The sequence below is a fragment of the Dendrobates tinctorius genome, unplaced genomic scaffold (genome assembly GCF_039654945.1).
Source record: "Dendrobates tinctorius isolate UK_male_01 unplaced genomic scaffold, ASM3965494v1 ptg000070l, whole genome shotgun sequence".
In the NCBI taxonomy this organism is placed as follows: domain Eukaryota; kingdom Metazoa; phylum Chordata; class Amphibia; order Anura; family Dendrobatidae; genus Dendrobates; species Dendrobates tinctorius.
Window position 1 is genome coordinate 85681671 of NW_027361738.1, and position 72089 is coordinate 85753759.

A 72089-nucleotide genomic window follows, 5' to 3' on the forward strand; every position below is an offset into this window, starting at 1 on the left:
CATATTTTACGTTCTGCTTTACTTCCAATGTGCACTCGTCACAGTCTGCCCTTTTTTGTGTATGCAACATCCTGGCACTTTCACACAGTGGCACTGTGTACACAAAGATGATTATATATAGTTCCTTTACACCCATTGTGATTTTACAGCTATATATGCGTCTCATCCCAGTCTTTGACTTTTTCTGTGCCATGCCATTCCTACATTTATTTGACACCCTGTTTCCCTGTGCAGCTCTTTGGTCATAATTCCTTACTACCTTTCTGCGTACAGGCACATCTTATGCGGTTACCATCTTTTAACCATTGACCTCACCCCCTTACTTAGTCATTTACCACTTTTATCTTTTTATGTACCTTTCTTCTGTTTATGTACCTTTCACCTTTTTTGACACAAGTATTCACACTCTTCCCCTTGATGCACCTGATTAGTGTTGTTTACCTTTTAGATATTTGAGTTCTTTATGTTTGGAACCCCATTACCTGCAAATGTAAGATTGAAAAAGAACGGCACTCAGGCGCTTCTTGTTTAGCTGCGTCCTGATCACTTACCTTCTAGGCTGACCAAGTAACGGTAAGATGTGCAATCGGTAACTGGTGCTCAGCATGGAACAATCATTAAAATCCAGCGAGGAAAAAGAGAAAATGCGGCACTCACCAGATTGCTGCATAACCAAAGTCCTTTGTTTTACCATACTCAGTGAGGACAGCAGTTTATTTGGCAGGTGTACAAAGGCATGCGGGAAACAGAGACAGACGACGGCCGTTTCGAGTCAAAGACTCTTCTACGGGTCCAATATAGTAAAATAAAGGACTTTGGTTACACAGCAATCTGGTGAGTGCCGTATTTTCTCTTTTCCTCGCAGGATTCTATTGCCTTGTATGCTTGTCTCATCCAAATGATATCATCATCAGTATATGTGGTCACACTTGTGCTCACAGGCACTCTCTGTTTGTTGTTTGGGCCACCTTTTACCCTTTCTCTGTTTGTTGTTAGTTCCACCTTTTACCCTTTCTGTTTGTTGTTAGTGCCACCTTTTACCCTTTACATGTCACTGTATGTGAATGTCACTGTATGTAATCATTAAATGGCGTCTAAGTAATATATCCCATTATCTATATAAAACAAGAGAACGATGTATGAAAGATGGAATTACATTTCAATTCTTGTATATAGGGGCAGTATTATAGTAGTTATATTCTTGTACACAGGGGCAGTATTATAGAAGTTATATTCTTGTACATAGGGGACAGTATTATAGTAGTTATATTCTTGTACATAGGAGGAGTATTATAGTAGTTATATTCTTGTACATAGGAGGAGTATTATAGTAGTTATATTCTTGTACATATGGGGTAGTATTATAGTAGTTATATTCTTGTACATAGGGAGCAGTATTATAGTAGTATATTCTTGTACAAAGGGATAGTATTACAGTAGTTATATTCTTCTACATAGGTGGCAGTATTATAGTAGTTATATTCTTGTACATAGGGGCAGTATTATAGTAGTTATATTCTTGTACATAGGAGCAGTATTATAGTAGTTATATTCTTGTACATAGGGAGCAGTATTATAGTAGTTATATTCTTGTACATAGGAGGCAGTATTATAGTAGTTATATTCTTGTACATAGGAGCAGTATTATAGTAGTTATATTCTTGTACAAAGGGGCAGTATTATAGTAGTTAAATTCTTGTACATAGGGGCAGTATTATAGTAGTTATATTCTTGTACATAGGGAACAGTATTATGGCAGTTATATTCTTGTACATAGGTGCAGTATTATAGTATATTCTTGTACAAAGGGATAGTATTATAGTAGTTATATTCTTGTACATAGGTGCTAGTATTATAGTAGTTATATTCTTGTACATAGGGGCAGTATTATATTAGTTATATTCTTGTACATAGGAGCGGTATTATAGTCGTTATATTCTTGTACATAGGAGCAGTATTATAGTAGTTATATTCTTGTACATAGGAGGCAGTATTATTTGTAGTTATATTCTTGTACATAGGGGCAGTATTATAGTAGTTATATTCTTGTACATAGGGGCAGTATTATAGTAGTTATATTCTTGTACATAGGGAGCAGTATTATAGCAGTTATATTCTTGTACATAGGTGCAGTATTATAGTATATTCTTGTACAAAGGGATAGTATTATAGTAGTTATATTCTTGTACATAGGTGCTAGTATTATAGTAGTTATATTCTTGTACAAAGGGGCAGTATTATAGTAGTTATATTCTTGTACATAGGAGGCAGTATTATAGTAGTTATATTCTTGTACATAGGAGCAGAATTATAGTAGTTATATTCTTGTACATAGGAGCAGTATTATAGGAGTTATATTCTTTTACATAGGAGCAGTATTATAGTAGTTATATTCTTGTACATAGGAGGCAGTATTATAGTAGTTATATTCTTGTACATAGGGGCAGTATTATAGTAGTTATATTCTTGTACAAAGGGGGCAGTATTATAGTAGTTATATTCTTGTACATAGGGGCAGTATTATAGTAGTTATATTCTTGTACATAGGGAGCAGTATTATAGCAGTTATATTCTTGAACATACAGTCATGGCCAAAAGTATTGACACCGATGAAATTCTGTCAGATAATATTCAGTTTCTTCCTGAAAATGATTGCAAACACAAATTCTTTGGTATTATTATCTTCATTTAATTTGTCTTAAATGAAAAAACACAAAAGAGAATGAAGCAAAAAGCAAAACATTGATCATTTCACACAAAACTCCAAAAATGGGCCGGACAAAAGTATTGGCACCCTCAGCCTAATACTTGGTTGCACAACCTTTAGCCAAAATAGCTGCCACCAACCGCTTCCGGTAACCATCAATGAGTTTCTTACAATGCTCTGCTGGAATTTTAGACCATTCTTCTTTGGCAAACTACTCCAGGTCCCTGATATTTGAAGGGTGCCTTCTCCAAAGTGCCATTTTTAGATCTCTCCACAGGTGTTCTATGGGATTCAGGTCTGGACTCATTGCTGGCCACCTTAGAAGTCTCCAGTGCTTTCTCTCAAACCATTTTCTAGTGCTTTTTGAAGTGTGTTTTGGGTCATTGTCCTGCTGGAAGACCCATGACCTCTGAGGTAGACCCAGCTTTCTCACACTGGGCCCTAAATTATGCTGCAAAATTTGTTGGTAGTCTTCTGACTTCATAATGCCATGCACACGGTCAAGCAGTCCAGTGCCAGAGGCAGCAAAGCAACCCCAAAACATCAGGGAACCTCCGCCATGTTTGACTGTAGGGACCGTGTTCTTTTCTTTGAATGCCTCTTTTTTCTCCTGTAAACTCTATGTTGATGCTTTTGCCCTAAAAGCTCTACTTTTCTCTCATCTGACCAAAGAACATTCTTCCAAAATGTTTTAGGCTTTTTCAGGTAAGTTTTGGCAAACTCCAGCCTGGCTTTTTTATGTCTCGGGGTAAGAAGTGGAGTCTTCCTGGGTCTCCTACCATACCGTCCCTTTTCATTCAGATGTCGACGGATAGTACGGGTTGACACCGTTGTACCCTCGGACTGCAGGGCAGCTTGAACTTGTTTGGATGTTAGTGGAGGTTCTTTATCCAACATCCGCACAATCTTGCGTTGAAATCTCTTGTCAATTTTTCTTTTCCGTCCACATCTAGGGAGGTTAGCCACAGTGCCATGGGCTTTAAGCTTCTTGATGACACTGCGCACGGTAGACACAGGAACATTCAGGTCTTTGGAGATGGACTTGTAGCCTTGAGATTGCTCATGCTTCCTCACAATTTGGTTTCTCAAGTCCTCAGACAGTTCTTTGGTCTTTTTTCTTTTCTCCATGCTCAATGTGGTACACACAAGGACACAGGACAGAGGTTGAGTCAACTTTAATCCATGTCAACTGGCTGCAAGTGTGATTTAGTTATTGCCAACACCTGTTAGGTGCCACAGGTAAGTTACAGGTGCTGTTAATTACACAAATTAGAGAAGCATCACATGATTTTTCGCACAGTGCCAATACTTTTGTCCACCCTCTTTTTTATGTTTGGTGTGGAATTATATCCAATTTGGCTTTAGGACAATTCTTTTTGTGTTTTTTCATTTAAGACAAATTAAATGAAGATAATAATAACAAAGAATTTGTGTTTGCAATCATTTTCAGGAAGAAACTGAGTATTATCTGACAGAATTGCAGGGGTGTCAATACTTTTGGCCATGACTGTAGGTGCAGTATTATAGTATATTCTTGTACAAAGGGATAGTATTATAGTAGTTATATTCTTGTACAAAGGGGCAGTATTATAGTAGTTATATTCTTGTACATAGGATCAGTATTATAGTATATTCTTGTACGTAGGAGCAGTATTATAGTAGTTACATTCTTGTACATAGGAGCAGTATTATAGTATATTCTTGTACATAGGGGCAGTATTATAGTAGTTACATTCTTGTACGTAGGAGCAGTATTATAATAGTTATATTCTTGTACATAGGAGCAGTATTATAGTAGTTATATTCTTGTACATAGGAGCAGTATTATAGTAGTTATATTCTTGTACATAGGAGCAGTATTATAGTAGTTATATTCTTGTACATAGGAGCAGTATTATAGTAGTTATATTCTTGTACATAGGGGCAGTATTATAGTAGTTATATTCTTGTACAAAGGGGGCAGTATTATAGTAGTTATATTCTTGTACATAGGGGCAGTATTATAGTAGTTATATTCTTGTACATAGGAAGCAGTATTATAGCAGTTATATTCTTGTACATAGGAGCAGTATTATAGTATATTCTTGTACAAAGGGATAGTATTATAGTAGTTATATTCTTGTACATAGGAGCAGTATTATAGTATATTCTTCTACATAGGGGCAGTATTATAGTAGTTACATTCTTGTACGTAGGAGCAGTATTATAGTAGTTATATTCTTGTACATAGGGGCAGTATTATAGTAGTTATATTCTTGTACATAGGGGCAATATTATAGTAATTATATTCTTGTACATAGGAGCAGTATTATAGTAGTTACATTCTTGTACATAGGGGCAGTATTATAGTAGTTATATTCTTGTACAAAGGGGGCAGTATTATAGTAGTTATATTCTTGTACATAGAGGCAGTATTATAGTAGTTATATTCTTGTACATAGGAGCAGTATTATAGTAGTTATATTCTTGTACATAGGAGCAGTATTATAGTAGTTACATTCTTGTACATAGGGGCAGTATTATAGTAGTTATATTCTTGTACAAAGGGGGCAGTATTATAGTAGTTATATTCTTGTACATAGGGGCAGTATTATAGTAGTTATATTTTTGTACATAGGGAGCAGTATTATAGCAGTTATATTCTTGTACATAGGTGCAGTATTATAGTATATTCTTGTACAAAGGGATAGTATTATAGTAGTTATATTCTTGTACATAGGTGCAAGTATTATAGTAGTTATATTCTTGTACAAAGGGGCAGTATTATAGTAGTTATATTCTTGTACATAGGATCAGTATTATAGTATATTCTTGTACGTAGGAGCAGTATTATAGTAGTTACATTCTTGTACATAGGAGCAGTATTATAGTATATTCTTGTACATAGGGGCAGTATTATAGTAGTTACATTCTTGTACGTAGGAGCAGTATTATAGTAGTTATATTCTTGTACATAGGAGCAGTATTATAGTAGTTATATTCTTGTACATAGGAGCAGTATTATAGTAGTTATATTCTTGTACATAGGAGCAGTATTATAGTAGTTATATTCTTGTACATAGGGAGCAGTATTATAGTATATTCTTGTACAAAGGGATAGTATTATAGTAGTTATATTCTTGTACATAGGGAGCAGTATTATAGTATATTCTTGTACAAAGGGGCAGTATTATAGTAGTTATATTCTTGTACATTGGAGCAGTATTATAGTATATTCTTGTACATAGGGGCAGTATTATAGTAGTTACATTCTTGTACGTAGGAGCAGTATTATAGTAGTTATATTCTTGTACATAGGGGCAGTATTATAGTAGTTATATTCTTGTACATAGGAGCAGTATTATAGTAGTTATATTCTTGTACATAGGAGCAGTATTATAGTAGTTATATTCTTGTACATAGGAGGCAGTATTATAGTAGTTATATTCTTGTACATAGGGGCAGTATTATAGTAGTTATATTCTTGTACAAAGGGGGCAGTATTATAGTAGTTATATTCTTGTACATAGGGGCAGTATTATAGTAGTTGTATTCTTGTACATAGGAGCAGTATTATAGTAGTTATATTCTTGTACATAGGAGCAGTATTATAGTAGTTATATTCTTGTACATAGGAGGCAGTATTATAGTAGTTATATTCTTGTACATAGGGGCAGTATTATAGTAGTTATATTCTTGTACATAGGAGCAGTATTATAGTAGTTATATTCTTGTACATAGGAAGCAGTATTATAGCAGTTATATTCTTGTACATAGGAGCAGTATTATAGTATATTCTTGTACAAAGGGATAGTATTATAGTAGTTATATTCTTGTACAAAGGGGCAGTATTATAGTAGTTATATTCTTGTACATAGGAGCAGTATTATAGTATATTCTTGTACATAGGGGCAGTATTATAGTAGTTACATTCTTGTACGTAGGAGCAGTATTATAGTAGTTATATTCTTGTACATAGGGGCAGTATTATAGTAGTTATATTATTTTAGATATTATCACTATAATAACTGTATTCTTGCATATAGGTGCAATAAAAATATACTTTTCTTACAATCTGAAGTAAAGATTCTGAAGAATAAGTGGATATGAGGATTCACACAAGAAATTTCACTTTTGTTTCTTTATTTTCTTTCCTTTAGGTCATTTAGACATTCGTGTTCTAACCGATCACCTTCATCATCGTCTGACATGACGCGGCTTGTTACTCTTTAGACATTATAGTTGGGGTCACTTAGTGCAATGAACCGCACTGACGACAGCAGAGAAAAAAAAAAAGCCGTCTGGTTTGTACAATATCCATCAAGCTCCATTTCTTCACTTTGCTCCGTCAGTCTCCAGAATTTGAACTTTTCATTATCATACATTAAAAGCATCGAGAACAACAAATCTCATTCGGAGTTTTTTTAAATTAAATTTTTTTCTCGTCTCAGAAGTTTTAGCTTTTCTGCCCGGTATCTTCAACTACATCAAACTGCGTTTTGGACTTTGTGGCTTCTTGCATCAGGTCATGTAATTGTCCGATCTGCTCCTCATTGAACCAATCCAGTTTATCTTCCGTCAGGGGAACGCCGTAGTGTCCGTTGGCTTCCGAATGTTGGATCCCGTGTTTGGCTTGCTCCCATAGCATTGCGGCATAGCCCTGGAGAATACAAGAAGGACCCATGATGTTAGAAAAACCCCAAAACATGAAAAATCTAAGCAGGAAAAACAAAAAGATGGAGACGGTTACTTAAGTCCATGGGAGCTAAAAACACACGAGTAAAGGTCCCTCGCACAACCGGTTATTGTTTCAACTTTTGTCAAAAAAAGTTTTATGACCGATGTGATGTGGCGGGGGGGGGGGACAGCGTAAAGGTGACTCTTCAAGAGTTTCCCACTCCTGGAATAAGCCTTGGTGCCAATCTGGACCACATACAAAAGAGGGATGAGTAATGGAAAATGTCTGGGCACGATATGGCAGCACTATTTATATTTAGAGGTATACTTTATGATCTTATAATGGGACAGGGATAAACCGGGAGACATGCCTATGTGGAAGATCCTTACACCAAATGTCTACTTACTGCAGCGACACTCCGCCACGTGACCACTACTTTTTAGCTTGTTAAAAGGAATGACAGTAGGATTTTGCTATGTAATCTGATGTAGAGGCAGAGACCCTGATGCCAGCGATGTATCACTTAGTTTACTGGATGCAGCAGTTGTGATAGAATCACAGTTTTCGCTGCTGCAGATCTAGCAGAGCTCAGAATGCTGAGCTGTGTATAACCCCGCCCACACCACTGATTGGCTGCTTCCTGTGTAAAATGTATCAGTGCTGGGGACATGTTGGACCAGCAGGCACGAGACACCTTGTCCTGTAGTGATAATCTCCTGCTGATAAAACACTGATTGTTTTTCGGTTTCAATATACAGTCTAGTAAGTGACATTGCTGAAATCAGGGTCTCTGCCCCATACATCAGACTGCTCTCAGATTACATTGAATAAACCTGCTGATATGGGCACCTTTGGAGGGAATCTATTCTTTTCGACTGACACCAATCTCTCATGTAGATTTGCAGACTCCAGATTAATACATTGTAGCAAACGAGAGATTTTGTGCAGTGCCTGCGGATGCGTTTATCTCACAGAACATTGCCCAGACCTGGTAAAACTTCTCAGCTGTGAGAGCAGGACGAGCTATGAGCAGGTTCACAGCCTCAGAAAGGAAATACCAGCGTTTCCATTCACTGACAGCAATCAGAGATCTTGAAAATGATGAAGAATTTAAACATTAAATAGATTCGTAAGACGCAGGACTTCTACGTGTTATTACCTACAACTGAAAAATCCCATGAGGAACAAACCTGGCAATGGAGAACACTAGCCGGCAGTCAGAGCAATGGTAAAGGCAGCGCTGCTTATTTAGAGGGTATGTCCATTTTTTAAAGAAAGTTTCTTACACTGACTTTAAACCACTTTTTTATTGGGAAAACTGATTTATTTTTTCCAATTTAAAAATATATATATATATATATATATATATATATATATATATATTCATTAGTCCCGATACTCTGTGCTGCTTATGTAGTACAGTGCGTCATCTCAGTCTAGGAGGCCTGTTAGACCCCAGGATCTAATAGGCTATGGCAGATTTGGAGGGAGGCCATTATTAGACTCCGGGTGCCATAGCATCTTGAGGGTGAGCAAAGAGCTGACCGATGGAGCACTCTCCCTCTGTAACTGATCAGATGGCTGTCACTACTATGAGATCGATCTGAGAGGTCTGAGTACAGTGACTGAAGCCATCTTTGGTTGCATCAAATCCCAGATCACACAGTGGCATCCGACATGTCGATTATCAATGGCGTTCCGCTAAGAGCATCAGATAACGGGGCCGCCTCTCCTGGGTGTCCGAGTCTCAACGCAGCAGCATTATTTTACATACCTGCCTATAACTTTTGCACAGTAGCATGTATACATCAATAAGTTTAGGAAAAAAATGATAGAACGGAAAGAAAAAAATCAATTTTTGAAAACTTTTCTTTTATTTTTTCACATTGCAAATGAAACCAAACTTGGAAAAAACATTTCTTTAAAAAATTTAAAAAAAGAAAAGGCATTATAAAATGGCTGTATGGAAAAGAAAGTGCTACATAAATTATTTGCTAGCTCAAGGAAATAGAAAGTTAGAGCCGGTAAACCATTATGTGGTCAAAACAACACTAAAAATCATACGGTTTCTATCTAAACATTGCTGGATTCCTTATTGCACTGCGCCTTTTATTTGACTAGTTTTTGGTGTTCTTCGCTCGTTTATGTTTCGCACTAAATTCTTTTCATTTGCGCCTTTTTTTTAAAGTCTTTTCTATGTGTTCACTTCTTTTTTTTATGTTCCTCGTTCTGAATGACGTTTGGAGTTTATTGATGTTTTTGGCTAATTCATCAATTGCAAATTTTAAAAAAGTTGCCATATCCTTGCGCAAATTTTGATTTCATGTACAACAGAAATTTTGCAAATATTGCAAGATTTTAGTAGAACATTTTCTCTAAAAGGCGCAAAAAAGGTAAAAGAGACAAAAATGAAATGCATCTTTGATTTTGCAGAAAATTCATGAGTTATTCTGAAGCGTTTGGTGCAAAAAAAGTGAATGAAAACCATAAAAAACAGAGAAGTGACTTCTAAAAACCTATAAATGATGTACGCTATATTAGAAAATTGGAAAACTTTTCATTTCTACAGAGATGAAACTTTGTTAACCTAAAATCCACTCTCATTACACTCGCTTTTAAGATCTCTGCTTGCTACCATTCAACAGAAGCCCTCATAGTTACCGTCAGGGGATAATAACCCCTACTGGACATGTCATGGACACGCAGGATCAGGACTCTTAAAGGTACAGTAATCTTGTAATGATCCGTGCACCCGTGTGTACATCATATGATCCGGACAGGTTTTTATCTAGTGGCAGAAACTATTAAAAATTACCTATATTTTGTGGATCCCCAATGACCCCTAAAGACCATGCATTTTTGTATTGGAATTTGGTGAAATGCTAAAAAAAAAAGGGGACAAAAATTGTGATTCCAGCTGCAGATAATGTGGCACTGTAATTGAAGCATCAGTTAGCCAGGACAGAATAATATTAGGAGGAAGGTCATCCTGGCTGCAAATCACTCACGTTTCAGAGGTGAAGGCCAAAAACTCGGAAGCAGGAAATCAATGGAGGTAAAGCGATCGTTCAGGCAGCAATTAAAGCAATTAGTAGCCAGCAGAATGAAGATGGCCCACTAAATGCACACTGGGAGTGCGGTGCTATTCACTGACGATGGCGGAGGAGGCATTCATCAATGGCAGGTCACCCCCTCCTGCACGCGGTCGCACTGCCTGGCTCATACCCCAATCCGACCCGTGCTTGTAATGAAAGCTAATGGCCATCCACAATTCATACACTAAGCAGGTAGAGCGCGAGTGGAAGCCAGAGTTCCGCGGCTCTTTTTCTGTGCCAGCCTGGAACTCGAGCTGAATACTTACCAGCTTTTGGCACTTCACGTGCCACGCGGACCAGCCACGAGGACTGCACAAAACATGGTCTCAATACATATCAAAGTCATGATGGCAGAACCCAACGAAACCAGTGGGAGCAGCCTACTATCTAATGTGCATGAAGGTCCACATTCTACCCCAACAGATAAAGTCAGGGGGAAAGAAGAATTGGGCATTGTTGAATGCCAGGAGACAAGCTGCCGCCAGCGGTGTCCGGTCGAACCAAGTTTGCATGTGTATAGGAGACTAGTGAGCGATAATTGTGGCGAAACAAGTGTTTGGCTCATCGATATCTAAAGCCTATGGCCACCTTAAGTCAGAATGGTGAGCAGGTCTGAACTGTAAAAGAGGGAATCCCAAGAGCGGACATACCCCTCTGAGAGGTCTATAACACTAATATGATATATACACAAGGGTGGTCTTCATGGGACAATCCTGACGGGCCTTCAATTTTAATCCTTCTGCATTCATTACAAGACTTGTCGAAAAATGAATGGGACTCAGGAGCATATAGACAAGGGTGGTCTTCATGGGAGAAGCCTGACGGACCTTCTAGTTTAATCCCTCCGTATTCATTACAAGCTTGTCGAAAAATGAATGGGACTCATGGGAGCATATAGACAAGGGTGGTCTTCATGGGACAAGCCTGATGGGCCTTCTAGTTTAATCCCTCTGGATTCACTACAAGAATTGGCCAAAAAAGAATGGGACTCATAGTAGCAAAGTAAGGGGTTGGCTGCCCCAGGCCAACTAAGACAGTGAGGTCCACCTAGATCCCCAAGAGAGCGCCACTCTTAACCATATTGGGGTTTAGTGCAAGCCATTATAATCAAAGCCTGCAGTAGATCAGTGAGCCAAGGGCTACCTGCTCTACCACTGTTTCATAAGCCTCAAGCAGCAATTGGTCTTCGCTCTATAGTCTGGTGAGGTCACTCATTGAACCTCAATGAGACAGCGCAAGCACGTGGGGAGCACTAAGGAAGCATTATTTCATTTTTTGAGGGACACTCAGTGTGCATTATTACTTTTAGGGGATACTCTGGGGCATTATTAATTGCTAAGGAAGCACTCTATGGGCATTATTACTTTTGGAATCCATTATTATGTGTTAAAGGGTGCTATTACATTTTATAGCACAGTCAGGACAATGTTAATTGACAGTCTGGTCTGCAGAACAGGCATTTAGGTCTACAAAGAGAAGGATTCTTAATTATATTTCGTTAAACTTGTCGCCCAGTTTATCAGACAACCACTGCATCCTGTCAGCGGTGGCTGGTCTCCTAAGCAAGAAGCACAGCACTTACAAGTTCTTTTTTTTACAGAACTTGCAAACGCTGCTCTGAAAGTCACCTGATCGTTGAATCTGGCCAGATTCAGTAAAACTGCATTTTTCCGGGGGAGGATTAGGTAAAGCTGCCCCTGCCTGCAGCATTGGAAAGCACAGTTTGGGTTAGAAGCGTAGCCACGCCACCAGCCTCAGCTGTCAATCATCACGAGAGCACTGTCCTCCGTCAGGCAGAAAGTTGAGAAGTTGGGAAGAGTAGTGCTCCTGAATATAGTAGATACAACAACCTTAAGAGGCTGCTCTAAGAATGAATAGGATCCTACTGACCCGAGTGTTATCAGTGGTAGCAAAGGCCGCGGGGTTCCTACTGAATAAAATAGGAAATCTATGGCAAATTTCCAAATGAAGAGCTGAACTTTGCATATACTTACTCCTTAATTACATCCTTATATGCTAATAAGGTTTGTAATTAGTGGGATTCTGCAAATCGGGTGACCTTATTAGCTACGGTCACTCGACCAGTGACAATCTCTGAACACTCATGTGGCCGAAAGCAGAGTATTACATGAATTCAATGGATGGCTCCTCGGCACTGGCACCTCGACAGATTGTGATCACTGTTACTGGTGTTCTTCAGGCGCTTCAGAGGCAGCCACTTAGCAGTCTCCTGCCCGATCCTTTGCGAAGCATTTCTTCATGTTTGATTCAATATTACATTTGCAGAGGGTCTTCACGTTCCAGGCATGGAGTACAGCCGGTAACGGCCCATCGGAGGACCGCCGTTGCGACAAAATACTCAACAGCCTAAATACCCCAGGACAAATGTGAGCTCATTTCCATTTTTCATACACTATTACAATCTGATTTTTATGGGGAAAAAAAGGGATGATTCCTCGGAGGGTCACTTACTTTACTTTAATTTATGATAAACATTTTGGAACAGATTGGTTCCCATTGACTTAGGAGGCTGGGGAGGTAGAACAGAAAGAAGCCGTGTGGATCGGTAATACCACGACTGCATGCCGAGAAAATATGACGGGAAAGAAGCCGCTCGGCAATTACACATGAAACTCCTGAAAGCGGCCCGTATGCCCATCCTCCATAATAACCCTCAGGATAATTAAGTCACTTTATCACAGCCGCGAGACAACAGCACAAACACGGCCCAGACAGAGGTGTAGGATTGTTTTCCTCTTAAATGCTTTTAATCCTAATGGCTGTTCCTCTCTAATTGGATAATGCAATTTGTCAGAATCAATGCTGACATATTTCATTTTTTTTCTTGGTACCGAACCAAAAAAACTTAACTATTCAATAGGGTTCTCCGTTTTGGTCATTTCCTTATGACTGGAATAATCTCACAAAAATGCAATAATCAGAGTTTCCATGCCTATTCAAATCAATGGGCTGTCTGTTCCATGCATTAACAATCCAGGTCCTCCAGAGGGTGAGACGCTCTTTGAAGCTAATGTCCATTTTATTATTAGAAGAAGGTCTTAAATGTGAATATCCCCTTTATTATCACCTAATTTAGGTATATGAAAAAGGGTTTTCTAGATAACCCCTTCCAATATCCACTTCTGAAGTTCTGCGGAAAGGTGAGTACTGTTGACTATATGGCTCCACATTTTGGAAGCTACCACCTCGCTTAACCTTCCTACACTCCCTTCTGTAGTGATTAGGCTCGGGAAAACACTCTGCCTGATCATAGAGGACTGTGCAGCCAGTTAGCTACAGCTGCACAGTCCTCTCTTACCCCTCTATACAGCCATCTCTACATTCAGAACAGGAAGGAAGGGAGCTGAATAGTGTTGGGCAGATTGATTCTCGGGACTCGGCCAAGTGAGTGCTCTGACTGTGACCACTGGATGGGAGCTGTGCAAATCTCTTACCTTCCGGGATTCCTGGCTCGGCTTTTGATTAGCTTGGTTGGCACAATGTAATCGGTGCGTCATCCCGCAATGATGTTGCACCAGTCCAGCCAATCAAAAGTCAGGCTGGGGATTTTGCAAAGTTAAGTGATTTGCAGAGCTCCCATAGAGCAGTCATAAAGCACTGAGGGATCTTTAAACTAAAGGGCCTGTCACGCTAAGCGATATCGCTAGCAATATCGCTATTACGTCACTGATTTTGTGACGTTATAGCGATATTGCTAGCGATATCTCTATGTGTGATACTTACCTCCGACCGGCTCCCCCGCTGTCCGTCTCTGATCGCGTGAGAACGTCCTGGACCGTTTCTCGTCGTCAGCTTCCTGCTGGGCTTCCTGTGGCGCCGACGAGCGACGCGTGGACGCGGGCGGAAGGACGTCTTCATCGCCTCATCTGACAGGTAAGTAGCGACCCCCGACCCCTGCGATGTCGCTGGTGAGATCTGCCTGTGTGGCAGCTCACTAGCAACCACTTAGAGATGCACCAGCGATCCTGACTGTGTCATATCGCTGGTCGGGATCGCTGGTGCATCGCTAAGTGTGCCAGTACCTTAACTCTTCTATAACAACAGACCACAAGGAAGATTAACATTATACTCTTTACCTTCCGAGACTACCAGATATCTTAAAGGGAACCAGGCTTGGCTGATATGAGATAAGACGACCACCTTTTAGCCCTGATATACTGCATTCTAATAAGCTGTATATAAGCCCCCAATCCGGCCTGCAACAAAACAAAAAGAGCTTTTATTATACTCACCTACAGGGTGGTCAGGACCGAGGGGCGTCGCTGGTCTTGGTCCGGCGCCTCCCTTATTCTTGCGTTGCCGTCCTCCTTCTGTGCTTCATGTTGATGGCGCGTCATACGTCACCCACACAGTCTCCTCGGCATTGAGCTCCTTCACAAGTGTACTTTTCTGTCTTGACCAGGGCAGAGCAAAAATACTGCAAAGGGCATGCGTCGGGTCTCTTTGACCCTTCCCAGGGTCTACGTTCTGCAGTACCTTTCTCTGCCCTCGACAGGGTGGAGAAGTACGACTGCGTAGGAGCACGATGTGTGGATGACGTAGGATGCGCCATCCACATGAAGTATGGCATCGCAAAAAAAAAGGGAGGCACTGGGACAATACAGCGACGTCCGTCGGACCCGACCTGCCTGTAGGTGAGTATAATAAAAGCTCTTTTTCTTGTCTAGCACACCGGATTGGGGACAGATATACAGCATACTAAATACTGTATATCAGGGCTGAAAGATGGTGGTCTTGTCTCATATGCGACAAATTTGGTGACAGGTTCCCTTTAAAATAAACCCTTTACTGAATTACACCTCTAAGGCTGCTGACATTAAGGGGTTTGCACCAGCGATCAGCTATCCCTGTCATCATTCTAGAAACCTGAAATTAACCCCTTTATTGCTCTAGAAGACAAGGGATGCAGAAGGTAACCTCTTCACTACTATGGACCAACAATGAACCTTTTTATCGCCTTAGACCACCAGGGATGTAGACAATAACCTCATTAATAAGCATGCTGATCACATATGCATCATGGCTTATGTTCATAATCCAGACTGGGGAGCACGTGTCAAGACACAGGCTCCGTCATTTCAGTCAGGTATGTTTTACCCTAAAACAGTACAATGTGGGGACGGTGGACCCTGCCGCAAGGGTGACTAGTCCAAAAGGCCGATCCCCGGGGGATTCTCCTCCCCTGTTCCTTTGAGTGACAGCTAACGCATATAGAGAGAGACCTACCCCTCAACGGGAGAAGTAGCCGGGGACTGGCTTTATTGGACTAGTCATTCATTCGGAATGGCCAACCGCAGAATCTCAAAGTAAAAGATACGTGGCTGAAATGATAAAACCTGATGTCCAAACTATGGGATGTCAGGTTCTGTCATGTCCCATGATTAAGGCTACTTTCACACATCAGGTTTTCGGCGTCAGGCGCGATCCGGCGTCGTGCCGGAATGCCGGATCCGGCAAATGTTTTGTAAAACCTGAAGTGCCGGATTCGGTTTTCTGCCGGATCCGTCTTGTTCTTGACAGACAAAACCGGATCCGTCTCATCCGGTTCATCCGTTTTTCTATCCGTTTTTCAACGGATTACGCCGGATCCGGTTTTTAAAATTGACCCTTGTGGCCTTCCGAACGGGATTGGCTACTGGAAAACTAGATATAGAGTGTTCCTACAGCCCTTCTTTGACAGGTTGTAGAGAAGAAAGTGCAGGTTGGAGAGAAGAGCAAGTTACTGGCGAAGATGGATGTTGTTATTGGAAATATTACCACTAGAAGTTCTGTGACGGTTTCAGGGACAATTTTCCACTATACTTTATGTCACCTCAAGGCAGAGTACACTGGGATGACAGAGTGTGAGAGATTTTTTCCCTAAACTTGTGTACCTTCTGGACCAACAGTATATACCTTTGCCAACCAAAGTTGGCTATCTTGTCATGGTCTTACTATTTTTACCTTTAGGCCACAGGTGTGTACCTGGTTGTGTTTTATGCAAAGTATTTCACCTTTTAACAAAAGTTGTGTACATTGGTAGGAAATCACCAACAATAAACACAACTTTTTCGGTGAAATACTTTGCTTCAAACACAACCAGGAACACAACTGTGGCAAAAAGCTAAAATTTACCCACAGTTATACCTGGTTTTGAATACCTTTTTACCTTTGAAATACCCTGTATTTAACCTTTTTTTAAAACATAGTTCGCCGCAGAAAGAAATGACAGACAACCATTGTGAAACGATAATTTAACTTTTATTTAAATTTTTTTTTTTTTTGTAAAATGTTTTTAAAGTGCAAAAAACTTTTTTAATAAAGGTTTTAAACCCAATGGGCATTTTTATTACAAAAAACACACATTACAATTCTGTGTACTGTGGGGTGGAAATACTGCTGGAGGGGCTGCGGGACACTTCGACACTGGGTGTGTGGAGAGAGGACTGGGATTGTGGTGGGGAAGGAACAGTTAGAGGTGAAGGTGTGGAAAAAGCTACAGAATGGGTGGACATGTGGGAGGCAGAAGAGGTGGTGGGTGGTGGAGTGGAGGGTTGGGCAGGGACTGTAGGAGCAGATGATGTTGATGGAAAGTTGTATGGGGAAGGAGTTTGGTACGGGGAAGGAGTTTGGTACGGGGAAGGAGTTTGGTACGGGGCAGGTTGCTGGAAGTGGGGAGATGTCTGGTACTGGGGAGGTTGCTGGTACTGGGCAGGTTGCTGGTATGTAGTAGGAGGGGGAGGATGGAAAGTGGCTGGAGGGGGTGCAGATGTAATAGGAGGGGGAGGATGGAAAGTGGCTGGAGGGGGTGCAGATGTAATAGGAGGGGGAGGATGGAAAGTGGCTGGAGGGGGTGCAGGTGGAGGAACTACAGTGGTGGGAGGTGGAGGTTGGGAGGTAACCTGCTGTAGAGCACCGTGGCACGAATGCATTACATGCATCTGCTGGGTAGGAGATAGTGTTGCCATGCACTCCACAACAGACCTGAAAAAGGTGTGGTTTGGCGAAGATCTTGCTTCTGAATGCATGGTTTGCAGAAGTGTCTTCACCTCCAGAATGCTGGAGTTGATCTGCTGAAAGCCTGCGGAGATTTGCTCTGACAAGACTTTGAGACAGTTCTGGAAAGATGCATTCAGATGCAAGAACTCTGGCGCATAACTCTTTTCCTGACCCCTCTGCCGCTGCCGCCCAGTACCCGCAGGTGTACTAGAGGTGGCAGGGGCAGAAGGGTGGGGTAAAGGGAAAGCGATCTCCTCACCAGCAGCTTCATGTAATGTAGGCGGCCACGATGCTCCTGTGCTGGTGGATGGGACAGATGGGTCGAATGTGTGGGAAGGCTGGGAAGGTGCAGATGTACCGGGGCGGTCGAAGTGTCCCTCGGTGCCGGTCTCCTCAGGGATCGCCTCAGAAGGGTCCAGTCGTGCAGGCTCCCGAGTGCTGCTCACCGTGCTGTGGAATAAAGAGAAAAAAAAAACAATTAAAATACTGACATGGTATGGCCCTGGCTGAAAAAAAAAAAGTTACATCTAACATTTTTCTTCACATGTGGTGTGTAATATTTACCTTCTGGTGAGCATTGTTTCCCGGAGGAACGACAGGGCTTGTGCGTACTTGTACTTGCTCCTGCGTCCTCCAGATCCACTCGGGGCCCGCATCTCTTTATTGAACTCCTTCTTGAAACGATCCCTCACAGACCGCCACCGATTCACAATTCTGTTCCCTGAAACGAGAAAGGAGTGGTTAGTATACAACATCAGTGTTTCCCAAACTCCAGTCCTCATGGTCCCCAGGGGTCATGTTTTCAGGATTTCCATAGTAAATAGAAATCCTGAACACCTGATCCGTGGGGACCACGAGGACTGGAGTTCGGGAAACACTGGTTTACATCAAGCAACCGTTACTGTATATACTTACGCTCTGTAATCTGGGCCCGAACATCGAGGTCCTCCCAGCGGCCCACAAGGAGCGAACAGATTTCCTCCCAGAGTCGTCGGGTAACGATCAGGTCAGCGTGGCGGCGGTCAGCCATATTCCAGAGCGGCTCCCTTTCTCTGACGAGATCGATGAGGCGGTCCACATCAATCCCTCCATCCTCAACGTCAGAGTCGGGAGCACGCTGTGAAGGCTGTTAAAGAAAAAGACAAAAATAACATAATTAGCCTCCACAAAAGAAATGAAATAAAAAGTGCAAAAAAACAAAGCAAAAATATTTATACTTACACGCTGGTGACCGCCGCGTTGCTGTCGCCGACGACCCTGGGAGGCACTGCGAGGACCTCTTGGCCAAGCACCAGATTGGGAAGACTAGAGAAGAAAACAAAAAATGTTATGTCTTTGGATGTAGGCATTTGTTTGCTGTGTGTGGTCTGCAGAACATTGTCTTCTATGTGTTGTGTGTAGTGTGATGTTGTGTTTCTGTGTTTGATGCAAAAAACTTACCAATTGTGAGCCCACTCCAAGCGTCTGTCCACCCCTTCCTTCTTCTTCTGGGAGCTCCTCTTCATCTTGTGATTCCTGTTTTGAAATAAAAGGCCATGAATAGACATATATTACAGAGATGATGGATTTTGGAAATAAAAACTTACCGTCAAACGCTGACGATGCGAGGGAGGGCTCCCAGAAGATGATGTGCTGTCCTGTTGATGGCCAGACTCCATGGCTGTGGGTATTGCTGCTGCCAGTGATGCCATTTCTGCTGCTGCTGCTGCTGCTGCATCTCTTTGGCGGCTGTGGAATAAAGAGAAACAAAGGGCCAATGAATATCTTGATATTCCATGGCCCTAGTTTGGAGGAATGGGGGATTTGATAATTACCGTCTCTCATCTGCTTCTGGACTCCCCTCCCGTTCAGCATGCTGCTCCATTTGGGGTGGTGCTGATGGTGCTGCTGCTGCAGATGTCTGCTGCCTTCTCCTGCTCCTGGTTCTTGGCTTGGGTGGCATGTTGGGTGTGGCTGTGGGTCCCACTGTCTTGCTTTTATATATGTCTTGTGGGCAGAGCTACTGAGCATGCTCAGACCAAAAAAAACGGATCCGGCCACCGGATCCGGCTTTCGCCGGATCCGGCGCATTGCGGCGCTCATAGGCTTTCATTGTGTGAAAAAGCCGGACGCGCCGGATCCGGCGTGTCCGGCTTTTTCGCCGGAGACAAAAAACGTTACAGTAGATGTTTTTTCCAGAAGCCGGATCGCGACACATTGCGACACATTGCCGGATCCGGCGAAAACCGGATGAAACGCATGGCCATCCGGCGCGATCCGGCGCAAATGCAAGTCAATGGGGGGGAAACCGGATCCGGCATTGCATTTCGCTGGATCCGGTTTCTGTCAAAAGCGCCGGATCGCGCCTGACGGCGAAAACCTGATGTGTGAAAGAGGCCTTAGAGTCATACAGACTGTACTGCATTTAATTATATTGTTATTTTTTTATTGCTGTGTATAGATCTGTCCCTTTTAGAGGTTGTCTCCTCCCCCCTCGCATGTGAGTCTCATTTCTGTAACCCCTCCCTTCTTCTACATCTTTGAGTCTATCTCCATCTTGGAGACACACGTTTTGTAGCGCTCTGTATAGGGAAAGTCTCTTTTTACCTACTGTAACTGTGCATTATGCAAGGATTCGGCTGAGAATAAACCTTCTACTGGACCCTTCAAACGTGCTCTTTTCCAGTCGAGTTAAGCTATCTGCTGACATCACTAAACATGAGTAATGGTAACCAGACGCCATGGGATGGCAGTCTAAGCGCCCAACACTTGCAGTTTGGCCATGGAGGCAGAATAGGTTCCCTTTAAGCTTTATACACATAAAACAACATAAAGGGGAACATCTCAGGACAATTTTGCTACTAAAACTAGAGGTACAGCTGTATAGTTTCTACTGTATCAATAAAAGTGATACTGGTCTTATAGTAATCCGATGTGCCAGGGCTGAGAAATCAACTTTTCAAGCCACATGCAAATTAGCCTGGAAGTGCGTCGGGCGCCTGTCGATGCAGCCGAAGCGCTTCCAAAATAATTAATTTGCATGTGGCACCAAAGCTTGATATCTCAGCGCTGGCACATCGGATTACTACAAGACAGATATCATTTTTATTGTAGCCCTAGAACCTATACAGCCGTAATCTCAAGCTTCAGTAGTAAAAGTGTCCTGACCGGTTCCTTTTAAGATCTTTGCTACAAAGAAGCAAGTTTTCAGGTAGAAAAGAGACTCATAACTCGATTTTATTTTTCCTTTTTTTCTGGGAGAAACTAGTTAAAACTAGAAGGAATCGATGGATTGTGATTTAATAACCCCCCCCCCCGTGCTGAGCGGGAAGGTACAAGGCGCAGTCAGAGAATTGCCGGCTTCAGGCATTACGGGACATAATATAGACTCATTGGAAGCGATTTTCGGGATTTGCTGCTCGCGCACAATGATGGAGTTGATACAAAGGAGACGGACTGCTTGTGCGGTTTTCTGCTTCAAAGGTCAGGATACAATGAAACCTGTAGGAGTCGGTTATTGAATTTTATCTATGCTGGAAGATACAATACAAGTCTCCAATTCAGGTGACACGAAATATTAACTTATTGCCATACTCTGTCTCTGAGCGGCTTATAAAGTAACAGTCCCATCCGCCCAGGACTGCGAGATCACAAACTGGGAACTTGCTTATTCCTTCTATTATGTGGAAAAGTTAATTAATAAAAGTATTGTAAAACCTGCTCCGAGCAATCCAAGAAATTTTTTTTTAATAGGAGGTTATAACAAAATTAATTTTATTATTCCCGTACAGTGGTCTTTTAAAGTTTCTGAATCCTTCAAAATTTTCGAGATTTCTGCCTAAATTTGAGCTAAAACATATTGAGATTTTTATACTTCATAAAATTAGATAAAGAGAACCAGATCTACAAATGGGACAAAATATTAGGATTTGACTTTCTTTTTTATTGAGGAAAACCTTTAGGATTAGCAGTAAGGTGAAATTAGAGGCAGTTTGTTGTTTTCAATCAATGGGATGACAATCAGGTGTGAGTAGGCGACCTGTTTAAATAGCAGGGATTTATCTAAAACATGTTTGTGGAAGTGAATCATGGCAGGAAGAAAGGATACTTCTGAAGAGCGCCGAAGAATGATTATTTATGCTCATCAGGCTGAGAAAGGATATAAAACAATCTTTAAAGAGTTTGGATTTCACCATTCCACAGACAGATGGTGTACAATTGGAAAAAAAAAAATCCAAACTATTACTAATCTCCCCAGAAATCGTAGAACAACAAAGATTACTCCAAAAGCAAGCTGTATAATAGTTTGCAAAGTCACAAAGGAACCCAAGGTAACCTCTGAGAGACTAAAGGCTTCTTTTACATAAGTTAAAGGGAACCTGTCACCAGTAAAAAATGCAGATACAGTAAGTGGTTAATCTGAAGTTTAATAGCGTTATTAATCTTCACTTAGCCAAACACTGCAGAGAGAAAATTAACTTTACTATCCCCGGCAGCGTTTGGGTTTCAGTCATGAGGGTGGCACGGGTTCCGCTACCTCTCTGTAACCGCACCTCAGGCCCTGAGTAACCAGGGGGCACGGTTGCAGTCACCGATCTCTGTTACTGAACCTGGAATGCCGCCGGGGAGAATAAAGTTCATTTTCTCCCTGCATCGTTCAGGTAAGTGCGGGCGCCGAGAATGTTAACATTTTTAACCTGCAGATTAACCCCATATCTGAAGGTTAAAAGTATTTTTTTCAGGTGACAGGTTCCCTTTAGAGCACCACTCCAGCATTTTTTTCTTTATTTCAGCAATGGTCTGGTGCTACTAATCTAGCTTCCCTGTCCCTAGTAATATACTTACCAGCCGCTATCCTCAGTTGTTCTTGATGCCTCTCCAATCCCAATCCCCCATCTTGTGACTGTACCTTCTGACTTGACCGGATCGTCTGAACAAGCCAGATGGCTGCTAACAATGTTTTGTGGACAGATGAGACCAAGGAAATTCTATGTAAAATTCTGATGTAGTTTTAGATCAAAATTATGCCAGGAATCTGGAAAATTCGGAAGGGTTCACAAACTTTCAAGCTCCACTGTAGATAGATAATGAGGTAGATAATTATGAGCTAGATTCCAGATAAATAGTTATGAAACAGATAAGCGATACTAGATTCATAGATATGTTGTCCCTTTATTTCATGGTTCATGGGGATTTAAGAAGTTATGACAAAAAAAAAAAAAAATCACAATATGCAAGGAAGATCTTTAGAATGAAATGATCTAAACGTACAGAAATCTGCAAAAGTTTTAGCCAGGTTTGGAAACTAGGCGACACATGAAACTTTCAAAAACAGAAGTGTTAATAGTTTATTTTTATCAAGAAACTAAATGCAAAGTGCAAACAAAAATCTAAATCAAATCAGCATTTGGTGACCGCCCTTCGCCTTCATCACGTCTTCTCGTCACTTGCACATAGTTTTTGAAAGAACTCGGCAGGACATTCTTCCAAACATCTTGGAGAACAAACCCCAGATCTTCTATGTATGAGACTTGTACAAATCCTTCTGTCTCTTCATGTGATCCCATACAGACTGGATCATGCGAGATCAGGGTTCTGTGGGGGCCGGATCATCAGCTCCATGAATCTCTGATCTTAATGACTTTGACTGGATTTTTGGGGTCGTGGATTTTTGGCGCCATTCAAAACGTCGCCCTGATATTACATGATGGATAAGTATCTGCCTGGATTTCTCAGCACCGAGGAGATCACTATCCTGACCCCAACTCCATTTGCTCAACTGCAGCCACAAATATGCAGGATCCTCCACCATGCATTACTGCTCCTAAAGACCCTCATTTTTGTGCCGATCTCCAGCCCTTCAGAGAGCAAACTGCCTTCTAACACAGCCAAATATTTCAAATTTTGGCTCATCAGTCCAGAGCACCTGCTGACATTATTCTGCACCCTGGTTCCTATATTTTTTTGTGCATAGTTAAGTCACTTGACCATGTTTCCAGGCCAAAGTTATGTTTTTTTGCTACAGTTCTTCCATGAAGATGGGTGTAGTCAGGTCTCACTGACCGGGTCAGTTATGAGCTGATGGCACTTTTGAACATCTTCCAATTTCAAAGGAATTAAGCATGATGTGTTTTTCGTCTGCTGCACCAAAGTTCCTTGGCCACCAGTGCGTATATGGTCCTCAACATTGCCCATTCACTGGGGCTTATTCAAAATAGTTTGAACAGCTCATGGTGAAACCCCAGTCTGCTGTGAGACTTTTTTGGGAGAGACCTTGCTGATGCAGTATAACTACCTTGTAAGTATAATATATCCAAATATTTGAGCCTAATTAAATGGCACTTCTATGCAAAACAACATCCAACAAGACAGAGGAAGTTAAGCCATAAAATAGATAGCCTTTATTACTGCATAATAGCACAAATATAAAAACACTTTAAAAAGAGATACACGTCCAATACAGACTTACAAGGTAAATATGTAAATATATTTCCATATGGCAGAAAAGCACCATAGAGAAACATCAAATGTGCAAATGAATATAACAGTAAAGTGACCGTATAGAAATAACTTCCTCAATGATGTTATCTATGACTACTCTGCAGATATAGCCTATATTGCTGTAGGAATACAAGCATAAATGGTACAGACAAATATTCCCACTTAGGATGAGTATAGCATGTAATAGCCAATATAATAGTCCAACCAATAGATACGGCCTTAATAAACAATCATGTAATAAGATCACCAATAATCAAAGCCACAGCAGTTGCCACTGATATTAAACTGAACAGTGCATGTAGATGAAAAACATGCAGCCCATACTAATATGGAGCCAATGCCCATTTATAAAGAATGCACATATATAGCTGCAATGTAGAGACATACAGCCTCATAGAATAAAGATATAAATGTACAGTGACAGCACAGGTAAATATATGCATAAATTTAGTGAGATATATACACCTTATTATATTGCATAGTCGGGTGGCAAAAGAGACAGTGTATAGCTATAGTATGCTCCAGCTGAACGGGTAAACAATGACCCTATAAAGTGACCTCTACCACCGAACTAATACTGGGCATGACTAATGGCAAAAAAAGTACAGAGTGCATATGAGAAACATACAACCTTGTAAGGCGCAAGTCCCCGACGCGCGTTTCGCTCTAGCTTCGTCTCAGCAGAGTTTGGTTCTCCTCACCCAGTTGTAAGCCTCCTACATGGCTGTTTCTGTTTCAGTGAATGACCGTTTCAACTTATATATGTAAATTATCATTATCACCTGTCTGATATAATGAATTGCTGATACACTTGACTATAATCCAACAAAAATCCAGATTTTGCGCATGTGTACCTAGGCAAAGAGCAGTTACCAAACAATGATGAGATTTAGATTTCAATTTTGCTCATTCACTTCGCATTCTGTTAATAAAAATAAACTATTACATTCCTATTTTTTAAAGCAATCTTATTTTTGCAACATTTTTGCCAAACCTGCCTAAGACTTTTGCACAGCATGGCATATGTCTATATACTGCAGTCATGTGTACTATACAGCAGAGGTGACATTGAACATCAACCCATCACACTTCATATTCTCTTGACATTTTTTCCATTCTTTCGGTCACATTTCTGGGCGGTTTTCTACATTTAACTTTTGATTCGTGTAAAGTGTGGCATAGCTGTGAGCGCCATCTAGTGGTAGTCGTGAACAGTGCAACGGGACGCTCTGATGGGCGTATGGAGGGCGATCTGCATTTACGGACATGTCCTTTCTTACCTTTCCAGCTTGGCTTGAGATATCCTGAGATGAGTGGAGTCAGATGACTTTTACGTTCCTCTGTTGGCCTATCTTCAGACATCTCGAGCCAAGAGGAAAGGTATATTCTACCAGGATAGATTTTAATCCAAGGCTCCAGTATAGTATACCAATAAATGTAAATTGTTAATTACCTGTAATCATATATTGGGAAACTGTGTATGCAGCAAATCACTAATATACCTCCATTACCAGAATCACTCCCAGTATAACCAGTAATCCTCCACAAGGAAGACTGACCTACATGTGGCTTTATGGTGTTCATAAAAGTCTGATTACTGTGGGCCCCAGTTGTCCTGCCTATTTTTATGTATAAAGACCACACAAAACATGGCCGCCTCTCCATTACTGACTAGGACTGGGAAAAGGCAAAAGGTCTAGAACAGAAATGAAGAGGAGACAATCCATCCCATTAAACCGTCAGGGTTCCCGTTGTTTGGAATAAAGACTGATCCCACATTTATGGTCACGTCACCGCAGCTGAACAGGATTAAGAACTTCTTACTGCTGTCTGGGACCATTAATAGTTAAATATTGAGGGTGGTGAAGATCAGAGATGCCTGTCCTGACCAAAAAGGTAGCAGTGCATGTGTGGACTCTCTACTGAAATTTTTTGGAGGTTTCTGGAAGTGTTAACAACTTCAGAGAAGAATGAACTAACCATGGTCGTCTCTACATTGGTGGCCGGGACCAGGAATAGCTCATCACAACATCCTGATAAAGTCCTAATAAAGAAGTAGTCATCTTTCATAATGGCGATTCTTTGGGCTAAAGATTCATTAGTAATCATGGCCACCTCCCCGGTTTTGACTAGGATTAAGAATCCCTTTTTTCCTTAGACCATTGATTTGCAAGCTTCCAGTCTTTACTGGAAAAGCAGAACTGGTGGTCACTCTACTAACATGGATGGAAGGTTTCGAAGTGTTACCTCTCCTTTGTTGCCCGATACCAAGAATACTGCATTCCTATGATCTGTAATAAGAACGACTTCCAGTCTTGAATAGAAACAAGGAGATGGCACAAGAAAATGGTCCTCCATTACAATGAGTGTCAATAGTTCATAAGAATGAGCAGAAATGATGGCCTACACGTCGCTTAAGTCCAGGACCAAGAACGACTCATTTTCAGAGCCGGTGGAAGTCAAAATGTAAACTCTCCACTGCTGGAAACTGGTAACTCTACAGATTGGTGGTGGTCTTAGATGCCACTGTTGACCAGAAACATATCAGTACATGTGGACACGCCATTGAAATGGAACTGGAAAATTTTACATGTTCCATCAAGAATGGACCACACACTGCCATATGTTCATGGTTGACAGGACCAGGAATAGCTTTGGGGGTCGCATCTGCCAAACCGTTATGAACTAAACACTCTTTAAAAGGGTTGTCCACTACTTAGTTTAAACATAGGAATATTGGTCCTTACAAAAAAAAAAACTCTCGCCTACTGCACCCACCCCGGTTGCTTCTTTGTACTGCTGCCGGTGTTCCTGGTCCCCGCTAGTATGGATTCCTCTTTTGTTGGGGGCATTAGGTGACTCCAATGGCAATTGAACTGGGCAGTATGTTAGCGGTCACTAAACGCCTCCACTGGAAGAGGAAGCCATGAGACCGGCAGGTGGGGACATCAGCAGCAGGACAGAGGAGCAGCAAGGCTATGTGACTTTATTTTGTAAGGTGCCACCTAGGGTACATTTTCAAAAGTAAAGATATTGGCCAACTCCTTTAGTATTCCATTCATTGCACTGCATTATAATGGAAGTTGACATTGGTTGGTATCGACTCCTATGAGCATTTTAACAGTTGAGTTTGCAGTAACAAATAAGAAGATATGGGAAATTCTGGATAACAAGACATTGCTGTCAGAATGAGAAGAGCGGCCCCTCGGGAGCGTCCTCATCTCCTGTACTTGGCGCACTGACAGGGTCTTATCCAGCACACTTACTATTCCAGCACTAGTGATAAGCCCCTGTGATAACCCAGTCTATGGGCTTCATTAATTCCACCGGGATTTCTTCTCCCAAATCAAGGTCTTTATACAGAGGACACAAACTCTACATTGTTCGAGAAGTAAAAATATAAGAATACTTAGGAAGTGTCTTTTTACAATCCAGTCCCATAGAGTCTGCATGAAAATCAGCTGTTTATATTCTGTTCCAGCAGACCACCTGTCCTGGTGGCTCCAGTGCCGGGCTTTGCTTCCTCCTTCTCTGGTGGCCGGCTACACAGTAACACGGCCTGCACCTCTATCGTTACTCTTCTAAGTTGTATTAGGAGGGCTGGGGTGGCAGGACACTCACTGGTTTGAGGTTCTTGCTGGCTAACAAATTCTTGAACTTGTATGTCAGTGCCACTAGATAAACCCACTGGGCTCTGCAACATATCCTCCAATGGGTGCATTCTGACAAACTCTTCTCTGCTCTATCGCACACACAGCTGCGCGGTAACCATGTGCCTGTCTGCATACATGGCTCTTCCGTTCTATGGTGCATGTCTGCATTTGGCTCTGCTGTTCTAAGTTATCCGCGTGCACGCTTGGCTCTTCTCTTCCACGTGACGTCCAGCATATCCAGCTCCTCTGTTCCATATTCTGTTGTGAAAATTCAGCTCCGCTGTTCCACCCAACATTGTGTACTGACCAGCCTATCCAGCTTTGCCGTTTTATGTGCAGTCCAACTTATCCAGCTTTGTTATACCTCGTTGCACCAACTACTTACAATAACAGTCATTTTGACCAAGGGTGCCCAAACTTTTACATGCTGCTGTATCCTACGAGGACTCCTGGGAAAAAGAGTTGGCAAAATTATGGGCGACACCAAATCCTCCTTCTAGAAAATGAACATTGGAAGAGTGAAGATTCTTTTCACCGCTGCAGTTTTCCTCTCGGAAGATCTTACTTGAAAGTTGGCTGGTCCAATGGCCAAGACCAAGGTGGTGTTCTGCTTGGTGGAGAAGCCCGGTCTCTTCAGCACAAACCGGAGAGAGAGCGCCACCTTCATCTATATCAGGTACTGCAGCTCAGCTCCAATCCATTATACAGTTAGGTCCATATATATTTGGACAGAGACAACATTTTTCTAATTTTGGTCCTAGACATTACCACAATGAATTTTAAACAAAACAATTCAGATGCAGTTGAAGTTCAGACTTTCAGCTTTCATTTGAGGGTATCCACATTAAAATTGGATGAAGGGTTTAGGAGTTTCAGCTCCTTAACATGTGCCACCCTGTTTTTAAAGGGACCAAAAGTAATTGGACAATTGACTCCAAGGCTATTTCATGGACAGGTGTGGGCAATCCCTTCGTTATGTCATTCTCAATTAAGCAGATAAAAGGCCTGGAGTTGATTTGAGGTGTGGTGCTTGCATTTGGAAGGTTTTGCTGTGAAGGAAACATGCGGTCAAAGGAGCTCTCCATGCAGGTGAAACAAGCCATCCTTAAGCTACAAAAACAGAAAAAACCCATCCGAGAAATTGCTACAACATTAGGAGTGGCAAAATCTACAGTTTGGTACATCCTGAGAAAGAAAGAAAGCACTGGTGAACTCATCAATGCAAAAAGACCTGGGCGCCCACGGAAGACAACAGTGGTGGATGATCGCAGAATAATCTCCATGGTGAAGAGAAACCCCTTCACAACAGCCAACCAAGTGACCAACACTCTCCAGGAGGTAGGCGTATCAATACCCAAATCTACCATAAAGAGAAGACTGCATGACAGTAAATACAGAGGGTTCACTGCACGGTGCAAGCCACTCATAAGCATCAAGAATCAAAAGGCTAGACAGGACTTTGCTAAGAAACATCTAAAAAATCCAGCACAGTTCTGGAAGAACATTCTTTGGACAGATGAAACCAAGACCAACCTCTACCAGAATGATGGAAAGAGAAAAGTATGGCGAAGGCGTGGTACAGCTCATGATCCAAACCATACCACATCATCTGTAAAACACGGCGGAGGCAGTGTGATGGCTTGGGCATGCATGGCTGCCAGTGGCACTGGGTCACTAGTGTTTATTGATGATGTGACACAGGACAGAAGCAGCCGGATGAATTCTGAGGTATTCAGAGCCATACTGTGTGCTCAGATCCAGCCAAATGCAGCCAAACTGATTGGTCGTCGTTTCATACTACAGATGGACAATGACCCAAAACATAAAGCCAAAGCAACCCAGGAGATTATTAAAGCAAAGAAGTGGAATAATCTTGAATGGCCAAGTCAGTCACCTGATCTCAACCCAATTGAGCATGCATTTCACTTGTTAAAGACTAAACTTCAGACAGAAAGGCCCACAAACAAACAGCAACTGAAAACCACCGCAGTGAAGGCCTGGCAGAGCATCAAAAAGGAGGAAACACAGCGTCTGGTGATGTCCATGAGTTCAAGACTTCAGGCAGTCATTGCCAACAAAGGGTTTTCAGCCAAGTACTAGAAATCAACATTTTATTTACAATTATTTAATATGTCCAATTACTTTTAGTCCCTTTAAAAACAGGGTGGCACATGTTAAGGAGCTGAAACTCCTAAACCCTTCATCCAGTTTTAATGTGGATACCCTCAAATGAAAGCTGAAAGTTTGAACTTCAACTGCATCTGAAGTGTTTTGTTTAAAATTCATTGTGGTAATGACTAGAACCAAAATTAGAAAAATGTTGTCTCTGTCCAAATATATATGGCCCTAACTGTATAGGGAAGAGTTGAAATATTAGGCATGGGGCATTACCAGAAGGGGGAAAAAAAAGCTCTGGCGCACCACTCCGCATTTATTCCCAAATCAACCATTTTGCCGTCTGTAACCCATGAAGACACATCTGTGTGCATGGCAGCTGTGTACACATCACAATATGATGTTTTAAACTAAGACTTTTGTGGAGTTATTAGATTTTGTTTTGTTATTATAGCATTGCATTGTTGCAAAAGAGTGCACACCCTTTAAGCAGTGCAGCCCCAACGCTCAGGCATATTTGGCGGTGAAGCGGGCGATGACAGCTTCGTTTTCCTGAAGGTCATTAGAATAAATAGATTATAGAGAAATCTTGAAACATTCATAATCCACAAAAAAGGAGAATAAGAGAGCGCGGGAACTCGCTGCGAGGGATCTGTGCCACGTGACCCGCGGCCGTCCGGAGGATCCTAATAACATTTCCCGTTTCATTACGCGGCCGATGTCGGGTGAGCGCACGAAGCGTCTTCACCTTCATAGATGGCGGCTGCAGGCTCCTCGCTTCCCTCCACCAAATACAGACAGGTCTCTGATTACCGACGCCCAGGACCGGACGTTGTGACTAGGAGACAGGAGAAGTGTTTCCTAAATAAACACCCACCTCCTTAAAGGAACATCACATCCAAAGTCTATTGTTCCCTGTTATCAGCTACCTTAGGTCAGTGGTGCGCCATGGGTTGCCAGCGACCGGGGCAAGGCAAGTATTTGCACCCCCCAATATGAGAACTGTTCACGCTCCCTCGGCACATGTACGGTAAGAGGAGGAAAACACTGCTAAGCGCAGCAGCCAAAAACTAACTCATCTCCTCCACTGCTGCGCTCTGCATAGGCAGCTCAAGGCGGGCACTCATTGTGCATTTGTAGGCACGATTACGTCACAGCGCAGCATACATGGGAAAGAGGCAGAGGGTGAAATTTCACACCCCCCATAGACTGTGGCACATGGGGAAACGGCCCACAACCCGCTGTGCCACCGTCTCAGGTTGGTAAGAGGCTTCATCAATGCAGAAGAGCAGAAAAGTCAGCGACTCACATGATGACGACATGAGGTCTACTCTCTTTCAGGAAGGTTTTCTACGAGGTTTTGGAGGTGTCTGCCAGAATTTCTTTATCCAGAAGAGTATTTGTGGGGTTACACCCTGATGTTGGCGGGAGGCCGGGGTCTCACTCTCCATTATAGGATGGGGCTGAGGTCCGGGCTCTGTGCAGCCACTCATGTCCCCCCCCATGTCTGTATGGAGCTTGTGCACTGGGCACAGTCATGGGGGACAGATAAGGGTCTTCCCTAAACTGTTCCCACAAAGCTGAAGATACAATTGTCCATAATGTCTTGTGCTGAAAATTAAGATTTCCCTTCCTAAGGGTCCGAGGCCGTCCCCTGATAACATCCCCATAGCATCATCCTCCTCCACCATCTGTACAGGGGCACAATGCAGTCAGGGGGTAACGTCCTCCTGGGATCACCAAACCCAGACTCCTCCATCAGACGCAGATAGAGAAGTGTGATCCGTCACTGCACAGAACACGTCTCCTCCAGAGTCCAGTGGTGGCGGCTTTACACCACTCCATCCGATGCTCGGCATTGTGCTTGGTGATATAAGGCGGCATGCAGCTGCTCGGTCATCAAGCTCCCGGCAGGGGGCGCAGTGTTTGTGAAGATGTTATACCCGGGGAGGTCTGGACTCTGCAGTTATGAGGTCAGCAGAGCGGTGGTGACGTTTTTGCCCTCTGATCCTCAACACTCGGCCCCCCCACTCTGCAATGTTACGGGGTCTCCACCTCATGGCTTAGTTCCTGCGGTTCCTTACACGTCTCAATAATATCACTCACAGGTGATGGGGGAAGATTCAGGAGGAAGAAATGTCATGAATGGACTTGTTATATCAGTGACTCCTATTACAGGACCGTGCTGGGATCAGTGGGCTCTGGACCACCGGCTGTTCTGTCATATGGTAATAAATTAAGATGGCATGTGGGAGTCCGGAGGTTATACACGGGGGGATGGGGCTGAAGAAGAAACCAGAATTCAATAACACATGCACAAAATATCCACATATGGTGTATAAGTATTAAAGTAACGTATGTACAGTGACTGCACCAGCAGAATAGTGAGTGCAGCTCTGGAGTATAATACAGGATGTAACTCAGGATCAGTAATGTAATGTATGTACACAGTGACTGCACCAGCAGAATAGTGAGTGCAGCTCTGGAGTATAATACAGGATGTAACTCAGGATCAGTAATGTAATGTATGTACACAGTGACTCCACCAGCAGAATAGTGAGTGCAGCTCTGGAGTATAATACAGGATGTAACTCAGGATCAGTAATGTAATGTATGTACACAGTGACTGCACCAGCAGAATAGTGAGTGCAGCTCTGGAGTATAATACAGGATATAACTCAGGATCAGTAATGTACTGTATGTACACAGTGACTACACCAGCAGAATAGTGAGTGCAGCTCTGGAATATAATACAGGATGTAACTCAGGATCAGTAATGTAATGTATGTACACAGTGACTCCACCAGCAGAATAGTGAGTGCAGCTCTGGAATATAATACAGGATGTAACTCAGGATCAGTAATGTAATGTATGTACACAGTGACTGCACCAGCAGAATAATGAGTGCAGCTCTGGAGTATAATACAGGATGTAACTCAGGATCAGTAATGTTCTTATTATTCCGGTATTTATAGTATTGATCGGTGATATCAGGTTACGATTATGCAGAATTGGAGCAGTTATTTATGTAGCGCCTCGTTCAGTTCCCTGGGCGGCGTGCCTTACATACATGGTAGGTCACCTATGAACCCACTTTCTTCAGACTCTTTTGATGTGTTCGGCACGAGCTCATTCTACAGACGTCTCCTGCTGAAAGCATTGAAAACACAAGGTCTTCACCGATGGCAGCTCCGCCATTAGGAGCCATAGAAGACAGTTCCTTCCGAGCGCATTTATCCCCTGTGTTCTCTTCGGCGACTTTCTTTATACCGAGTCAATGAAAAATAAAAGCCATGAAAGGAGCGAGTTTTATCCCGCAGGTTTATATAGGATTCAGCATTGGATTATCTAACATAGAAAATATTCCGGACTATCAGGCGCCAGATTAAATGTCGCTTTGCTTATGTTATCGCTGAATAAATACTCTACAGGTATAATTTATATAATGTTCCATATCCTCTAATCATCCGCAATAATCAAGTCTCAAACAGTGAATTAAAGGAATTTCAATACTAATACAGATAAGATTACAATTATTATTTAATAATGCGCAATGTCACCCCGAATGTAAAGTCACCCCTGACAGCGTAAACCTCAAAGGGCTGACGATCGTGATAAGGGAACAGTAGGTTTAGAAATGGAAACTGTCTATAAAGTGAAAGTCTTCAGACCTTAAAGAATACCTGTCATTTTAGGAGCCTTTTCAGAATAAAAACTAAGGAATAACATTAACACCCTAATTAACACTCTAATTTTCAGTTGCCTCTGAGCTTGTGGGCGACATGATGTCTCCCATACACAGCACACACAAACATGAGGGTTTCTTGCTCTGTTGTCTTTAAGTAGCTTATGTTCTGAAGCAGCAGCATCACATCATGTTACACATCACTACTGAGCAGTGTAGTGCTGAATACAGCTTTGGAGTGAGAATAACTGCTATGATGTCTCCCAAAGCACACACAGACATGAGGGACTCCAGCTCTTCAGTCATCTCTATGTAGCTCATGTTTTGCAGCAACAGAAACACAATATAGAGCAGTATTGAGCTGTGTAGCTGTGAATCCAGTTCTGGGGTTGAGACCAGTTGCTATGATGTCTCTCAAACACAGGGCACAAAGACATGAGGGATTCCTTCTCTCTTCTCTCTAAGTTGCTCAAGTCCTGAAGAAGCTATTCCAGCACAATATACATTAGCATTGAGCTGTGTAGCTGTGACTCAAGCTCTGTACTGAGACTAGCTACTATGATGTCTCTCAACACAGTGCACACAAATGAAGGATTCCTACTCTCCTGTCTCTAAGTAGCCAATTTTCAGAAGCAGCAGAACAATTTACAGCAGTATTTAGGTGTGCAGTTGTGAATTCAGCTCTAAGATGAGACTAGCGGCTATGTCTCCCAAACACAGTGCACACAGACATGAGGAATTCTGGCTCTCATGAGGTCTCCCAAACAATACTGTGTTTGGGAGACCTCATGACAGCTAGTCTCACCCCAGTGCTGCACAGTACTCTTTTCTCTAAGTAGCTGATGTTCTGAAGCAGCAGCAGCACCATATACAAAAGTATTGAATTGTTGAGCTGTGAATCCAGCTCTGGAATGAAACTAGCTGCAATGATATCTCTCAAACACAGTGCACATGGACATGCTCTCCTGTCTGTAAGCAGCTCATATTATAGAGTAGCAGCAGCATGGAGGACAATACACAGCAGTATTGAGCTGTGTAGCTGTGAATCCAGTTCTGGGGTTGAGACCAGTTGCTATGATGTCTCTCAAACACAGGGCACACAGACATGAGGGATTCCTTCTCTCCTCTCACTAAGTTGCTCAAGTCCTGAAGAAACTATACCAGCACAATATACATTAGCATTGAGCTGTGCAGCTGTGAATCCAGCTCTGGGGTGAGACTAGCTACTATGATGTCTCTCAGCACAGTGCACACTAATGAAGGATTCCTCACTGTTCATTTGCTCCATGTATCAGTCTGCATTGAGCCTGAATGTTCACAGTATCCTATCCTCTCCATTTTTAGGTCTTGTTCACCTTGAAGTCCTGGGGGTCTAACTGACAGGATATTGCCTACACTGTACACCATTTTGGCAAAGTGTCAGCTGTAAGAAGGCATAAAGACAGGGTGAGTTTACTTAGGAAGTTGCAGATGATCAGATGTAACACAATCTGAAATATAGAGCGTTGGCGCCACCTTGTGGTAGGAACAACATATAAAATATATAATTCCATAAATTCTCCTCTACGTAGAGACTCCTGGGTTAATAATACGAAGTAAAGGAAAGGAGAAAGAAGGTCACACAGGTGTAATACATTGCAATATAAAAAAATATTATATAACTATTATTATATGTATTGATCTCTGGGGTCTGATTGCTGGAACCCCCTCTAAACTCAAGAACGGGGTCTTTATGCAACTGAGCTCTATACATTCTCTAGGGCAGAGCTCGGCGATCCCATATAGGATGAGTGGAGGAAAAGTGCGCATGCTCGACCCCTGCTCCATTCAGTGGGTGGGGTTCTCAACGGTAAGAGCAGCAGCGATCGATAGCCCGCTATACAAGTGGTCTTCCGTTTTTTTCTTTTTTTAAACCCTCTCCCCGGCTGCAGCTGCCCGCCTCACCCTCCCCAAGTTCAGACCTGAGTCCCCACTGCTGCTCTCAGAGTCTGTGATCGTCTGCAGTGCTGACACCTAGTTGACAACGCTGCAGCCAATCATCTCCACCTAAGTTGCCGCTGAGCTCACTGATTGGCTGCAGCGCTGTCTGAGTGACATTGACACTGGTGCCTGGCATAACTCTTCAGCTGTCCTCTTGCACTAAAAAGACACCAGAAGTCACAAGAGCACAAATCGACCTCCTTACAAGTCTCCGGCCAACGGACAAGGAATCAAGGAAGATGTGGAACATTCCCAATGAAAAACTTTCTGGCCTTTTTTTTTTTTTTTTGGATAAACGTGATCAATCCCTTGAAACACGGCAACCGTGGATTCCGGAGACGGATGGCGGGCTGCCATTGTAGCCGTGAACTTGTTACATACTGTAGTACTGAAGTCTATAAGGTGATCAAGCGACCACAGTTTCATGTCCCCTAAGGGCACGTTAAAAAAAAAGGAAAAAAATAAAAATTTTAAATAGTAAAACAAATAAAATTGCAATCACCACCTTTTCCAGCTTAAAAATTAAAGACATTATTAAATTATATTCAGTCCATAAAAGAAGAACAAAATAGAAACACCAGAACTGATTAGCGTCATTCAAAGGGAAAACATATAATGCAGCGTTAACTCCTCCGCTGCAGCTTTTTACATGCTGGTTCTATTATATCACATGTATCTACTGCCACCTGGTGGTAAACCTCAGTATTGCTCACCAGGCTCAGAATTCGTGAATTTGGTGGACTTTACACTTCCGTCAAAATCGAACTTTGTATTCAAAATTTTCCTCGCTTTCAACATCTTTGTTTGCTCTCGGTGTACAGGAACAGCTGGCTTTACATTTAGGGCCTGAATATTTTGCGCACAGCTGAGGGTTTGCTACAAGAATTCCTGCTCCCTCCCGCCCCTGGGGGTCAGTACTTCCTACACTGTGTATTCTACGCCCGTTCAGTGCGGTGTATACAGTTATCAGGAAGGCAGAGTCGCTAGAGCTATATATGAGGCCGCCCAGACATTTAAAGTCTACGGGGGGGGTCAGAAGTAGTTAAGAAGACAGGGAGGGGAGAGGAGGGGGATGCAGCTGCAGCTTCTCAATATTGCAATAAATCCGCAAGAATGAAACGTAGAGACGACTGGCTCTGAGCCCAACGCTCGGCTCTGACATCACGCCGTGATCATCCCACCCAGCAAGTGTGTAAAGGGAAAATGATCATTTACAGGGACCCGTGGGAGGAGAGAGAAAGCCTGAGGTCTGCAGATGGGGATCGTCCCCGGGACTACCAGTACCTCCCATTCCTTCATGAACAGTTTGGCTTCGGACTGCCCCACGCTCTTGTGTCTCCTGAACTCGTCTCTCACATACTGGTCTCCCAGGGCTTTCAGGTGCAGCGGTAACGCCCGGTGCAGCAGGAGGATCTTCTTGTACAGAGCTCGGACCTGCGACACGTGAGACGCCATCCCTGGCGCGGACCTGCAGCAAACACAAGAGACAGAAGAGAGAAACCGCCCAGAGCAGTGCATGATGGGAGGTCCACTGGTCATGTGACCACTCACAGGAACTCTACTCTGCCCCCAGGAGTCAAAACTTAGTACAAGTGCTCACTGCCCTGGTGACCAGGGGGACACCGATAGTGGACACATGGCGGAAAACTGGCAGGTGATGGTCATGTGATACGGGTGCGAGGAAACTGGCACTGTCATAGGTGCGCTGGCTGGCACAGTGTGGGGACGCGGGATCACTGGCACCCGTAAAGGAACAGAGATAACACCTGTGGCGGGCACTCGTCAGGGCAGCAACCTCTTCAAGGGGGGCGGGAGAACTGTGGCTGGTACTGCTCAGGGGATCACCAGTAGCAGGCACTATATAGGGTGGGGGACCCCTGTGGCTGGCACTATATAGGGTGGGGGACCCCTGTGGCTGGCACTATATAGGGTGGGGGACCCCTGTGGCTGGCACTATATAGGGTGGGGGACCCCTGTGGCTGGCACTCTTTAGGGTGGGGGACCCCTGTGACTGGCACTATATAGGGTGGGGGACCCCTGTGGCTGCCACTATTTAGGGTGGGGGACCCCTGTGGATTGCACTCTTTAGGGTGGGGGACCACTGTGGCTGGCACTCTTTAGGGTGGGGGACCCCTGTGACTGGCACTATATAGGGTGGGAGACCCCTGTGGCTGCCACTATTTAGGGTGGGGGACCCCTGTGGCTGGCACTCTTTAGGGTGGGAGACCCCTGTGACTGGCACTATATAGGGTGGGAGACCCCTGTGGCTGGCACTATTTAGGGTGGGGGACCCCTGTGGCTGGCACTCTTTAGGGTGGGGGACCCCTGTGGCTGGCACTATATAGGGTGGGAGACCCCTGTGGCTGCCACTATTTAGGGTGGGGGACCCCTGTGGCTGGCACTCTTTAGGGTGGGGGACACCTGTGGCTGGCACTCTTTAGGGTGGGGGACACCTGTGGCTGGCACTCTTTAGGGTGGGGGACCCCTGTTGCTGGCAATATTTAGGGTGGGGGACCCCTGTGGCTGGCACTCTTTAGGGTGGGGGACACCTGTGGTTGGCACTCTTTAGGGTGGGGGACCCCTGTGACTGGAACTATATAGGGTGGGAGACCCCTGTGGCTGCCACTATTTAGGGTGGGGGACCCCTGTGGATTGCACTCTTTAGGGTGGGAGACCCCTGTGGCTGGCACTCTTTAGGGTGGGAGACCCCTGTGGCTGGCACTCTTTAGGGTGGGGGACCCCTGTGACTGGCACTATATAGGGTGGGAGACCCCTGTGGTGGCCACTCTTTAGGGTGGGGGACACCTGTGGCTGGCACTCTTTAGGGTGGGGGACCACTGTGGCTGGCACTCTTTAGGGTGGGGGACACCTGTGGCTGGCACTCTTTAGGGTGGGGGACACCTGTGGCTGGCACTCTTTAGGGTGGGAGACCCCTGTGGCTGGCACTCTTTAGGGTGGGAGACCCCTGTGGCTGGCACTCTTTAGGTTGGGGGACCCCTGTGGCTGGCAATATTTAGGGTGGGGGACCCCTGTGGCTGGCACTCTTTAGGGTGGGGGACACCTGTGGTTGGCACTCTTTAGGGTGGGGGACCCCTGTGGCTGGCACTCTTTAGGGTGGGCGACACCTGTGGATTGCACTCTTTAGGGTGGGGGACCCTTGTGGCTGGCACTATTTAGGGTGGGGGACCCCTGTGGCTGGCACTATTTAGGGTGGGGGACCCCTGTGGATTGCACTCTTTAGGGTGGGGGACCCTTGTGGCTGGCACTATTTAGGGTGGGAGACCCCTGTGGCTGGCACTATTTAGGGTGGGGGACACCTGTGGCTGGCACTATTTAGGGTGGGGCACCCCTGTGGATGGCACTCTTTAGGGTGGGGGACCCCTGTGGCTGGCACTATTTAGGGTGGGGGACCCCTGTGGCTGGCACTCTTTAGGGTGGGGGACCCCTTTGGATTGCACTCTTTAGGGTGGGAGACCCCTGTGGCTGGCACTCTTTAGGGTGGGGGACCCCTGTGGCTGGCACTCTTTAGGGTGGGGGACCCCTGTGGCTGGCACTATTTAGGGTGGGGGACACCTGTGGTTGGCACTCTTTAGGGTGGGAGACCCCTGTGGCTGGCACTCTTTAGGGTGGGAGACCCCTGTGGCTGGCACTCTTTAGGGTGGGGGACCCCTGTGGCTGGCACTCTTTAGGGTGGGAGACCCCTGTGGCTGGCACTCTTTAGGGTGGGAGACCCCTGTGGCTGGCACTATTTAGCGTGGGAGACCCCTGTGGCTGGCACTATTTAGCGTGGGGGACCCCTGTGGCTGGCACTATTTAGGGTGGGGGACCCCTGTGGATTGCACTCTTTAGGGTGGGGGACCCCTGTGGCTGGCACTATTTAGGGTGGGGGACCCCTGTGGCTGGCACTATTTAGGGTGGGGGACCCCTGTGGCTGGCACTATTTAGAGTGGGAGACCCCTGTGGCTGGCACTATTTAGGGTGGGGGACCCCTGTGGCTGGCACTCTTTAGGGTGGGAGACCCCTGTGGCTGGCACTATTTAGCGTGGGAGACCCCTGTGGCTGGCACTATTTAGCGTGGGGGACCCCTGTGGCTGGCACTATTTAGGGTGGGGGACTCCTGTGGATTGCACTCTTTAGGGTGGGGGACCCCTGTGGATTGCACTCTTTAGGGTGGGGGACCCCTGTGGCTGGCACTCTTTAGGGTGGGAGACCCCTGTGGTTGGCACTCTTTAGGGTGGGGGACCCCTGTGGCTGGCACTATTTAGCGTGGGGGACCCCTGTGGATTGCACTCTTTAGGGTGGGGGACCCCTGTGGCTGGCACTATTTAGGGTGGGGGACCCCTGTGGCTGGCACTATTTAGAGTGGGGGACTCCTGTGGCTGGCACTATTTAGCGTGGGGGACCCCTGTGGATTGCACTCTTTAGGGTGGGGGACCCCTGTGGCTGGCACTATTTAGGGTGGGGGACCCCTGTGGCTGGCACTATTTAGGGTGGGGGACCCCTGTGGCTGGCACTATTTAGGGTGGGGGACCCCTGTGGCTGGCACTATTTAGGGTGGGAGACCCCTGTGGCTGGCACTATTTAGGGTGGGAGACCCCTGTGGCTGGCACTATTTAGGGTGGGGGACCCCTGTGGCTGGCACTATTTAGGGTGGGAGACCCCTGTGGCTGGCACTATTTAGGGTGGCAGACCCCTGTGGCTGGCACTATTTAGGGTGGCAGACCCCTGTGGCTGGCACTATTTAGGGTGGCAGACCCCTGTGGCTGGCACTATTTAGGGTGGGAGACCCCTGTGGCTGGCACTATTTAGGGTGGCAGACCCCTGTGGCTGGCACTATTTAGGGTGGGGGACCCCTGTGGCTGGCACTATTTAGGGTGGGAGACCCCTGTGGCTGGCACTATTTAGGGTGGCAGACCCCTGTGGCTGGCACTATTTAGGGTGGGGGACCCCTGTGGCTGGCACTATTTAGGGTGGCAGACCCCTGTGGCTGGCACTCTTTAGGGTGGTGGACCCCTGTGGATTGCACTCTTTAGGGTGGGGGACCCCTGTGGCTGGCACTATTTAGGGTGGTGGACCCCTGTGGCTGGCACTATTTAGCGTGGGGGACCCCTGTGGCTGGCACTATTTAGCGTGGGGGACCCCTGTGGATTGCACTCTTTAGGGTGGGGGACCCCTGTGGCTGGCACTATTTAGGGTGGTGGACCCCTGTGGCTGGCACTATTTAGCGTGGGGGACCCCTGTGGCTGGCACTATTTAGCGTGGGGGACCCCTGTGGATTGCACTCTTTAGGGTGGGGGACCCCTGTGGCTGGCACTATTTAGGGTGGGGGACCCCTGTGGCTGGCACTATTTAGGGTGGGGGACCCCTGTGGCTGGCACTATTTAGGGTGGGGGACCCCTGTGGCTGGCACTATTTAGGGTGGGAGACCCCTGTGGCTGGCACTATTTAGGGTGGGAGACCCCTGTGGCTGGCACTATTTAGGGTGGGGGACCCCTGTGGCTGGCACTATTTAGGGTGGGAGACCCCTGTGGCTGGCACTATTTAGGGTGGCAGACCCCTCTGGCTGGCACTATTTAGGGTGGGGGACCCCTGTGGCTGGCACTATTTAGGGTGGGAGACCCCTGTGGCTGGCACTATTTAGGGTGGCAGACCCCTGTGGCTGGCACTATTTAGGGTGGGGGACCCCTGTGGCTGGCACTATTTAGGGTGGGGGACCCCTGTGGCTGGCACTATTTAGGGTGGCAGACCCCTGTGGCTGGCACTATTTAGGGTGGGGGACCCCTGTGGCTGGCACTATTTAGGGTGGGAGACCCCTGTGGCTGGCACTATTTAGGGTGGCAGACCCCTGTGGCTGGCACTCTTTAGGGTGGTGGACCCCTGTGGCTGGCACTATTTAGGGTGGGGGACACCTGTGGCTGGCACTATTTAGGGTGGGGGACACCTGTGGCTGGCACTATTTAGGGTGGGAGACCCCTGTGGCTGGCACTATTTAGGGTGGGGGACACCTGTGGCTGGCACTATTTAGGGTGGGGGACACCTGTGGCTGGCACTATTTAGGGTGGTGGACCCCTGTGGCTGGCACTATTTAGGGTGGGGGACACCTGTGGCTGGCACTATTTAGGGTGGGAGACCCCTGTGGCTGGCACTATTTAGGGTGGCGGACCCCTGTGGCTGGCACTCTTTAGGGTGGTGGACCCCTGTGGCTGGCACTATTTAGGGTGGTGGACCCCTGTGGCTGGCACTATTTAGGGTGGTGGACCCCTGTGGCTGGCACTATTTAGGGTGGCAGACCCCTGTGGCTGGCACTATTTAGGGTGGGGGACCCCTGTGGCTGGCACTATTTAGGGTGGGAGACCCCTGTGGCTGGCACTATTTAGGGTGGCAGACCCCTGTGGCTGGCACTATTTAGGGTGGGGGACCCCTGTGGCTGGCACTATTTAGGGTGGGAGACCCCTGTGGCTGGCACTATTTAGGGTGGGGGACCCCTGTGGCTGGCACTATTTAGGGTGGGAGACCCCTGTGGCTGGCACTATTTAGGGTGGCAGACCCCTGTGGCTGGCACTATTTAGGGTGGGGGACCCCTGTGGCTGGCACTATTTAGGGTGGGAGACCCCTGTGGCTGGCACTATTTAGGGTGGGAGACCCCTGTGGCTGGCACTCTTTAGGGTGGTGGACCCCTGTGGCTGGCACTATTTAGGGTGGGGGACCCCTGTGGCTGGCACTATTTAGGGTGGTGGACCCCTGTGGCTGGCACTATTTAGGGTGGGGGACCCCTGTGGCTGGCACTATTTAGGGTGGGGGACCCCTGTGGCTGGCACTCTTTAGGGTGGGGGACCCCTGTGGCTGGCACTCTTTAGGGTGGGGGACCCCTGTGGCTGGCACTATTTAGGGTGGGGGACCCCTGTGGCTGGCACTATTTAGGGTGGGAGACCCCTGTGGCTGGCACTATTTAGGGTGGGGGACCCCTGTGGCTGGCACTATTTAGGGTGGGAGACCCCTGTGGCTGGCACTATTTAGGGTGGCAGACCCCTGTGGCTGGCACTATTTAGGGTGGGGGACCCCTGTGGCTGGCACTATTTAGGGTGGGAGACCCCTGTGGCTGGCACTATTTAGGGTGGGAGACCCCTGTGGCTGGCACTATTTAGGGTGGGAGACCCCTGTGGCTGGCACTATTTAGGGTGGGAGACCCCTGTGGCTGGCACTCTTTAGGGTGGTGGACCCCTGTGGCTGGCACTATTTAGGGTGGGGGACCCCTGTGGCTGGCACTATTTAGGGTGGTGGACCCCTGTGGCTGGCACTATTTAGGGTGGGGGACCCCTGTGGCTGGCACTATTTAGGGTGGGGGACCCCTGTGGCTGGCACTATTTAGGGTGGGGGACCCCTGTGGCTGGCACTCTTTAGGGTGGGGGACCCCTGTGGCTGGCACTATTTAGGGTGGGGGACCCCTGTGGCTGGCACTCTTTAGGGTGGGGGACCCCTGTGGCTGGCACTATTTAGGGTGGGGGACAGCATTCCATCCCTTGCTGATTCTGCTGTGGAATTTTCCATGCAGATTTTGGTAAATCAGCAGGTAAAATGACCGGCGTTTTACCTGCAGATTTAGTGCAATTTTTGTGAGGATTTCTATAATGGAGCAGATGTAAAACTGCAGCAGAACTGCACAAAAGAAGTGACATGCTGCAGTTTTAAATCTGCACCAAATCCGCAGCATGTGCACAGCGGTTTTTGTTTTACATAGCCTTAAATGGAGCTGTACATCACTTGCAGTTCTGCAGGGCCAAATCTGCTGCAGAAGAATCCGCACCGTGTGCACACAGCCGTAAGACGCTGCACAGTCTTACCAGCAACGCGATTTTCTTCTCTTTCCTTTTGACCTTTGCAGACACTGTACTTCCAGTTTTAGATAATCACATGACCACAGAGAGGCGGGGCCACACACCGGAAGTAACAGAGGCGCCATCTTTACTGTGGGTACAAGGCTGATGTGCAATATCAACATTGAGCTCCAGATGGCGCCCGTGTCCGTGCAGCAGATATATGTGACCCACGCTCGTGTCCGCCTCCTGTCAGTGATGAGACCTCCAGGAGGCCGCGCGCTGCCGTGGGCTGGGACTTGTAGTTCCCCAAGGTAAAAGAAAACGCTAAAGCTTGGTAAGTAAAAAAAACAACAAGCTGTCATCACACAGCTCTGTGAAAAGCGAGAAACGGGATAATTCTCAGATCATTAAAAAGGGGTTTTCCTGTGGAAAAATAGTAAAACTTTGAAAAATGCTAGAACTTGTTTTTTGCTGTAATCATCGATTCTAAAGGTCCACAGCTCTGTGTCCTGTGCACCGTCCCCCCAGCCCAGCACAGCGGCCGGAGAGGAGCTCTGGGAAGATGGGGCCACAAAGTGGGAAAGTGAGAGGCCATGGGGGGGTTGTGGAAAAGTAGTGAAGGGAAGGAAAGCTCCATAAGATCGGGGATCGTCATACTGAACATCAGAAGAAAGAAGTCAGAGAAACTGAATCCAGTGAGGAGAGGTCGGCAGTGTCCCCGCTGAGCCCTCCGAGGAAAGAGTAGTGTGCCGAAACATGGAACCACTGGGGACTACATCTCGGTCCTCACCCCGCTGCCCCACTGATCTAGCAGAGCAGTGTGTGTGAGTGTGTATTGATGTAGCAGAGCAGTGTGTGTGAGTGTGTATTGATGTAGCAGAGCAGTGTGTGTTGATGTAGCAGAGCAGTGTGTGTCGATGTAGCAGAGCTGTGTGTGTTGATGTAGCAGACCTGTGTGTATTGATGTAGCAGAGCAGTGTGTGTGTTGATGTAGCAGAGCTGTTGGTATTGATGTAGCAGAGCTGTTGGTATTGATGTAGCAGAACTGTGTGTATGTTGATGTAGCAGACCTGTGTGTATTGATGTAGCAGAGCAGTGTGTGTATTGATGTAGCAGAGCTGTTGGTATTGATGTAGCAGAGCTGTTGGTATTGGTGTAGCAGAGCTGTGTGTGTGTTGATGTAGCAGACCTGTGTGTATTAATGTAGCAGAGCAGTGAGTGTATTGATGTAGCAGAGCTGTTGGTATTGATGTAGCAGAGCTGTGTGTATGTTGATGTAGCAGACCTGTGTGTATTGATGTAGTAGAGCAGTGTGTGTTGATGTAGCAGAGCAGTGTGTGTTGCTGTAGCAGTGCTGTGTGTATTGATGTAGCAGAGCTGTGTGTATTGATGTAGCAGAGCTGTTGGTATTGATGTAGCAGAGCTGTGTGTATGTTGATGTAGCAGACCTGTGTGTATTGATGTAGCAGACCTGTGTGTATTGATGTAGTAGAGCAGTGTGTGTTGCTGTAGCAGAGCTGTGTGTATTGATGTAGCAGAGCTGTTGGTATTGATGTAGCAGAGCTGTGTGTATGTTGATGTAGCAGACCTGTGTGTATTGATGTAGCAGACCTGTGTGTATTGATGTAGTAGAGCAGTGTGTGTTGCTGTAGCAGAGCTGTGTGTATTGATGTAGCAGATCTGTGTGTATTGATGTAGCAGAGCTGTGTGTATTGATGTAGCAGAGCTGTTGGTATTGATGTAGCAGAGCTGTGTGTATGTTGATGTAGCAGAGCTGTGTGTATTGATGTAGCAGGACCTTGTTAGGGCAGGAGCAACTGCAGATGGTAGGACAGGACAGAGTGATGGAGGCTTCTCCTTCTATAGAGGTGACCTGGAGAACAGTCTGCTCCTCATGCAGGGTGTGTGCACACGGTGCGGAGTCTGCTGCGGTGTACAGTACCATTTTATTCAATGCAAAATAAAAAATGCTGCGGAAAATTCCAAGCGGAAACACAGCGGTTTGTTTTCCGCAGCATGTCTATTGTTTTGGCGGATCCGCAGCTGCAGTTTCCATTCCGACACACACAAATGTTCATTCTCTACCAGGGACAAAGTTTCCCACAAATCCGCACAGCGAAAGCGCAGCAGAATTCGCATCAAATACGCTGGAAAACCACAATGAATCTGCATCAAATCCGCAGGAAAACAGCATGCGCTTTGCCGAGCGTTTTCTGCCAAGAGATGCGGATTCTCTGCAGAAAAATCCCCAGGGTAATCTGCAACGTGTGCACACAGCCTTAGTCCAAGCAGCACCAGTCAGACACCTCGGCATTCTTACCTAAGGACGGGAAGGCTTTTCTGTGCTTTGTAGTATCCTGATAGTCGGTGTTAGGCTTGGATTTGCTGCTCTGATGTATTCTTTTATGATTTAATTAAAAGTTAATTTTTAATGGTATCCTCTAGTCTGGATGTGTTTATATTACTGAGGAGGTGCCCTGTTAAAGACAGAAACAAGGGCCATTTTTGCTTAATATTGTATATTAATGTAGCAGAGCTGTGTGTATAGATGTAGCAGAGCTGTGCATACTGATGGAGCAGAGCAGTGTATATTGATGGAGCAGAGCTCTGTATATTGACGTAGCAGAGCAGTGTACATATGGGTGTTTATTAATGTAGCAGAGCTGTGTGTACTGAGGTAGCAGAGCTGTGTGTGTATTGATGTAGCAGAACTCTGTATATTGATGTAGCAGAGCAGTGTATATATGGGTGTTTATTAATGTAGCAGAGCTGTGTGTGTACTGATGTAGCAGAGCTGTGTGTGTATAGATGTAGCAGAGCTGTGTATATTGATGGAGCAGAGCAGTGTATATTGATGGAGCAGAGCTTTGTATATTAATGTAGCAGAGCTGTGTGTGTACTGATGTAGCAGAGCTGTGTGTGTATTGATGTAGCAGAACTCTGTATATTGATGTAGCAGAGCAGTGTATATATGGGTGTTTATTAATGTAGCAGAGCTGTGTGTGTACTGATGTAGCAGAGCTGTGTGTATATTGATGTAGCAGAACTATGTATATTGATGTAGCAGAGCAGTGTATATTGATGTAGCAGTGCTGTGTGTGTATAGATGTAGCAGAGCTGTGTATATTGATGGAGCAGAGCAGTGTATATATGGGTGTTTATTAATGTAGCAGAGCTGTGTGTATACTGATGTAGCAGAGCTCTGTGCGTATCTGTATCAGGCTTGTCCTGGGTTTCCCAACAATGGCAGTGGCACCACCTCTTGTACCTGGCAGCTGTTGTAACAGGTCATGGTGGCGCCATGTGAACGATCTGACGGGATATCGACCTGCTGAATCCTGGATCATTACAATCTTACGTGTGTGGCAGTTTTATCGCTCAGCTATTTGGTCACATGTCTGAAAAAGACTTAAAAAAAAAGTAAAATTGTAGAAAATGACGTAAAATTGCTCCTGGACTGGGTCTGCAGATGAAACTTGTGAAATGTTGTTGAAAGGAGTAATTACACTAATAACATAAGTAATAATTATTATTCTTTCAATAAAAAAAACCTTACTGAAAAGCGTTCTGAACTGCGGCCAATGCAATCACATCTCGACACCCCCGCCCCTCCCCCGATAATTATAGATTCTATTAAACCTGTCCGATCAGGACTGAACGTGTAATTACGGCTAAGTACCTGGATCTGCAGGATTTCCCCATCACAAAACAAACAAAAAGTTGGTAAAAAACGATATTGCAATCAGATCTCGGTCTTACAGCTCGGACATAAAAGCGCAAGTAACACATCGGCGCTGTTGTACGGCTGCCATCACCCACCACTGCCGCCGCCACCCCTCCGCCTCGTGACTTCTCCCCAATATGTCACCTACATAAACACAGCTCGGTACAGTATACACTTTTCTCCTTTTCACATATTTGCTTCTAAGCCAAGAAAAATTGTAAACTATCCTTTCACTCTCCGCTTAAAAGCTTAGGTAAATCACGCCGACGTCGCGGCTCTGACTCCAACGGTTTGACTTTTGGGTTACTCTCCTAGGAAAGCCGGATGACGAATCATGGCAGATCTCATAGATGGTCACCCAGCTTTCCCACAGCCCTGAATGACAAAAAATGCAGTGATAGATTTACCATTTCCATGATACACAGGAAGGGGTGGGGGGCTCCAAAAGAAAGCGTAGAAATACTGAACTTCTGCGGAGTTGGACACTGTAAAATCCCTTTTCAACTTTTTTTCATTGCCATAAATAACATTGAGTCTTTGGAGAAAGATGGGTCAGTGTTGACTACATTTACCAGGTATCCTTAAAGGGAACCTGTCACCCCCCCAGGCGTTTTTAAGTATGCGTAGTAGTTCTCTGCGTCTCTCATGCCCAAGATTCCCAGCCCCACAGTGTGAATAAATCATAAGCGACTGCGGGGCGTGATCTCTGGCCGCGCGACCACGCAGGCGCGATAGGAAGGCCATGATGTGATGTGAGGGCACGAGCAGCACTAACTGCACATGCCCAAGAAAAGATATTACAGCGCAGGCCCAAGGAATTGAAATGAAGCTGAGGAGGCGGCGCCAAATTCAAAAGGAGGACATGACTGATGGATGCGAGGCGTCTGTGTCAGAGGGGGAAAGACCTGCCCCCAAAAATCAGGTATGTCTGACCAATTTTAAAAACGATTATTTCTGCGGTGGAAGGAACGCTAAATAAAAGAGCCACCTTGACAGAATGCAGCATTAGTGCTGCACAAGGTGGCTCTTTTACGTAAAAACACCTGGGGGGGTGACAGGTTCCATTTAAAAAAAAAAAAAAAGTGTGGGCAGACGTGTACAAATTCTCCAGATTTAGTCAATTTAGCCATCAGGGAGAGAAATATATGTAAAACATAACTTTTAATCATAAGTATAAGATGTCTAGGTGCAATTCCACCAGAAGAATCATATAAAGTGCAAGTGCTCAAAACAACCAGTGCTTAGAAAATCAAAGGTTAGGTCTCACCATAATTATATGATGAATCTGAATAGTAAATGCAGTATGTGTTACTCCTGCCCTGACAAGGGCAGTACCCAAGTATGGTACTGTCTAAATGAACCCCAAAACCAACAGTGTCCTTGCCTACGCGCTTCTTCCTCTATTCAGACGATTCCTCAGGGGAATGTGTACTGCAGGGGTAAGGAAGATAGGGGGAAAAATTATTAGGGTTCTTGCAGTGGCTAGTAACTCTATGCACTGCAGAGGGTCTGACTGGTCATGTCACAACCCCAAATGTAAATAGAGTGATAATCAGCAGTACTGAAATCATGGAATAACAGGAGTGGAACAGTGGAGACTGATGTAGCAGTACTGGAATCATAGAATAGCAGGAGCAGAAGAGTGGAGTCTGGGGGTTCACCGTACGGTGTGGTGTGACTGTGACGTGTTGTTGTCAGTAGCCACCACTAGGACAGAATCTAATGCTGTGCTGACTGAAACTCGTGACAGGACTGGTCGTAGCCTGATCAAGAAGATAACGGGAATAGAAACACAGTCAGAGGGTAACCGGGGGGTTCACTTTACTGATAGGACTGACTCAGGGGTACCCTTTGACGACATAATTAAAGAATTAGTGGTGCAACACGTGCTGGCCAAGAGAACAAGATCAGGAGATACAACTAATAAAAGAGACAGTGGAAGAACATGTCAAACAAGAGAGAATCTTCAGACAATTGGCCGAGTACAAGGTGGAGGGGCTCGAGAAAGAAGTCTTGGAGCTCAGAGGTCACCTGTCCACCTGGCAAAGTGGGAACAAGAGCCTTAAGGAAGAGATGGAGGAACTCAGAGGAATAGTAGAAGGTCTTCTGCGGGAGAAGAGCTTGGACGGAGATGTGCAGCAGCTGGATCCGAGTGATAACAAAGGCTCGCGAAGAGATAAAATCTCCTGAAGTTGGTGAGCAAAGAGCCGAAGAAGACAGTCACCCGGTTGGGTCAACTGTAGTGAGGGAAGTGTCCTTGTGTCCGTGGTAAAGCCAGAGTCTTCTGTCCAGGAAGAGAGCAAGACCACGACCTTCAAATCTGTGATCGAGGTACCCGAAGACATGCAAGAAGCCTGTGCGGAGGAAGGTGTACATGAGGCTTTCAAAGAGGCGGTCAAAGCGTGTGAGGTGCACTGGGCACCTGAGACACGGCAGTTGGTGATAGTATCAGCCAGGGAAGATACATCAAACAGAGTAGCTGTCCTGAAAGAGATGCATTTGCAGTTTCTACGTGTCAAACAATTGGTTAGGCAGAGTCATATGAAGGCTGCTCGACGCCTAGAGATAGCAAGAGAGGCTGGGTTGGGTTTGAGGAAAGATGTAGTTCCGGTTCCCAAAGCTCTCATTGGGAGAATCATTGGAAGGTCCGGGAAGGTAATGCAAGACCTTGTGAATATCTCCGGTGTGGTGAGGATGAGGATCCCTCCTGATGATGACCAGGTATCCAGGGAAGTGGATAGGATTTCCATCATGGTGGTTGGCTCTGTGGAAAGCCTGAGAGACTTTCAGATGCTCGTGGAGTATCGAGTGGAGTACCTGCAAGAAATTGAGCAGTTGAGGCTGGACCGTCGGCGAATTAATAAAGAAATAAAGAATACCAGGTGGCGGCCGCCTCCAACCCAAGATGTAAGGATCCGAACAGTTCCTCCAAGAAGTGACAGGGCAGATGGCAGAAGAGTGTCAGCAAGGGGTAGTTCGACTGGCAGGATGACGTTGAAAGACCATAGTTCCTGTGAGACGCTGACTGAGTCAGACTCAGACCAGACAGCAGGCTCTACTAAGACTTATGACCGCACCAACCGAAAGAGACGGTCAGTGAGAGAAAGATCAGGTGACGAAGCGTACTGCAGACAGGTGGAGACTAGAGAGTGTCTGATGACGCAGACAAACTGTGACTGGAGGGTCAAAGACAATGACCGGTATTATGACCGCTGGGAGCGGGGGAGGCCTAATGTAGAGATGAGGCCGTATGACAAATGGAGACGGTTCTCTCGACCTGGTGGGCAAGGTGTTGTGAGTGCCCAGTCTCGAGAGCCGGGGGTAATGCTGTGTGTCCAACCCCACAGGTTTGAACATAGGGGGGAGGTATTGTGATGCAGTGACCGCTGTGTCCACTAGGGGGCGCTGTGTGGGTGTCCCCAGGACAGCCGTATAAGCATTTCCATTGCCCTGATAGGTGTAGGATACTGAAATATCATAATGATCAGCAGAGGTACTGCTGAGTAGTACATTCCGTTACAATGTGTCAGGGAAGCCTGTGTGTGGCTGTGTGCAATAGGACCTTGAGTGAGGTCATAGCCATGTGATCACCTGTGGGTGTGTGTGGTTATGGACCATATATGGTACCTGAGGTCTGGTCACATGGTGGTGAATGCAGAGACCCGATTGGTCCATTTGGAAGGTCTCGTGTGGCTTCCTGCTTGACAGCACGTGTGGACGCTGTGACTAATGGCGAAGTGTGCCTGACAGTGCCCAGGGAGAGGGAAGGAACGTTTGCAGTGTAAAGCAGCATGCAAGGTAACCCGGAGACGGGACTACAACTGAGAGACGGTATAGCCGGTTGGCTAGATGAAGCACAGCCTGTGTGACTAGGAGGCTATAGGGGAGCAGAGCTCCAGTGTGAAGATACCTTAATGTCTGCTGTAAGACTGTTGCATATCGTGATTGGTTTATGATAATGAATAATCCTCATGGACGGTGATATTGCTTTATGGAAACCTGTGCCGGACGTGACTATTCGCTGCCATGCGAGTGTCCCCCAACCTTGAATGACAGCGCTACCTCACAATATGGATTTCCTAAAGTTGGGAAGTCTGCCCTTCTGTCAGTGATATAATAAACAGGAAAAAGACATAATATATGTGGGGGCAAGAAATAACTAACCTAAATAAGTACAACAAATCATATTCCCACATACACATAAATGTATTATATATTTTAGGACTAAACAGGAAAACTGCACAATTTTGAAATAGCACCAATGAGAAAAGCAGTCAAAAATCCATAAAATAAACAATTTTATTGAAATCACATATATAAAAAAAGATTGTGGATACGGTGTGTTTTGATCCTTTGCACCACTGTGCACGTTTTGATATTTCCCCTCCCCATTCCACCTTCTGTCAGTGAGCCTATGTTCCATGATTGGACCTTTGCAAAGGGATCCTTTGAATTCTATGTGCGTCCCACCATAGGGGCATCATTTTAAGGAGTCATAATGGGGAATCGCTGTCATGATCGAGAGAGCACAGGAGGCGTTATTGTTATAGGAATGCACATGGGTGTTTGTATTATAAGTAGGTTCGGGGTAATTATTATATGGAGGCACACGGGGACATAATTCCTATTGGGTGCTGTATAACTGTAAGAAGGCACAGGGGGCATTATTACTTTGTAGGGGCACAGAGGGGGCACTGTTATTGTGTGAGGTGCAAAAGGAGAGTAATATTACTGTACAGGGCACAGAGGGGCATTATTACTATATGGGCACTAGTTGTACCACTATGTGGCTTGTGTAGAGGTTGAGATTGTGAGGTGCGAGCTTGAAAAGCAGTAAGTCAAAGATGTATCTGTGTTACATTTTACAGGAAAGAATTATGGATGGAAGAAGATGCCATGGCGGTCTGGGCCAAATAAAAAAGAAAAAGCAAAAGGAATTATAACAATCAGCAAAAACGTAACTGGTGAGAACCTCTACAGACAGTACACACATACAGTAGCACTGGTGTAGAATTAAAGCTACCAGTGACTATATGGTGGCAATATCAGCTCTAGTGTAAGGCAGTGAGATAGAATGACCTCCTTGCTTCCCTTCTTCTAATTGTTCACAGTGTGTTGATATTTATTTACATGTGCTAATGTTGGTAATGTCTATGTTAATAGTTGTGGTACTACTACATAGTAATATGTATGACCGCTCACATTTATAGTACTGCCACATTCATGCATGTGTTACCATTCTCTGTAGGACTATGCATATTGTGTTGTGTTCGGTTAATGTAATATAATAACGTGCTATCATGCTCTTCCCTGTATATAACGTAATAATGTTTCCTAATGCTCATGTACAGTTTAGGGAAAGTGAAACGTGCTCTTCGGACAATAGAGGGGGCATTATAGTGTTTGCAGTTCTTTATTACTAAGGGTAGCTGTAGTACTTATGAGAACCACTAGATGGGGGCATACTAGTGTGCACTGTAGGTATAGTTCATAGTACAGTTATAGGGGGTTAAGTGTAGGAGGGGCTCCGGGTGGTAAGACAGGAGTTTTTAGAAAGTTAGGTCAGACAGGGCCAGGGTGCCCGAAGTGTCCACATGGGCTATAGGCCCGAACAGCTTGTCAGCCACGTAACGTTAAATAGCTGCAGCCCATGTTATCCACAGCCACTGTGCATCATAGCAGTGGGCCAGTACAGGAAAGAGAAGATGTGGCGACTCATCGCCTGGGCGGACGCCTTTAGGGCAGGAGTCAGTTGGACTGAGGAGATGAAGAAAGTTGGGCTTCAACGAGAGCAGTACAGACGGGCTGGATGCTTTTCCAGAGGCAACCAAATCGGGTGGCTGATGATTTCGAGTCTGGGGTGAAACAGGTAGAAACAGGTAGAAGGAATTGTGATCATGGCGAGGTCAGACCTTGAAGGAACTGGGGAGCAGTCTAGGATGGTCCAGTCCGGGCGTGTGCAGCACAGAAGTGACAGCAAAGCAGGGAAAGATAAGGAGACAAGTGAATATTATGATGTGCCAACTGTGGATGTAACGTGTGAAGTACTGAGTAAAGAGAATGTTCAAGTTATCCTGGACTGTGTCTCCATTACTGGGGGTCGCCTGGAAGAGGGACCGTTGCCGCCTGGGAAGTGCCCGGGGGGACCTGAACCTGGAGATGTAGGTACGCTGAAAAGAGGAATACAGTTTTCTGTGAGGGAAGGTCGGGACACAGATGATTCAGTGTCTCTGGTCACGACTACAGTCCTGGCCTCCCCTTACACTATTAGAGAGACTTTGGTTAATGATCAGTATGGCGGTATTATCACCACTGTATATCTGGTGATATTTGTTACATTGCAATGTTATTAAATCTTATATAACGTTATTATTATAAATATGGTAAGTAGTCTTAATTTCCTGTAGGAAGAGTGCTATAAGTCACAGTGACCTCAATCTGGGGAAGGGGCGGCTACACCATGGGCCTGTTGTGCTTTGAAATGCCAAGGCTGAACTCTAGTTCCAGTCTGTCTCTAACTGGAGCCTGGAGTCATGGAGTAGCAGGAGCGGAACATTGGAGACTGATGTAGCAGCACTGGTATCATGGAATAGAAGAAGTGAAACAGCTGAGAATGATGGAGCAGTACTGGAAACGTGTAATAGCAGGAGTAGAACATTGGAGACTAATGTATCAGGCCTGGAATCATGGAATAGCAGGAGCGGAGCAGTGGAGACTAATGTAATAGTACTGGAACCATGGAATACCAGGAGCAGAACAGCGGAGACTGATGTAGTAATACTGGAAACAATGAATATAAGGAGTAGAACAGCGGAGACTGATGTAGTAGTACTGGAACCATGGAATAGAAGGAGCGAAACAGCGGAGACTGATGTAGTAGTACTGGAACCATGGAATACATGGAGCGAAACAGCGGAGACTGATGTAGTAGTACTGGAACCATGGAATAGATGGAGCGAAACAGCGGAGACTGATGTAGTAGTACTGGAACCATGGAATAGATGGAGCGAAACAGCGGAGACTGATGTAGCACTACGGAAATCATGGAACAGCAGGAGCAGAATAGCGAAGACTGATGTAGCACTACACTACTGAAATCATGGAATAGAAGGAGCGAAACAGTGGAGACTGATGTAGTAGTACTGGAACCATGGAATAGATGGAGAGAAACAGCGAAGACTGATGTAGAAGTACTGGAATCATGGAATAGATGGAGTGAAACAGCGGAGACTGATGTAGTAGTACTGGACCCATGGAATAGATGGAGCGAAACAGCGAAGACTGATGTAGCACTACGGAAATCATGGAACAGCAGGAGCAGAATAGCGAAGACTGATGTAGCACTACTGAAATCATGGAATAGAAGGAGCGAAACAGCGGAGACTGATGTAGTAGTAGTACTGGAACCATGGAATAGATGGAGCGAAACAGCGAAGACTGATGTAGTAGTACTGGAACCATGGAATAGATGGAGTGAAACAGCGGAGATTGATGTAGTAGTACTGGAACCATGGAATAGATGGAGCGAAACAGCGGAGACTGATGTAGTAGTACTAGAACCATGGAATAGATGGAGCGAAACAGCAAAGACTGATGTAGCACTACGGAAATCATGGAACAGCAGGAGCAGAATAGCGAAGACTGATGTAGCACTACTGAAATCATGGAATAGATGGAGCGAAACAGCGGAGACTGACGTAGAAGAACTGAAATCATGGAATACCAGGAGCAGACCAGTGGAGACTGATTTAGCAGTACTGGAATAGCAACTGCCATCGATGTGCCCATAACATGATGTGCCACCCATGGCTGGCACACTGAAGTCACCTGCAGGCTACAGAAGAGGACACTGCACATCAATGGAGCAGAGGAAGCTAGGAAGTATAGTTTATTCATTTTTTTAATGTGTTGCAAAAGAAGCAGAAGAGTTATATAAGGAAGGGGTCTAGAATGAGGGACGTTCTAATAGGATGGTGATCATTCTTCTAGAATGAGGTCCTGGATGTGGGTCACTATACCAGGATGGGGGACAGTATGCAAGGTAGGGGTCCAGGATGGAGGCATTATACCACGATAGGGGACACTGTTACAAGAAGGCGCCAAGATGGCCGACATTATACCAGGAAGGCGCCCGAGATGTGGGAAATTATACCAGGAAGGTTCCCGGGATGTGGGACATTATACCAGGAAGGCATCCGAGATGTGGGTGTCATGATCCCAGTGCAGGTTTTTGAGCTGCACGTCAGGGGTTAATGTCTGGAGCTCAGTGCAGGTTTTGACCTGCACACCTGGGGTTAATGATTGTGGCCTCTCTTTGGTTCTGGGAGAGCTTCTTAAACCCCTGGGAAGCTCCAATCCCTGTCAGTTATACTTTTGCCTTTGGCCGAGTGTGGTGACCTCTGTGTTCCTGTGCCTGTTCGTTGTTATAGCTTGTTTCTATGGTTCTGACCCGGTTCTGTTCCCTGTTGTGAATTTGCCTGTTGATTCTGTACTGCGCTACCCTCTCTGTGTATGACTCATTGCCTGTGATCTGACTACTCTCTGCTCGCCCCTCTTGTACCTTGCAGCTATCTCTGTGTATGACTCATTGGCTACGTCCTGACTATCCTCCCTGTCTATGCCCCTTGGTAACTTTGTCTCGCAGTTACTCTGCTAGGAGTTATCTTGCAGCTCCTAGCTCTCTGGAGTTTAGGCCATGCCCCTAGCAGTCACGTGCTTCAGGTCCTGCTGTTCTGAAGTACGCATCTACTCGGCTGCTGCCCGCTCCACAGGTATCGTTGAGCACAGTTCGCTTTACTCAGCACACGCGCACTGGCTCAGTGGAGCAAGTTCAGTGCGGTGTTCCTGACATTATAACTGGCCTGCTAATTTTTTTTTTCTCTCCTCACTTCTGCAGCATGGACCCAATGTGTGCTTTATCTGAGCAGGTGAAATGCTTGACTCAGTCACTGCAGAAGCTAAGTTTGGAACACCGAGCTCTGGCCCAGTCCCAACGGCGGGTTGAGGACTCAGTTCAGGGGGTGCTTTCCGCAGGCTTCCAGCAGGTGGGGAATAGAGATGCTATTGTAGTCCCACCCGAATCACCGTTTAAATTGCCAGATACGTTTTCTGGTAACAAAGATGATTTCAGAGCATTTAAGGAGGGCTGTAAGCTCTTTTTCTCTTTGAGACCCTGCTCCTCTGGGGATGAGAAACAGAGGGTGGGGGTGGGGATGTCCCTGCTTAGGAGGTCCCCACAAGCCTGGGCATTCTCGCTTTCCTCTTCTGCCCCTGAGAGAATGTCTGTGGATGCGTTTTTTGAAGCCCTAGGGCTTATTTACGATGAGCCAGATAGAGTGCGGTTGGCTGAGGACAAGGTGATGAGTGTCTGTCAGGGGGAGCACTCGGCCGAATGGTTCTGTACTGAATTCAGACGTTGGGCAGCCGAGATTTCCTGGAGTGATGCCGCCCTTCAGGGGCTGTTCCGTAGAGGCCTGTGTGAACGTCTGAAGGATGCTTTGGCACTCCATCCTCCGTCTGACTCCCTGGAGGATGCCATGACCCAAGCGGTTCGCATGGATCGCAGACTGCGGGCTAGAGGCGTTATGCAAGGGGAAACACCATTATTCTTCAGTGGAGATGAGACCCGGACTCTTCCTGTGGCTATGGAGGTGAGCGCTGTCACCTGGGAGGAAAAGGAAAGAAGACGCCGCCAGGAGAAGCAGTTGTGCTTCTATTGTGGGGAATCTGGACACTGGAAGAAGGACTGCCCCTCCTGTCCATCATCCTCCAAGATGGCGGAAAACGACTAGGTCTGGGTAGTAGTCGAGGAGGCTACCCAGACCTTCAGGTACAATTTTCCTCACGTGCAAAAATGGTGCTGCAGGTGGAACTGGAACTTGGTAATGGTCCGGTTCAGACTACTGCTTTTGTTGACTGTGGTTCTGCTGTGAACCTGATTGATACCAAAGTTATGACTCTTAATAAGATAGGGACAGTCAGGCTTCAGGATCCTGTTAAACTTGTGGCAATTGACTCGTCTCCTCTTACCCAGGATGGTATCTGTTGCAGGTCTGAACTTTTTTCTCTAAAAGTGGGTTCCACTCATGTGGAAAAACTAAGTTGTCTTGTGCTAGATAACTTGCCTGCAGGACTGGTACTGGGGATGCCTTGGCTTCAATGCCATAATCCTACCATTGATTGGGTTACAGGGGAGATCACTCAATGGGGATGTAAGGATAAATGTGGTAACCTGGGACATCTTCTTAACATTGTTAAATCCGTGTCTGTGTCGTCTGGAAGGTATTCCGGAGTACCTGAAGGATTTCGAAGACGTTTTTTCCGAAAGTGAGGCTGAGGCGCTGCCACCACATAGACCCTACGATTGTGCCATTGATTTAGTACCCGGAGCCAAGTTACCTAAGGCTCGATTGTGCAATTTGTCTGGGCCTGAGCGCCAAGCCATGAAGGAGTACATAGCTGAGAGTCTCCGCAAAGGGCATATCAGGCCTTCTGTGTCACCCGTGGCAGCAGGATTCTTCTTTGTGAAGAAGAAAGATGGTGGTTTGCAGCCGTGCCTCGACTTTCGGGAACTGAACAAGATAACGGTTAGGAACACTTACTCGCTTCCCCTCATCCCAGACTTATGTAACCAGTTAGCTGGGACCCAATGGTTCTCCAAGTTAGATCTGCGGGGGGCCTACAATCTGATAAGGGTTCGGGAAGGGGACAAGTGGAAAACTGCGTTCCTCACATCAGAAGGACTCTTTGAGAACCTGGTAGTGCCGTTTGGGTTAACTAATGCACCCGCTATTTTCCAGAATTTCATCAATGTTGTGTTTTCTGACCTGATAGGCCGTTTTGTTATTATTTATTTGGATGACATTTTGGTGTATTCCTCGGACAGCCAATCTCATTTGCAACATCTACAGACAGTTCTCCAGAGACTCAGGGAGAAACGATTGTTCGCTAAATTGGAAAAATGTTCGTTTTTTGTACAGGAACTGTCTTTTTTCGGGTTGATTGTGTCCTGTGAGGGGTTTCGTATGGATCCTAAGAAGGTGCTGGCGATCGCTGACTGGGTTCAGCCTCGAAATCTCAAGGGGCTCCAGCGCTTCTTAGGATTTGCGAACTATTATCGAAGATTTATTAAAGGTTTCTCACAAGTGGTTAAACCACTCACGGATCTTACCCAGCAGGGGGCTGATGTAAAAAATTGGTCTGTACTCGCTAAGGAGTCCTTCTCAATGATTAAGAAATGTTTCATGTCTGCCCCGGTGTTGGTACAACCAGACCCGTCCAAACCATTCATTGTGGAGGTGGATGCTTCTGAAGTGGGGGTGGGGGCTGTGCTGTCCCAGGGTACAGCCACCCTTACCAATCTCAAACCCTGTGCCTTCTTCTCCAAGAAGCTCTCCTCAGCCGAGAAAAACTATGATGTAGTCAAATGTAGGCAATAGAGAACTTCTTGCGGTCAAGCTGGCGTTTGAGGAATGGAGGCACTTTTTGGAAGGGGCGGCTCACCCTATCACGGTTGTCACGGATCACAAAAATTTGGCATACTTTCAATCTGCTAAGAGGCTTACTCCTAGAGAAGCCCGTTGGTGACTTTTTTTTCACGATTTCAGTTCTCCATTACTTTTCGACGGGGTCCAAAAATGTTAAAGCGGATGCCCTGTCCAGTAGTTTTGACCCAGTGTTTCCCCCTGAGCCGCCATCCTCCATTCTTCCCCCAGGGGTGGTAGTGGCGGGGGTCTCAACTGAGTTGGAACAAGAAATTCTAAGGGCTCAGGCCCTAGCTCCGGCAACCAGGCCAGGGGATAAACTGTTTGTTCCAGATTCATTGCGGCCTAGACTTCTGCAAGAGTTTCACGAGTCTAGGCTGAGTGCTCATCCAGGTATCACGGCAACTAGAGAGGCAGTAGCCAGGGGTTTTTGGTGGCCTTCATTAAGGTCGGATGTCAAGGAATTTGTTTCTGCTTGTGGCGTGTGTGCCCGTTCCAAAAGCTCGCATAACCGGCCGGCTGGGGAACTCATACCTTTACCGATTCCTGATAGGCCATGGACTCATCTTTCCATGGATTTTATTACCTGTCTTCCCCCTTCCAGGGGCAATACCGTGATCTGGGTGGTGGTGGATAGGTTTTCTAAAGAGGCCCATTTCATTCCCTTGGCAGCATTACCCTCAGCAGAAACATTATCAAGGTTGTTTGTGCAGCATATGGTCCGATTGCATGGGGTACCCCTGAATGTTGTGTCTGACAGAGGTATGCAGTTTGTGGCCAAATTTTGGAGGGAGTTCTGTATGAAATTGGGCATCTCACTCTCCTTCTCGTCGGCAAATCATCCGGAGAGTAATGGTCAGACAGAACACACCAATCAATCCCTGGAACAAATTCTCAGGTGTCTGACCTCCGACAGACAGGAGGATTGGTGTGATGCGTTACCGTTGGCGGAATTCGCTTTTAACAACCGGGTGAGTCAGTCCACCAACATGTCCCCATTCCTGATTAACTATGGGTTTAAACTGCATTTTGGGGAGTTTTCACGGGTGGATTCTGGTTGTCCAGGGGTAGAGGGGTCCGTTCAACGGTTAAAAACCCTCTGGGCTGAAGTCCAGCGTAATATCTCTCAGGCCCAGGGGAGGTACAAATATTTTGCTGACAAAAAGAGAGCCTCGGGAGACATGTTTCAGGTGGGAGAGAAGGTTTGGCTTTCCACACGTAACATCAACTTAAAGGTACCATCAGCTAAGTTGGGACCAAAGTTCATTGGTCCGTACGAGATTATGGAGATAGTCAACCCAGTGGCATATAGTTATCCAAAATAACAAATGCCTAGTAGACAGAATGCTTCATAAGAAGTACATCCAACACGAAAAGGAAGCAATGTCTAAAATTTCAAACTTTATTATGACATAATAAAAAATTCTCAGAAAAAATCTGTTTTTTTTATAAAGGAGGATATGACACACAAGTAGCCGCACCTTGGGTAAACAGCAATGCTACATATATGTATAATAATTGAAATGCTCTTATAATTATTTTTGCAAGCAAAAAAGCCACAAGAATGCAAGCCTGATTACAAATAACACCGCAATGGTACCTGTTCCCCTTGAGAAAGCTAACGCGAAACGCGCGTCGGGGTTTCCTGCCCGCACCCTAAGGTAAACATGCTTTAGCAGCCGTTCTTTATCATCTGTTTGGATATATACTGGGTTAACTCCTTTACTGTCACTAGCGCATATTCACTCTATATCGCCCAGTATCTCCAATTTGGCTTGTGTATTGTTTCATTTTCTTGTATGCATGCAATAGCCGCATAATTGTATTCAGCATTTTCATGCACCATTGCGGTGTTATTTGTAATCAGGCTTGCATTCTTGTGGCTTTTTTGCTTGCAAAAATAATTATAAGAGCATTTCAATTATTATACATATATGTAGCATTGCTGTTTACCCAAGGTGCGGTTACTTGTGTGTCATGTCCTCCTTTTTAAAAAAAAACAGAGATTTTTTTCTGAGAATTTTTTATTATGTCATAATAAAGTTTGAAATTTTAGACATTGCTTCCTTTTCGTGTTGGATGTACCAGTGGCATATAGGTTGCGTCTCCCCGCCTCCTTAAAAATATCTAATGTGTTCCATAAGTCTCTGTTGAAATCCGTAGAGTCTGTCAAAGAGGACTCCGAGTCTGTTGTTCCTCCAGTGCTGGTGGAGGGTCAATTGGAGTATGAGGTCGGACATATTGTGGACTCTCGGTGGGTGTGCCGCTCTTTGCAGTACCTGGTCCACTGGAAGGGATATGGACCAGAGGAGCGCTCATGGGTCCCTGCTCGCTCTGTACATGCAGATCGCCTCGTTCGGGCTTTCCATGCCAAGTACCCGGGGAAGCCTGGGGGTCCAGAGGCCCTCCGTTGAGAGGGGGGTACTGTCATGATCCCAGTGCAGGTTTTTGAGCTGCACGTCAGGGGTTAATGTCTGGAGCTCAGTGCAGGTTTTGACCTGCACACCTGGGGTTAATGATTGTGGCCTCTCTTTGGTTCTGGGAGAGCTTCTTAAACTCCTGGGAAGCTCCAATCCCTGTCAGTTATACTTTTGCCTTTGGCCGAGTGTGGTGACCTCTGTGTGCCTGTTCGTTGCTATAGCTTGTTTATATGGTTCTGACCCGGTTTTGTTTCCTGTTGTGAGTTTGCCTGTTGATTCTGTACTGCGCTACCCTCTCTGTGTATGACTCATTGCCCGTGATCTGACTACTCTCTGCTCGCCCCTCTTGTACCTTGCAGCTCTCTCTGTGTGTGACTCATTGGCTACGTCCTGACTATCCTCCCTGTCTATGCCCCTTGGTAACTTTGTCTCGCAGTTACCCTGCTAGGAGTTCTCTTGCAGCTCCTAACTCCCTGAAGTTTAGGCCACGCCCCCAGCAGTCACGTGATTCAGGTCCTGCGGCTCTGAAGTATGCATCTACTCGGCTGCTGCCCGCTCCACAGGTATCTCTGAGCACAGTTCGCTTTACTCAGGACACGCGCACTGGCTCAGTGAGCAAGTGCAGTGCGGTGTTTGTGACAGTGGGACATTATAACAGGAAGATGACTGGAATGAGGGAGATTATTACAGAGCGGGACCAGGACGGGGGACATTTTTACAGGAAGGTGACAGGATGGGATTAGTACATGGAGCGTGAACTCATGTCTTACTCTTTATAGGATCTAGAACGCTACAAAGGTCCATATATGTGACCAATATCTATGGGGCCCACGGGACTCTAGTTCAGTCACTGCCTGACAATGACAAGCAGCTTCTATGGAACAGTTGTAACGTTTTGCACTTCCCATTCACAGTATACCTTTTCCATTTTGTTAAGTGTAGGTCTTTTTTATTATTATAAAATATTTCACATGACATTAGAAAATAAAACACAACAGAACAAAACATAAGAACAAAACTCCAATCAGAAAACGAGACGACAAAATCAGGCACAAAACAAAAAGAAATAAACCAGAAATGGAAACAATAAGTAAAGTTCTCGACCTACAAAACGGGAAAAAAAAAATGAAAATAAAATTAAAGAAACAAGAAAATAAAACTAAAAAGGGGAGAAAAAAAACGAAATTATCATAATTACACATGTACCCCCTAAAATAATAAATATAAAATCATGTAAAACCCCTGGCCCAGCTCCAGACATACTATTATACACAACCCTAAACTACATTCACACCGTCCTATATACAATATTATATACACAATATAAAACATTACACTAACCCGAATATTATTCATGACACCAAAACACAATATATACCCACTGGTCCCACCGCCTTACCTCACAGCCTCCCCCTTAAACCATCACATTCACACAAACCTAATTACAAACACAATATACAAAAATTAACAAATATATATATTTTTTTAATTTTTTTTGGCTTTTTTGGATTTTTTTTTTACCATTTTTGTTAAGTGTAAGTACCCCAACATCCTCTAGGTGGAGACATTGCTCACGTGATTCCTACAGGCTGGATTGAGTGTCATGTAGTCCTCATCATCAGTCGTTATTGTGTTGTTTCACCCTTTGAGATCAGGACGCTTGCATTATCAGTTTTTGGCAGGAATCAGATAATTGATATATGTATTTCAAAATGTCACAGTCCCGTGGATCAGAGAGAGGAAAATTAGTGCTTAAAATTGTACCCAACACCTAAAAATATTCACGTGGAGACGTCTGAATGATGAATCCTCCTCTCTTTAAGATGATCCGTCACCGCTCCTGACACACGTCGGCTTTAGGAAATGCTTGTATTCCCCCTAAAGCTTCAGTTCTGCGCTATTTGTTGTCTGCATCGTGCTGATCCTCTGTTGTTACTCCTGGCAGTGAATGAATGGATGGGCAGACACCATTGCACTTTTCAGATACGCCATGTCTTTGGCCTGCTTGTCGCCTTCCTATTGATCCAATGCGTCTGAGCAAAAAAAAATGAAGCAACTTTGTAAATAGTTTTCATTAAAAAAACTTCTACCGTTTTGTGTATGCAGCTCCAATGCAGACCTATGTGCATGAAATCCTTCGTAGCCTGATCATGCAGCAACATTCCCTTCCATTTGCCCATTTCGTTCATGAATATTTTTTTTTTTAAGATGGAAGGTGGAATGAAGCAGTAAAGTTCCGCTCATCTGGCTCCTGGGGCGCTGACAATTGTGCAAATCCGACATTCAATCAGCGCAGTCCCATGCGGGATTAGCACCAATGAATGTGAGCGATTATCTGGCCCTCCGCTAAGTCTATGGTGTCACTAGCAACTTTAATTGGTTAATGTAGGAAATTAAAGGGATCGTTCCGCTCGGTCACGTTTTTGGCCACGTGGCTTATGGTAACCTGTTGAAACTTCATTACATGTGTACGAGCGCAAATACGGTAAATGTACCTCTATATGGAGAATATAATGATACAGGGCTGTGTAAATCCGTCCCCTAGGCAGCTAAGGGGGACTAGATGCCTTATTTTCAGCTTCATGTGGTGGAATCACCCGGAATTGATCCATTTAAAGAGGTTCTCTCCTTTGGATTAGTCGCTATTTGTTAGTAAAGTCTCAGAGAATGAGCTGTGATCATTGCTGTGATCGATCTCCAGCGATCGGCTGCAGCCTGATAGCAGCTATTCTGTTCTCCTGCAGCGCCACCACAGGAAAAATGAAGCATTGCAAAGTTCTCATTGAAATAACTGGGCTGCTTATGTAATATATGGACATGCTGGGTCCTCCAGTGTATAAGACGCGCTTTCATAATTCTCTTTGGGATGAGGGTCCCTAATAGGGATGTCGAAACCTGAGAACCCCTTTAAGTGCTACACCTTCCTCTGGCCAGGAATATATCTGATCTTGTGATTCAAGCTACAGGGGATTCGTAGACGATGTTTGGTGACCTCTGTGCCCCATACCACCTCCATCACTTCTGATCCGTAATATTTATTTCCTATGAGCCGGCCAGGAAGAACTGTGCAAACAGGCGGCTTTAGTGGATGCACATGAGAGCGAGTGTGCTCAGCGCTCCTCATACTGCTCTGTAGGAGTTACCGAAACAAAGGAAAAACCCTAAAATGCCAGTCACATAGAGTCACATTAATCTTACCATTACCGTACATAGGGGGGAATGCTCATAAAGCAACACTCTCATAACTTCATCAAATAGGCACTGCTGGTAGGTGTGAGATCACGAGTAAGCAGAATAGTGAGTGCAGCTGTGGGGTATAATACAGGATGTAACTCAGGATCAGTAATGTAATGTATGTACACAGTGACTGCACCAGCAGAATAGTGAGTGCAGCTCTGGAGTATAATACAGGAGGTAACTCAGGATCAGTAATGTATGTACACCGTGACTGCACCAGCAGAATAGTGAGTGCAGCTCTGGAGTATAATACAGGATGTAACTCAGGATCAGTAATGTAATGTATGTACACAGTGACTGCACCAGCAGAATAGTGAGTGCAGCTCTGGAGTATAATACAGGATGTAACTCAGGATCAGTAATGTATGTGCACAGTGACTGCACCAGCAGAATAGTGAGTGCAGCTCTGGAGTATAATACAGGATGTAACTCAGGATCAGTAATGTAATGTATGTAGACAGTGACTCCACCAGCAGAATAGTGAGTGCAGCTCTGGAGTATAATACAGGATGTAACTCAGGATCAGTAATGTATGTACACCGTGACTGCACCAGCAGAATAGTGAGTGCAGCTCTGGAGTATAATACAGGATGTAACTCAGGATCCGTAATGTAATGTATGTACACAGTGACTGCACCACCAGAATAGTGAGTGCAGCTCTGGAGTAAATACAGGATGTAACTCAGGATCAGTAATGTAATGTATGTACACAGTGACTGCACCAGCAGAATAGTAAGTGCAGCTCTGGAGTATAATACAGGATGTAACTCAGGATCAGTAATGTAATGTATGTACACAGTGACTGCACCTGCAGAATAATGAGTGCAGCTCAGGAGTATAATACAGGATGTAACTCAGGATCAGTAATATAATGTATGTGTACACAGTGACTGCACCAGCAGAATAGTGAGTGCAGCTCTGGAGTATAATACAGGATGTAACTCAGGATCAGTAATATAATGTATGTGTACACAGTGACTGCACCAGCAGAATAGTGAGTGCAGCTCTGGAGTATAACACAGGATGTAACTCAGGATGAGTAATGTAATGTATGTACACAGTGACTGCACCTGCAGAATAGTGAGTGCAGCTCAGGAGTATCATCATAAAACGTGATGTATTTGCACTGTTACCTACCTTTTAATGTAATCACCCTTGGTAGAAAATAGAGAAACAATTGGAACTTTGATATATTTTATTTCGGATGGAATCCCTGTTGTTCCAGCTTCTCCCCATACTTTGCTGTGTACATGGACACACAGGATAAATACAAGCTGTGTGGTTTTCCTGGCAGCATACAACTCGGAGTAAATACACGGCAGTATCATTTTCTTTCCCCTCGTTAACCTAATTACTCTTTAAAGTTTCCGAGACGCTCTGTGTGGCTTATCTAGTTTTGGCATTGCATACAAAGGAACACAGCGATCTATGGGGCATGATCATCGGTCTCCACACCCTCGATCGATTCACATGTTCTGCTAAAATACGATTCACTGTAATTAAATCTGTATTATCCCGAGGTAATGATGACACAATTGACTTTTATTATGGTAATTTGCAGATTCCTAAAATGTAGACAGCGGCAGATGAATATTCGTTGTGTGTTTTGACATTTTATGCCTATTGTGCATATTTTGGAGTCTTCTCTGTCCCTTTTGATGGTTTCTGTAATGGATTGCTCATTTTTGCATACTTTTTAAGTGGTTGAACTCTTTGCACTGGCATTTCTGCCTTAAATTTAGCGACCACCTATCCAATAATGCTGAGTACAGCACCTTCAGACTGCTCGGAGAGTCTAAGTTCGACTGTGGTGGAGCTTTCTGGGGTGGTGGATGGTGGTAGGTTGGTCGATTCTGGCGGGCCAACTGGGTCTACTGCAATGTCACTACTTGGAGGGCCCGCGGATGCGTCTGGGAAGTCCTCTTCATCATCCAGGTCCCAGACCGTTGACGGGGGGTCAGGGACCTGAGGGATCGGCTCGGGTCGCATGGGATCAGTGGACGCACAGGGGCGCAACATATTTCGGTGCACAGTATGAGTGAGAGGTGCGTAGTTTCCTTCGGATTATATTTCATACACAGGCCCATCGGGGCTTATCCGGCGCAACACTCAGTACGGGTTCTCCTCCCACTGTGGTTCTAACTTGTTTTGGGGGCGTTGATCTAGTACCCGATCCCCAGTCTGGAAGTCAATTGGTGGGGGCAGCGCTCCCCCCGGGTGTTCTAGATCCTGGAGCTTTGTATGGACGATTCGGTGGAGAGTCTGCAGCCGGTGCCGGTGGTTTCGGACCCACGAGGATACTCCGGTCCAGGGTTGGGGGTCCTCCGGGTTTAACTCCACTTCCATGATTCCTTTGCCTTCCCGTCCAAGCAGCAATGACTAGGGGGTGTAACCAGTCACCCGGTGCTCCCGGTTATTATATACCCACACCAGCTCAGGGACGTATTCAGGCCAGTGGGACTTTCGGTCACTCTCCAGAGTACGCAGCATTTGGATTAGTGTCCGATTGAATCATTCGCAGGCTCCGTTTCCCTGCAGGTGGTATGGCGTAGTCCGAGACTTATCGATACCGTAGAGATGATGTAGTTCTTCCATGACTCTTCCTAGGAAGCACGCTCCTTGGTCCGAATGTATTCGTTGCGGGCAGCCGTACACTTGGATAAAGTTTTTACAAATCGCATAGGCGGCTGACTCCGCTGTCTGGTCTCGGGTGGGGGTGACCACGGTGAAATGATCCACCATAACAAGAAAATGTTCATACCCCAGGTAGACAGGACCTATGGTCAGATAGTCCACCGTGAGGAGCTGATGTTACAATTGTCTGCACCAGGGCTCGTTGCGCGGGAGGTTTAGTGAGCTCGCACGGGCGGCAGGTTCGGCATACTTCTTCCACAGCAGCGTGCAAGCGTGAATGGTACACTATCTGCTGCAACCATTGCAAAGTCTTTTGTCACTAAAGTGAGCCCCCTTTTCGTGGGCTTCCCGAGCCAGTTGGCTGAGATGGGTTCCGAGCACGATCACCTGCCATATTGTAGCAGACGTTGTTCGTGACACGGCTCTCCGATATAAAAGTCCATTTTTTATGACTAGTTTCTCCCACTGGCGCAACATCAGCAACATATCCTGGGTCAAAGTCTGTCTCTATGAGCCAGTGGGCAATTTGCTGGTGGCCACCCATAGGTGCAGGAGTCCAATTTCTCCATCTTTCTGCTGCTGCTGGATCCACTTGTCGCGTGGCTGTTCCTGCATTCCCCCTAAGGGACCCGGATGATGCGCTTCTTGCGTGGTGGCTGTAAGCGCGGCGGTGGTGAGAGCAAACGGTGTCTCTTCTCCTTCTAATTCGTCGTCTCGATTCCTCCCTGGGGTGGTGTGTCGGATTCTGGAGAGTGTGTCAGCGTGCACGTTTTCAGCCCCTATTTTGTAGATGATCTTGTAGTTGAACTTGGCCATCCGAGCCACCCACCGTTGCTCCAGGGCCCTCAGTTTGGCTTTCTCCAGATGGGCTAGTGGTTTGTTGTCAGTCCGCACCACCACCTCGGAGCCCGCCAGGTACTCTGCGAACCGCTCCATCATTGCCCACACTACCGCAAGGAGCTCGAGCTTAAAGGAGCTGTAATTGTCCGGGTTGCGTTCGGAGTCATGCAGCGATCGGCTACCATAGGCGATCACTTTCTGTCAGCCGTCCTGCATCTGTGACAACACAGCTCCTAGTCCCTGGAGGCTCCCGTCAGTATGCAGGATGAACAGTTGCGAGAAATCCGCATACGCCAATACCGGGGCTTCCGAGAGTGCAGCTTTGAGATCTTGAAATGCATCCTCTTGTGGTTGCTGCCACTGGACCTTCCGTCCATTCGCCCCGGCTGGAGTCCCCTTAAGCAGGTCCTGCAGGGCTCGGGCTTGGCGCGCAAAATTCTTCACGAACTTGACGGTAGTAGCCGGCCAACCCCAGGAAGGCTCGCACGTCTTTCACCGTCTCGGGGGTAGGCCACCCCTGGATGGCAGCAACCTTTTCCAGGGATGGTCTGACACCCTCCGCCGAAACAGTATGCCCCAGATATTCGATCTGGGTGCGGAACAGGTTGTATTTCTGGGGCTTTACCTTCAACCCATACTTCTGCAGCCGGCCGAGCACCTGGCCCAACCGCCGCAGGTGGTCCTCGAACGTGGCAGAATAGATGATGATATCGTCCAGGTATATCAACGTGGCTTCAAAGTTGAGGTCTCCTAGACACTGCTCCATCAACCGCTGGAAGGTTCCTGGGGCGTTGGCCAGTGGCTTCAAAGTTGAGGTCTCCTAGACACTGCTCCATCAACCGCTGGAAGGTTCCTGGGGCGTTGGCCAACCCGAACAGCATCCGATTAAACTCGAACAGTCCCATGGGAAGGATAAATATAGTCTTGGCTCTGTCTTCCTCCGACATCGGCACTTGCCAGTACCCACTGGCCAGGTCTAGAGTTGAGAAATATGTTGCGTTCCCCAAGGCGGACAGAGACTCTTCTATGCGGTGCAGTGGATACGAGTCCTTGATGGTGCAGGCGTTCAACTTTCGGTAATCCACACAAAAACGCAGAGTGCCATCTTTTTTGCGAACCAGTACAATGGGGGCCGCCCAGGGGCTCTGGCTTTCTCGTATGACCCCCTTCCGAAGCATTTGAACTAATAGGGTTTTCACTTCCTGGTATAGCTGCGGAGGAATTTGCCAATATTGCTCCCGGATGGGGGCCGCTCCTGCCGTGGGGATCCCATGCGTGATGGCCGTGGTACATCCAAAGTCATCCTCATGACTAGTGAAGACACTGTAATATTGTCCGAGAAGTGTCTCTACCTGGAGAAGTTGGACTGGCGCTAGGGCGGAAAGTTCGGCCCGCATTCTCTCCAGGATGGCTCGACCTTTCTCCTGGGTCGAGGATACGGCAGTCTGTAGGGTCCGTATCGTTACTGCCCACGGATTTTCGGGCTGCACCTTCAACTGGACCGCAGGGTCCGGCAGCATCTCCTCCAAAGGCCTTACTAGTTTGGCCATTTCAGCCCGGGGCTTCAAGGCGATATCTTGGTCTTCCAGGTTGACACAACGCACAAAGACGGTCCCTTCCCTCACTGTGGCCAGGGAGGGGGCTACCAGTATGCCAGGGTGCAGGTGCTCTGAGTAGCATGGTTCCACCTGCACCTCCATGCCCTCCAGTGGCATCGGGGGGCGGATCGGCAGGGCCACCACCGTCTGCCCTGGAGGAAGCACAAGCGGGGGAGCTGCCGGTGCGATGACTTTGCTCAGCGCCTCACCCTCCTGCCACTCCTGGAGCACTCGCGCCTCCCGCACCAACCGCTGAAAGACCTGCCCTTGGGCCGTGCGAGAAGCCCAGTGGCTCAGAGTCTCTTGTGTGGGCTCATTGAGGAGGAGGTTGCCGAACTCTCGTAGTATGTTCATACCCAGAGTAATCGGATGTTTGCTGTTTGTGTCTCCCTGGGTCAGGACCACTCCCCGGCGGCCGAGTGTTTTGCTGCTTATCGAAATCTGCATCCAGGCTACTCCAACGACAGAAACTGGTAGCTGGTTGGCGGCTACCAACTTTATCACGGTCCCCCACTGAGGTCTCACTGCTTTGGGAAAATGCTGCCAAAAATAAGTCTCTGGCATGGTCATTACTTGCGATCCCGTATCTACTAGGCATCGTACGGCACGGCCTTCAACCTCTGCCCATACCACTGGACACCGTGCGACCAGGTCTTCGTGCTTTCCACCACCCCGTGTGGTGGGCTCCGGCTCCGGGCGACGTCTCCACGGCTCAGGGTCCTCTGCTCTTCTTGGCCAGCAGGGCGGGTGTACCCTGGAACGTGGGCACTCTCGGGCAGAGTGTCCCAATTCTCCACAATCGTAACAGGCGAATGGTCGTGGGGACCGACTTGGGTGAGGGCCGCGATGATTCATGCCTCCTTTACCCGGCCCTGGCCGACTCCTTGTGGCCTCTTTCTTGGCTTCGGCCAATTCGCCTTTAATACTCTGTATCTCTTGCTTCACCTCTTGTACCCAGTGGGGTTCGCCCACAGGGACCATCACCTCTTGCTCCTGTTCCCGAACACGTGCCTCCTTCCATATCTCTGAAAAGGTCAGATGTGGGTCAACTCGCACCCGCTCTCGCAAAGCCTGTCTCGTCAGGGTGTCTCGTAACCCGGTCACTAACAAGTCACGTAATGTTACGTCCACGGTCCCCACGCCGACTCTATCCTTCCTTTCAATGGCTAAAAACAGTTCCTGCAAAATATTCATATACTGGGTCACTGTTTCCCCCTCTTTCTGCATGCGACTAAACATCCGGGTTCTCAGTTCCCCCACATAGGTCGGGTCCCCATAGGTCTCTTCTAAGATCTGTAACACCCTGACGAAGGTGTTTCGCTGCCTCCGGGGCCTCAAGATTACAGAATCCTGGGCTTCCCCGTCCAACGCCATCAGGGCCACTTCTGCCTCTAGGTCAGGGGTAAGCGGATGCATCCTAAATAACCCACGCATTCGCTCCGTCCAGTTCCACAGCATAGTATTGCTGCCAGAGAACCTGGGTAGGTTGCTTAGCATAGCCCCCAAAGAAATGCAGGGCCGGGGGCCCTCGTTGTCCACGTTCGGAGACTGCATCCTGCCGACTACGCCAAATGTGGTACTAGCAGGTACGCAGGATGAAGTGACGAGGCGCGAGACGGTTTGAGCTTTAAGGTGTAACTTTTATATTTATAGATGCCTTTGGGGCTGTCTTGAGCAACCGAACAAGCTAACAATAACTGCCCACGCAGGGGATCAATACAAGAAACACACGGTAATGTGAACACGACTAACCCGGCAAAGGCCGGTCACTATAGGGCCGCGGTATGGCCGACTACGGGTCCTTAGTTATAAAAGTGTCACTTATCCTCTCTGATGTCCAGCAGGGTCCTGAACGATGATGCTTCAGCGTTGCAGCCGCTGGGCCCAGCCGACGAGGATCTGACGAAGGCTTCGGGCGTTCCTGTGCCCAGGCGAGGTGGGGGCACAACAGGCCCCGGAAGAATTCCGCAAGGCCCCGGCGGAGCCGGTGCAATGCCGCTTGGGGGCTGGAGAATGGAGGCCACAGCCCCGAATGGTGCTGCAGGGACCGTGTCTGGCAGTGGACAGGCCGCAGCCGCGAACTGGAGTGAGGTGGCGTCGGCCGTGGGTGGCAGCAGGTAGGCCGCAGCCGCGAACTGGGCGGGAGCTGACGGGCCACACCCGCGGGGCAGAGTCGGGCGGCGGCCACGGGCGGGAGCGGACTGACCGCACCCGTGGGGCGTAGTCGGGCGGCGGCTGCCGCCGATGGGAGCGGACGGGCCACACCCTCGGGGCGGAGTCGGGCGGCGGCTGGGCAGGTGTGGACGGACCGCACCCGAGGGGTGGAGTCGGGCGGTGGTGCGGCTGAACGGTCGGCATCTCCTTCCTGCACGGCTAGATGCCGTCTCCCTTCTGCCTGTGGTGAGTCTCCCTGCGGTCTCTCTGGTCACTGCTCTCCCCACTCTGCTCTGGCTTTTGCTCTGGCTCTCTGGCGCTTCCTGGCTTCCTTCCTCCACCTCTCCTGTTCTACTGACTCACCGTGACTAGCGTTCTCCTCCCCTCTTATATTGGCTCCTCCCCCAGACCACCTGTCAGTCTCCACGGTCTGTCCCTGAACTCTGTCCCCCGGAAACAGTTTCCCCCGGAAACAGTTTCCCCCGGAACCCAGGTGACGGTCCCCTTGGTTCCGACCCGAACACTAGGAGGGTACCCTCTCTCCCACATCAGGACAAGAAACACTGGTAAGCAAATTAATCTCCTAAGTCCTAAGCACCCACCCCCTTTATAAACTCAAAATTACCCAACAGGGAATTTAAATAGGCATCCCCTTGCAAATCAATATTGAAAAGCAAATGATCTTCCCTCCAGAAGGAAGAAACCAGCTGATGTACCTAGTCACATTTCAAGTGTCTAGTATTGGGTTCTACATTGACTTACAAGGTGGTTACTCGTAGGTGGCAGTAGAGAATTTTTCTCCTTCTGGAAG

General features: G+C 46.2%; 1 protein-coding gene across 1 annotated transcript; it reads right to left on the bottom strand.

The window, feature by feature from the left end:
* Positions 1–6812: 6812 nt before the first annotated feature.
* SDHAF3 (succinate dehydrogenase complex assembly factor 3) lies at positions 6813–43331 on the bottom strand. Its single transcript, XM_073582082.1, has 3 exons — positions 43213–43331; positions 36656–36839; positions 6813–7346 (listed from the first exon to the last, which is right to left on the bottom strand). The coding sequence occupies exons 1-3, from the start codon at positions 43329–43331 to the stop codon at positions 7143–7145; spliced, it is 507 nt and encodes a 168-aa protein (XP_073438183.1). The 3' UTR covers positions 6813–7142.
* Positions 43332–72089: the final 28758 nt, after the last annotated feature.

Coding starts and splice junctions, on each gene's coding strand:
- SDHAF3 (XM_073582082.1), bottom strand. CDS start 43,331: ATGGCGCCTCTGTTACTTCCGGTGTGTGGCCCCGCCTCTCTGTGGTCA. Junction 36,840..43,212: donor AGAAGAAAATCGCGTTGCTG/GTAAGACTGTGC, acceptor TGTTTGCTGCAG/GTCCGCGCCAGGGATGGCGT. Junction 7,347..36,655: donor TGTTCATGAAGGAATGGGAG/GTACTGGTAGTC, acceptor TGTATTCTCCAG/GGCTATGCCGCAATGCTATG.